Source organism: Dipteris shenzhenensis, chromosome 27, assembly GCF_047967505.1.
Source record: "Dipteris shenzhenensis isolate YYH24624 ecotype China chromosome 27, Dip_SZ_1.0, whole genome shotgun sequence".
NCBI lineage: Eukaryota > Viridiplantae > Streptophyta > Polypodiopsida > Gleicheniales > Dipteridaceae > Dipteris > Dipteris shenzhenensis.
The window spans coordinates 21,561,928-21,634,016 of NC_141622.1; the positions used below are offsets into that span (position 1 = coordinate 21,561,928).

At 41.3% G+C, this 72,089-nt stretch overlaps 1 protein-coding gene across 2 annotated transcripts; it reads right to left on the bottom strand.

Moving 5' to 3' along the window:
* Nucleotides 1-16,265: 16,265 nt before the first annotated feature.
* On the bottom strand, nucleotides 16,266-39,634 carry LOC147884032 (cytochrome c1-2, heme protein, mitochondrial-like). Of its 2 annotated transcripts, none has more exons than XM_087398473.1 (8): nucleotides 39,496-39,634; nucleotides 39,292-39,396; nucleotides 20,250-20,467; nucleotides 19,821-20,100; nucleotides 19,554-19,625; nucleotides 18,999-19,115; nucleotides 17,434-17,499; nucleotides 16,266-16,953 (listed from the first exon to the last, which is right to left on the bottom strand). In XM_087398473.1, exons 1-8 carry the CDS (start codon nucleotides 39,598-39,600, stop codon nucleotides 16,837-16,839), a joined length of 1,080 nt encoding a protein of 359 aa, XP_087254599.1. In that variant the 5' UTR covers nucleotides 39,601-39,634; the 3' UTR covers nucleotides 16,266-16,836. The 2 variants fall into 2 exon arrangements, with proteins under 2 accessions (XP_087254599.1, XP_087254598.1); XM_087398472.1 differs by having other exon boundaries at nucleotides 39,292-39,399; nucleotides 39,496-39,615.
* Nucleotides 39,635-72,089: the final 32,455 nt, after the last annotated feature.

Below are 72,089 nucleotides of genomic sequence, written 5' to 3' on the forward strand. Positions count from 1 at the left end.
ATTTGAAAATTCTATTATATTATTTATCCTCTTTTTCATATGTGAAACCAATTGCTTCTTGATATACTTCGTCTTTGCCATTGTCTCAGAATAAGAACTGACTACCTTTTCAATGCTCTATCTGAATTCTTGGCAACCTCTACTTTGTGATTCTAGTGTCCTATTCTTGGCCTTCTTTATCACTTTTTCATGACCAATTTAAATATCTCACTCAATCTTAAACAAGCCCTTCAAACATCTAAAAATTGAGACTGTCAAGAGAACTATATGTGGATCTTTGTATAATTTGACAAACTCATCCGTCCTTTTTCTTCATACTATAATTTTTCCAATGGATTGGGAAGCTCTGCATTTGTACATACCTCACCGATGAGTATCCACCTTTCAAAGATGTTTACACATGTTATCATGTGGGTGTCATGCATAATCATGGTATCTTTGTTTATTGTCCACCCTATAGTATCAGTAAAATCTTGCATGGAAAATCTACTGAACCAAACTAAATATCCTATCACATGGATCAAATATATGCATACTAAAAAAGCACAAAATTTTTGTGTATTAAAGCAAAGATGCACTTTCATTCCACTTCAAGGAATCTCTCCCCCTCCTCTTTGTGGATTTAGTCGGTAGTTAATTGCTCCCCATTGACCTCTAGCATATTGTAGTTGGTGCAAATGCCATGTACCAATCATACAAAGCAGATATAGAATGAATCCAAATTATGCCAAGCTGGTCAAAGAGGAGATTGACAAGTTATTAAAAGTTGGTTTCATATATCGCTTGACACATGTCACGTGGTTATCTCCTATTGTCAACTTATTAACATGTAAGAGGCATATGGTTTGGTCATTTTGTTGTTTCAAAGACTCCCTTAACTTTACTAGTTGCAAGTGCATGCCTTCTACAAATCATAATTGAGTGAGGAAGATAGGAGAACTAGAGATATTTTAGGGAAGTGCAATCATAAAATGGGTTTAGGATATCCCCCCCCTTACATGTAAAGAGGCATATTGCTTAGTCATTTTTCTACAAATCTCAAAGACTTCCTTGAATTTCTAATTGTGAGCACATGCCTTAGGACTTGGCATTGCATTAATTAAGTGCATTTTTCTACAAATCTTGCTTCAAAGACTCCCTTAACTTACTAATTACAAGTGCATGCCTTCTACAAATCATAATTTATTGACGAAAATAGGAGAACTAGAGAGATTTAAGGATTGTGCAATTATCAAATGGGTTTAGGTTGTCCACTCCTTAACATGTATGGGGCATATGGCTTAATCATTTTCCTACAACTCTTGCTTCAAAAAGACTTATTGAATTTGATAATTGCAAGAACATGACTTAGGACTTGGCATTGCATTAGTTAAGTCTACAAAATGTGAGAACAAGAGATTCTAATAGTGCACAATCATTGAATGGGTTTAGGATGTCCACTCCTTAATATGTAAGAGGCAATTAGCTTGGTCGTTTTCCTACAAATCTTGCTTCAAAGACTTCCTTAACTTTGCTTTAATTGCAAGTTTATGATTGAAGACTTGGCATTGCATTACTCCACAAGTTTACATTTTGCAAATTGTAATTGAGTATACAAAATGAGATTTAATTAGGAAAGGTTTTAGGGGAGTGGAATATCTAATGGTTTTGATTTTAATTGAGTATACAAAATGAGATTTAATTAGGGAAGATTTTAGGGGAGTGGAAATATATGATGGTTTAGGGTCTCTTTAAGATGTCCTCTCCTTATCCCCTAGCATGGAGCTAGCATGTAAGAGGCAGCTGGCTTTGTCATTGGCCCAACAACTCTTGCTTCAAAGACTCCCCTAGCTTTGCTAGTGATAATCTCATTGCAAAAGTGTGCTTTTGGACTTGAGCATTGCATTTCTTTGGCTTTGTTATTGGCCCAACAAGTCTCAAATATTCCCCTAACTTTGCTAGTGATAATCTCATTGCAAGTGTGTGCTCTAGGACTTGGGCATTGCATTACTCCAAGAGAACGCTTGGTTTTAGAAATCATAATTGACTGTGTAAAGCAGGATTGGATTAAGAAATATTTATGACTGTGGAATGGCCTAATGGATTTAGAAATTTCTCTCCTTATCCCCTCACATGTGAGGGGCTTGGTCGTTCACTCAACAAATCTTGCTTCAAGGCTCTAGCTTTGCTAATGATAATCTTATCTACCCCACTCTACTACAACACATTGTGACAAAGGGGATCACATTTAGTAGACCTTACTATCTCCTATAAATGATGGTCTCATTCTGCCCCATTTTACTACAGCACATTGTGACAAAGGGGAAGTAATTCAAAGCTTGCTTTCACATTTCAATGAGTCCCATTCTCCCTTATTCTACTATAACACATTGTATCAAAGGGAGTCAAACACACATGCTTCCAAATTTCAATGCATGAATACACAATTCATGCATGAAATGATTCCATTTGCAAACTTTAAAATGGAATGTCAACTTTTAATACTTAATATAATAATAATTATTTTAATGGTATTGGCTTGGTCGTTGACTCAAGAACTCTTACTTCAAGGCTCTAGCTTTGCTAATCATAATCTTATCCACCCCACTCTACTACAACACATTGTGACAAAAGGGGAGCACATTTAAAAGATTTTGCTATCTCCTATTAATGATGGTCTCATTCCACCCCATTTTACTACAACACATAATTGTGACAAAGGGGAAGCAATTCAAAGATTGCTTTCACATTTCAATGAGTCCCATTCTACCTTACTATACTATAACACATTGTGTCAAAGGGAGTCACACATGCTTTCAAATTTCAATGCATGAATACACAATTCATGCATGAAATGATTCCATTTGCAAACTTTAAAATGGAATGTCAACTTTTAATTCTTATGATAATAATTATTCTTTTAATGGTATTTTAAATAATTTGGTGGTGCAAGATTTTGTGGAAATAGAGCCCCAAAGATAGGGAGGGGAAGAAAGGGACTTCCAAAATCATAAATGTTTTATTGGCATTCCATGAAAGAAAGATGTGGACTTTTTATTAGGATTCCAAGAGGGAAATCCAACTTTGATACTTGGTGAGAATGGATGATCGCTTGATTCCAAATGTACAATCTAACTTGGTTGCATGAAAATGCAATGATATTCCATCAGTTTGAAGCTTCCTTTGCCATGTTAAAGTCCCATTATATAATAAAATTGTCAAAGTGAAAGGGCTAATTCTCCTAGCCTTGTTTTGTTGGGCCCAATTTTGCATCAACCATAACTATGGAATCCCATGGTTTGGTTATGGTGAGGTGGAAAACTCGAGGGCTTGATAGTGCTTACATTAATGAGGCGTAGAGGGATGAGGTCTAGAGTTAGGCTTAAGCCGTATGCTAACAAGGTACAAAGGGAAGCTATATAAAGCCTAGGGATTTAATGGAAGAGTCTTATAGAAGATCTCACACCAAAAAAGCAAGCCTAAGTGGCAAGCATTGGGCATGGGGAGGTTTCTATAGAGAGAGATCCATTCGAGAAGAAATTAGGTAGAGAGAACTCGAGGAGGTATTCACATACAATGCAGATGATAGCTCTTTGGCTCCACATACAATGCAAATGATAGCTCTCTTGGAGATGATGGCTAGGTGGTAATTTGTAGAGTAGCCGTCTTATTGTGTTTATGTAAAATTGGTATCAAGGCCTACATGATTATGACCCCACCATGTGTAGCCCAAGAACTCTTGCTCTATAGTCTTGATGAGCTGCTATCTAATCATTGAAAAACTTCACTTGTATTTCCATGCTTTGTACCTTTTGGCCATCGCCTTTCTTTTTAGCATTGTGTAATCGTGGGTTATAATGTTTCCTTGTTGTCTAAAACATTTTCTACATACTACCACTTTTATCTTGCAACCTATCTCTTTGCTTACAGTAGAAGCAACTTGTCTGTAGCCACTATTTACAACTCTAGATTTCTATCTATATGTGGTTATGTTTTTTCCACAGTGATTATGCACTGGGTAGTTTGTGCACAGCCACGATTTACATCTGTTGTTCATAATCTATACCTTATTTTAGCATTGCTCAGCCTTTGAATGGTCACTTGCATCAAATTGTGGCTGATTTCTTAATTGATCAGATTCTTAAGAAACCTTGTATGCTTTAAGAACAATCCACCTTTGCTAAAATCTTCATCATTCAACCGTGGGATAGTTGTAGACATCTTGTATTAAAAATCTACTAGAGCAATAGCCCAAAAAGAAACATACGACAAGAGCAGGGAATACCATGAGCAATGGGCTAGTGAACAAAACTAGGTTGACGAAATTGAGAACACAAAAGAAGATACTGGTAGAAGAAAAGAAAACAATTCAAAGGCTAATTTGTATCTTGGGTAAAAAGGCACAAGTTGTACCATTTTTGTCAATTTGGGGAGAGAGAGAGAGAGAGAGAGGGCCACATCAGACAAAAGTGAGACTTTGCAAAAGAAAGCCATTTCCCAGCCTCCTTTTTTACTCCCCTCTCTCTCTTTTGTACACAATCAAAACAAAAGGTCCATTTCATTCCTAATTCCTTACCTCCTATAAGCTTTCAATAAATAAATTTAGAGATCAAGAAGGGATTTGAAGAATGGGATTGAGGTATACAGATTTACTTCAAAGAATAGGATTGAGCTGTAAGCACATGTTCACATCTCAAAAGAAGAGTGAGTTGACTCCATGCCAAATTCCAATACCTTCAAGAAATACTAGGAAGTAGACATCGCATTATTCTCTCTCCGATAAAAGCTATTTTCTTTAAAAAAACCCATTTCATAATTATGAGTCTAGAGAGAGGCATAGTAATTATTGAGAGGGAGTTAAACTACGATGATTACAAAATTCCCTTCTCATAATCCAAATAGTTAGAAAACCGAATGATAAATATAAAAACTTGATTGTAGTCTATTAATGACTCACTAGAAAGTATAACCAAAGCCATTACTAGGTGACTCTATTCTCAAGCGATAGCTCCAATTATAAATACACCAATTTCTCCATGTTAACCTGAGGCATTTACCTCTCATCTTAGAGAAACCTAAAATATTTTAAAGGATTTAAAAGCCACCAATTTATAATGGGAAGAAAATAAATAAACAAGGATGCTATAAACATATTCTTGTAGAATGGGACTTGCATTGACTCAAGAATACTGCATCTTAAAAATCAAGTCGTGAAAGCTAGTCTTCCCCTTTGAAAGAAAGCACATACAGTTTTGGCATCTGATCCAGATTCAAAGTTGGATAACCAAGGTGGCCCAATTTCAATGGCAAAGGTTGCTAAGATAACAAGAGATAACAATGGAATTTTTATAACATTCATAGCTTATGGTATGAACCAAATCCGTTGAAAAATCTCCCAAAAAGATATATAATAAAACAACTCTATCAGGGTTGCTTGCAGAAGAAATGTGAATGGGTTCCAAACAAAGAGGGCCTAATATAGGTGGAAGCCAATACCGTTATTCATTGCTAGAAATTGAGGACTCAAGGATTTAAAAAGGAGCATGGCTATGATGTTGAAAAATATATCGCAATCCATGATCCATCCATATTAAATATCATTTGGCTAGATTTGATCCATCGAGTGCAAATGCAGTACAAAAATTTGATGATGTTGAATGAGATTCAGATGCATAAGATAGCATATTGTATATGCCTTGTTCCAAACAAATGGTGAATGTGTACACTACTTATAGGTTGAATTCAACAAGCACTTTCCATATGTTGTCATATTTTCACTATCATATCATATTGGGCCATATTTGTGTGGCAGTGACCCTTTTTTTTGCAAATTTATCCATCACGATGTAGTGAGTTGAGGTTAGCACTTGCAACTTTGGCAAATTATTAGGTTTATTAGGGCATATTTGTGTAGAAGTGACCAGTTTAGTGCTCCAAAAAACCCAATTTTGGAGTTCACAAGTTGATGTTGAGTGGAGGGGATATGTTCAAAAAAAAATTCCAAATGAAGAAAAAAAGTCCAAATTTTTTAAATAGTGTGTTAATAACTAGCAAGAGTGAGTGGGTGAAGCTTTACAACTTTTGGCTTTTTAACTTTTTATGATTTTTTTGGAGTTCCAGGATTATGTACTATTTTTGCAAGCTTTGTTAATGGGGTGAATGCTATGTTAACATAACATATCAAGTTGTGTTTGTTCACAAACATAGTCCCAAATTGGAATGTAAGAATGAGTCAGGATGCAATTTATTGGCAAGTTGGTTCAGCATACGCATAGCATTATCGATGGAACTCAAGGACAAAGTAGAAAGAATGATAAGAACTGAAAAGAAGTAAATGGAAATGATAGCTGAAACTCAAAAATGAACTACCAGATTTTGCAAAAGGAATACTATGCCCAATGTCCCCAAAGAGTCTACAACTAAATACCTAGATCAAGTGAGCAATAAACTTCTCATACAAACTACATTGGTATCCTTTATAATGGGGCACTCAGGCCTTTAAATCATTTTTCCCACCAATAGTCATCCAGGACATGGGATGCAGTTGGGCGTCAAATTGGAAAAGACATACAAAAATGTCTAAGACACAACTGCCCTTGGGTATAACTATCTCTAATTGCCTAAATAACTTGACAACGGAGTCATAAGGACCTTGTCAGAAGAGGCTTTGATCAGAGTCAAACGACTCCAGCTAGTGGTTCGAGTTTACTGCTATTACCAAGTTAGGTCGATGAAAGACATAGGGCCTGATGGGTAACACTTTAGCACACCCAAGGGAACAAATGACTCATTTGAGAACCTCCAAAGCCTAAGAGAAGTCAAAGTATAATAGAAAACAACTTAAAATAAATATGTACATATCTTAAGCATATTGCCTAGAAAAAGAACCCTAATTGACTCAAACGATGAATTAAAGAGTCATAAATGACTCAAACGATGCTGATCCTAAAAAAGACCTAGCACTGCAGGGTAGAAGCACCAAGTAGCCTTCCAAGGTGTATGGAGAATTCAGCCTGGTAGGCTCTTCCCTCTTCCACCTTTTGCTAAAGGCGTGCTATTAGACCCCCTATTGTGATAATTCAAACCTTAAATAGAGGAAGGAATCTGTAGAAAAGGGTAAGCACACTACTCTTAGATCAAGTCCTCAAGCCCCCATGTAGCCTATTAAGCTAGATTGTAACACAGGTAATATCCTAATGCTAGAGATGAGGTCAAAAAATTTCCCTGACTATGGCGATGCAGACCATCATCTATTGACCAATCCTACTTTGGATGCAGGTTGAATTGGGTCAAACATTGGAGGTTTCTCAATAATTCCCTCTAGCATCTATGAAAATCTTCATCCGCCCACAACTTTTTCCTCATCGTCATCTTGATTCCCCACAATAGCAAGCTGAGAAGCCAAAGGATTTACTGGTGGGGGCAAAGGCATAAATTGAGGTAGGGTAGTCACATTGTGAGTCATGGGTATAGACCAAATTGGATAGCTGGCGGTACCACCGAGGTTGGGGAATGTTGGCTTGCACAATCATTTTCACAAAGCATTAATTATAGAGGCAAGAATAATCTAGGATTTTTTGTTGAAATATCGCCTCGCACTGCATGTTAGTGACTTATTGATGAATTGTGAGCATGTTGTAGCTCATATGTGCCATCGCGGAGGTCTTTCACCTCAGAGTGTAGCTTCCCCTTGTCCTCGGTTAGCTGCATACACTTTTGCATGGTGGCAACGTTCCAATCTCAGTTATGGGCATCGAGGGTGGCTGCAAGTGTAATTGGGCTACTCTGGTCAAAGGTGGAGTGGTCGCAGCTTCTGTGGGAAGGGTAGAGACTCCTCCAAAATGGTGGTTGTGCCACCATGAGCATTGGACTTGCCCTTCACTGGGGTATTCTACTTCTTGAGGGTGGCTATCTCACCCCACAACTCTTCCTTGAAAGTGATTCCTTGACCCACTTCCACTCTTCCACCTCCTCTTTGTAGTGGAGGTTGGCCACCTTCATCTACCCATAGTCTAAATCATAGTTAGTCTATAGCACCCTCGTCTGCTCCTTGTAAACCTCTGATTTGAGGTGTTTTCCTATGGATCTTTGAGCTAAATTGGCCACAAAGGCCAAGGCCTGAAGTCAAGCCTCCTTTGCTAGGGGCTCCTTGCTAGATTGGCAAGGCACATTCAATGGGGCTATCTACTTGTCCGTCACGGTGGTATCCTTGCTCAAGGTAGTGTTGCATTTCATGGATGTGGAGCTGGTGCCTGGTGTGGGGATAGTTTGGGCAGCCAACATGGTAGATTAGCTACCTGCATTGATGCAAGTATGATCGTCTTGAGACAGAATGGTTGGTGTCTTGTAGTCGAGCACTAAGATGCACGACAACTAATGGATATGCCACTACATGCCTCTATCATCTCGTTGTTCATGGCATCGTCTAGTGGACCGAGTCCCCTTGTGTTCATGGGGATGGCCTTTTTGTATGAGATGGTGAGAGTGGCCTTCCTTTGCTCTGCATATGTGCCTCTAGTAGAGTGGCCTTCCTTTGGGAAACCACTTGGCAATGTTTCAGTATGTCCGAGAGCTCAAGAAATTCTGTGCCGGTAGTCTGCTAAGTTGCTTGGAGGGCGGCAAATTTTATTGTAGCTATAGGATGTGCTACTCCATCCCGGCCTATTTCTCAATGGAACATTGGGATGTCTCTTATAGTTTGTTGCATCTAGTGCCTTGTTGTCCTATTGCAGAACCTCCGCCTCATTCTACTGGAAGTAGTGTGCCAAATAATGGACACAGAATTACTCCACCTATAAGTATGACTAGGCTGACAATTGTGCTAGGAGGATCAGGGGTTTATTGTCAACCTATTGGCTGGGCACCATAGTGATGGTCAGCTTGGACTCCACCTTCGACTTGGAACATTGGTGCTTGGAGGGGGCAGACACTCTTGGGGACATTAGTGATTGGTGCTTCGTGTCCACGAGAGAGGATACGAGAGACCCTTCTTTGGATTTTGGGAGTAGAGGGCGAGGCACAAACTATACTAGCAAAAGGGGGACTAGGGGCAAGGTAATTGAGAGAGACTCCAATGGAGGAGAAACTCTTGGCAGCAGTTGTGTTCCTAGCAGGGCCATTAAGACTAGGGAGCTAGGAGGAGTGCCACAGCCCGGGGGTAGATGGTATTGAAGAGGCCAGGAACATTGGCCAGAGCCAATAGAGATACCACCGTGATGTTGGGAGCCAAGTCCATCGTGTATTTCATAATGTCAAGTGAGCAAGCAAGAGGGAAGCTCAAATCTAGACCTGGTGCATCATCTACAAGTAGGTGAGTGCTTTGACTCTTCTAATTTGGTGTCCTCCAAGCTTTCAATGTTCAGTTTTTTTGTTAGGCATTGTCTCTTTTTGAGCTTCTTGAAGCTTTGTGAGATTCGTCATCTAATAGGGTTGGAAGCCACCACACTATCGGTGGCCATTTGGCAGGGTCGCATGACAATAGAATGTATCAAGAGTTTGTGCATAGACACAATCACAAATCAAAAATGCAAGAATGAGTCAAGATGCAATGTAATAGTGAGTCGGGTCAGCATATAGATAGGACTGTCAACGTAACTCAAAGACAAAGCGAAAAGAATGAATGGAACTGAATAGAAGTAAACCAAAATCATAGCTAAAACTCAAAAATGAACTACTAGAGTTTGTGGAAGGAATACTACACCCAATGTCCCCATAGAGTCTGCAACTCAACACCCAAATCAAGTGAGCAAGAAACTTCTCATACAAATTAAACACATAACCTTTACAATGGGGCTTTAATCCTTTAAATATCTTTTCCTAACCAAGGTCATCCAAGACATGGGATGCCATTGGGCATTAAATTGGAAAAGAAAATAAAAAATGTTTGACCCATAGGCACCTCTAGGTGCAACTATCTCTAATTGCCTAAATGAGTCGACGGTGGGGTCATAATGACCCTGTCAGAAGAGGCTTCGACTCGAAGGCGAATGAATCCGGCTACTAGTTGGAGTTACCTATGTTACTAGGTCAGGCTGATCGAAAATGGGAGGGATAGATAAGTAACAAACTTAACACTTGTTTGGTGTCACTATTTACTATGACACATTAGCACTCAGTGTGTGTAGAGGTACTAGAGGATATTTCCAATCACCTCTCCCTTGTTAATTTTTGCTTTGATACCCTGGTAATCAATGTACACATAGGGCTAAAAGCATGTTAACATGCTATGCCTTTTGTGCTTATAAGCATAGGCAAGATAGCATGAATTGAAAGCGCGCACACTTTTAGAATGAACATGGTCATTTTTTATACATTTAATATAATAATATATTTTGAGATACGTAACAAATAATTGTATGGCATGGCTGCATGAACATGTAGTTAAGTTCAACATTAGTTGGAGGGCCACACATGTTATTACATGGTGAGGAGCATAGAGAGTAAAAGAGACATTGAACATAACATATAAGGAATGCACTAATGATGGATTGAAAGGGGAGTGCTTGGGGTCCTGGGATCCATAGCTCCATGAAGGGGAGGCATGGCCGGGGGAAGGGTTCCAATGGGGGGAAGCTTGTGCAGAGGAAAGCACCATGGCTAAGGAGGGAGATTACTCCTAAAGGGGAGACTACTCCCATTCCATAGGTTTTGAGGAGGTACAAAAGGAAAAGAAGAAAGCTTCATTCAAAGAAAGAGGCAGCTACTAGCTCAAAGGTGAAGGACGATACATTCGTAAAATAAGAAGAAAGGCCACATGCAAAATTGCACAGATCAAAGATCATCCATGTTAGGGTTATCTAACATGGGTTAGTTTTTTACTCTACCTCTTTCTCTGAGCTGATGTTACACTAATTGGTTTCATTCTTATCCTCTTTGTCTTGAGTTGTAAAGCTCTCTACTCAGAGGAGAGTGCTCGAGTCAATGTGTCCCTCTTGATACGTCTCATTGGATGCAGAGATCATGGAGACCACGAAGACCATGCCCCTCGCCACCACAAGGAGATTTGAGATGGGCTGAAGTAAAGATCCATCTGATGCCGTCCATCGAATCTCCCCCATGAGATGGAGTACAAGAATGAATGCTGCCTGAGAAGAAATCTTTCGAAGGCTCCTGTCCAGGCATCAATCCACGTACTATGAACTTGCAGAGCAAGGCCATACACAGCAAGTTTGCGTCAATAATATTGAGACCTTCTCCCATGGAGAGAATGAGGGTTTCCCACACCACTTTGGCTACAACATCTAAGGTGCCATCTCAACTGCTCCATAGGAAACGCCATCCTAAATGAAGTCAGTGTCTGTGGAGTGGCATCCAAAAAAACAGTTGTATCATCTGCCAACTCACTGTCTAAGAGCTCATCCTCTTGCCTCCAAGGAAGCCCCACATTCCTTAAAAAGGAGAAAATTATATTCTCAATTATATGGGCAAGCTTGCATATGTATTGTAAAGTAGTGCTTGATATCAATATCACAAATATTTTTTCTAATGAATAGATTAGATAGTCACAAAACACACACAAGCACAAGACACAGTCTCTCCCTATACTAGAAACTTCTAATTCAAAGGGCTTCTATTAAGCCTTTGATTTCTAAGACATTTTTTCAACCTTGAAATGACATCGCTAACTAGCAATAGTATTTTTTCTTCTAGTCTAATGACAAGGAAAACTTTGACTTTCTGATCATTTGTGCTTGTATCTTCTATTAATATGAATGCAAGCATGATTGGATCTTTTCTAGAGAGGATTTTCGCTATCCTCATCCTTTAAGATTCATCATACCATTTTTCAGGCTCAAGATATTACAAGCAGCTTTGCCACTACTCTACCCACACAATGCTCTTCATAGTTGTTGTCCTAGACTGCACTTCTAGCCTTTGTTGCGTTGGGTTAACACCAAGTCACTGCTTTAAGTGTCCTACCAACACGTTTTAGGAGTTTAAAATGCATTTCAGACTGGCTGAAACATTTCAGCCAGCCGGTAGAGAAGGGCCTTATGAGTGTTAGAACACTGTATTAGTAATTTTGGGAAAATCCAAAGTCACACTTTCTTCCAAATCTCAAAAATTACAGGCATTTTGTTTGATTTGGAAGGAAATCAAACTTAGGAAATCATATATTTTATGTTATATTTGAGTTTTAATTTGGCTAAATATTATATCATTCTATTGGAATATTGAGAAGGTTACATGTGAATTACCAATTTTATTGCAATTTTATGAATCCAATATAAATTTCATGCATTGTGAATTTTCTCAAGAAAAAGGTAATGTTAAGAAACACATTTGATATTCAATTAGAGTTAAATTTTAAATTGAATATGTAAAATTGAAATTATGCCAACAACATTACAATGGTGTAGCAGTTACATCTTAAAACTCGCGTTTGTGATCCACAATGGATGTCTAAGAGGGTTCAATCTCTTGGTACAACATTCCTCACCTTCTCCACTTTGAATGAATCTCCTGAAATTGTAAGTCTCTTTCAAGCCATAAGCCGTAGGCCATGGAGTATCAAGATCCATTATCTCTACCAACATGAATGTGTCATTTCTTTTAAACTTCTTGGAGAATGTACTAAACATTTGATCTACTTGATCATGAGTATGACCAACCAAGAGGAACCTTTGATCTTACCAACAACTCCCTTATCGATGAGCATACATATGTATGTGAGAAATATATGGTCTTTATATTCTCTTGTTATATTGTCAAGGTGGATATAAAGGTCTATTGGAAGTGGCCTTAGACTTGGATCATTGTGCAAGTTGGATAATTAAAAAATATCTTAGCTTTGAGCTTTTTGTGATACAAAAGACATCCCACAAGATGCATTTGCACAAATGTCTCTTCCTTCATATCTTTTGGAACTCTTATGAAGTGTGGCAAATAAAAAGTTGTTTATCTACACCTGATTATGCAAAAAACAAAAAAAAAGGCCCATATTTGGAAAGTTAAATATTATAAATTATTTTTAAAAATATATAATTTTTGGACTTGAAATTTTTGTTTATGCTAATTTGATTATCTTATTCTATAAAAAACAAAACACAAACTTCCTCATTGTTTACAATTCCCCAAAAGTGACGTCTATCTCCTCCCAATTCTGACATCCTCTAGATTCCACATTTGTAGACAGGATGGCAGGCAATCCCCAAAAGTGAGCCGTAAACAAAACACAAACCTCCTCATTGTTTACAATTCTCTAGAAGTGACATCTACCTCCTCCCAACTCTAGCATCCTCCAAATTCCACATTTGGAAACAGGATGGTAGAAGGGAGCCGTATCTTAAGATTCTTGTTTTTTTCTTCTCAATCTCATAAACAAGAACTAAACAGAATTTTTGATAGAAAAATTTTCACTTTTTTAAAAAATAACCAAACGCATCCTCTCTAATCAGAACATAGAGGTATAAAGATGCACACTAATTTGATCACGCGATCGGACTAGCATGCAGCCTCTGAGGGGGCTACACGCTAATATGAACCCGGGGATCAGATTAGCATGCATCTTCACACTAGTTCGATCTTGAGGATCTAAGTAGCATTAAGATGCATGCTAATCCGATCCCGAGATTGAATTTAGCATGAACTAGTGTGCATCCTTTGCTAATCCGATTTTCAGGATCGGATTAGCATGCACCCTCTATTAATCAGATCCTCAAGGTCAGATTAGCATGTTTTTTAATGGATTTTTTGCATTTGTTCCTTCAATTTTGTGATTTTTTAATGTGGAATATGTAACTTTTTCTTGCTTTTTGCATGTTTTTGCTTTCAAAAACATGTTTTATATGCATTATGAAAGTCCATTTTACATTGTTTAAATTATTTTGCTTAGCTTATCATTGGTTTCTAATCCAATTACCAAATGCTTTGTTTTCTTTTATGCATACAAATTAAATTTAAGGTCAAGCAACTTGTTCTAGAGGAAAGTGAGCCACTGTCTTCTCGAGAACAAACACCTCTAAAGTTTACCAATAAAAGCAGGTCTAAAGTCCCCTCTCCTCCTGCAAAATCACAGTTGCATGTCCAACAAGAAAAAGGGCAAGAAAGGGCACCAAAAACCAACCAATATTGGATGTTGTTGATATTGAAGTAGACATACTTGTTTATGATTTTCAACTTACAAATGATGAAAACCTATGAAAGAAGACAGTAGATATCTTCTTTGAGAAGGTTTCATTCTATGCGACACATTTTGCTAGATCTTCCTCTAGACTCACATGGTTGCAAATGGGAGAATTAGGACTTCATAGAGATAAAGAGAATATTCTTGTTGATAGTGTCGAGGAGGATGGATCATCCTTTTTTGAATCGTCATCGAATCATGACAATGACTTTCATGATGATGAAACAATAGGTGTTCATACAAAAGAGAATGCACGTGTAGAGTGAGAGAAAGCACATACACTTTTTGCTTATACTGAAAAATTGTGATCTCTTGGAATATCATTGTATCAAAATTTTGCCCAACTTTTCAATTCCTTTGATGAGTTAGCATACACGTAAGGGCTATGTATTGTGTTGTTTATAATTACAAAAATAAAATAAATAATATTGTTAAAAGAAGAATGATTCAAAAAAGAATAAAAATAAAATCAACTAAGCAATACGTTTAACAATATGCAATAAAATAATATTATTAATATTATTTTAGCAAAAAGAAAATTGTGTACCAAATCATAAAATAATTGTAAAAGTAATAAATGATTAAAGAATAAATACTCCTCTCACTAGAGTATGACTATTATAGAGTTATTTTCCCATGGTATAAGGTATAATACCCTTCCCATTTTATTAACAAGACCATCCTGGGGATAAGAAGTATCTTGGATCATTATGATTCTAAACATATTTTTACTCTTTCATAACAAGTTCACCATATTATTTCATGCTTGGTTCATTACAAGTCAATCTACTTATGTTATGCTTGGTTGGTTCACAAGTCAATTCACACTATGAATCTTCATCCACCCCTATTCAAAGAGATCTCTTTATTCCTCTAGGCATCACTTAAACCTAAGAATCCTCAAATTTTCAATTCATATTTATGTAATTCATGAGCATTGTAAAGTTATATGAGTGTAATGACTTCACATTGCCAAGTTTGTACAAAGGTAAATCTATGAAATTACTTTATCAAATATATATATCTTTGGAGTGTCATGATAATCATAATTGTTTGTACTAAATCCTGAACCTTAGACACCCTAGACTCGAAGCCTTGAAACTCTAAACACTAAATCCTAGAAATAATAAATTCTAAAAGCTGCATATCTTAAGTAATAAGCCCTAAAAGCCCTAAATCGTAAACCCTAATTACTTGCAATAGTCTTAATTTGAGCAAGGGATTGTATTACACCCAATCTTTTAAACAATAGTTGGGATGCAATACAACCTCTTGCTCGTTGATTTAAGCAAATTAGTGTCTCACTCCAAGTCATTGCTTGAGCAACAAGCTACATGCAACACAATGATAGAGACAAATTGTTACATGAGTAACAAGTTTATGCAATAAAACATGTTGCTGGAATCAACATTTTTAATTGATTTAAGCAACAAATTGCATCAACCCGTTGTGTGATATGCAAATTGTCTCTACGTTGAATTGCATGCAACCTATCACTTATGCAACTTCAAGTGAAACACAAATTGTTGCTTAAATCAAATCAATTTGAGCAAAAGATTGTGTTAAACCCATAGGTTGGTGAAACATCCAACTACTTGCTCAAACAATAGGTTTGGTACGACACAACTTTATCAATTTGATACAAAATATGTGAGTTTCTAGGGTTTATTCACTCAAAGAGGGTTCAAATGTGGTGTTACATGAGAGCAATGAAAGCAATGGCCTTAGGCATCCTTGGTCTTGATTCCACATGTGCCATTTACAATGTTGTGACGAGTTTGCACACTCGCTAAGGAGTGCCTCGCTAATATAGAAGCTCACTAAAATCAATCACACCAATTGGTGAACCTTTGTATTTTGAGGCATGCAATAAACCCAAAGAAAAAAAGGGTCACAAAGGAAGCAGATAGCCATAATCAAGCAAACGCAAACATGACAACTTCAAAACATGTAAACTTCTACCGTAGAAACACACATTGTGCCCCCTTCTACTTCCCCCGGTGAAAACAATGAGGTCGAGGTAATCCGAAACTGGCCTACTCCTAAGAATGTTCATGATGTCCGCTCTTTTCTCGGATTGGCAAACTTGAGACCACTTTATTTAATACATTGTTAGCCACTCCATATCACTTGCGACAACAAAACACTGGAGACACAGAAAGGACAAAAATACCAAGAATCTAAATATTCACTACCTTCCCCCCTTCAAAATGGCACTAAATTTTCTAAATGTTCGGTTGGCCATAATATAATATAATTTAGGGTGATGAGGACTGGCTAAACATGCAAAATCTTGCATAATTGAGATTAAACAGTTACCGCGTTTGATTTATTGTCAAAAATGCCCTTCTCTGAGTATGTAAACAAACAGTCTCTTACTGAGTAATCCAAAGAAAGCCTGCAAGAATGAAAATGCTTCTCCTTCACCCAAAAACAGGTGGCTTCGCTTGAACCTTGGCTCAACGTGAGACACATATATGGCTGGTTTATGAACTTATTGAGGCGGCTAAGCTGAACTCTATGCCATCATTAATAACATTGAAACATCCAAAAGTAATTCTCTGGCATGCACCTCGACATGCAAGAGCACTAGACCATCCTTGCTCCAAGTAAAATGACTCATAACAATTATTTCCCCCTGGATCTTTTTCAGTCCTATAAGCAGCCTGCATCACATATTCCATGCTCAAAAGGACAGCTGGACTTTGCAACTGTTGATAAAACGTGTTCCCTCAGTTTATGACATCCAACACGACCCTTCGTGACTTCACAGGTGCCCATTTGTACCGCTTGTAGTAACCTGCTTGGAGCAGAGCTAGAGAAAGGACCAACAAGACCTTGAAGCCCATCTGGATAGACAAGATACCAGAAACAGCAAAGAAAATATTAACACTTGCCCGAGCAACAACTATCAGTTGTCTTGCCTCCCAAAAATCAATGCATTATGAGACATCAAGCGCTCCCTTAAAAAGGCATTCAGTATTATATCCAAAGCTTTCCCCATTACATGTTTCCAGAACCAGTGATCAATTTGAGCACACTTTTTGGAAAGGAGATTTTCAATTTAGATCATACATAAAAGTATCACCCTTTTAGAGCTAAAAACAGAGACGAGTTTAGACCCTCTGAATCTGACCCCATTCAATTACTGGACAAATAATCAGTGAGTGTGAAACTTATATTAGAATCTCAATGACAATTCAATTTATTTATTTTTTACTAGCACCATGACATGGTGTTCATTGATGGGTGTGGAAAAAACAGTCATAAATACAGATAAAGGACTAATATAATATGAACTCAGGTGACAATCAAGATGAAGAGAATACCAGTTTGCGCTCTTCCATCTCAGGCTCCGCTGCCCATGAGAGAAAGGACACAACATCTTTGCCCATCTGCCAAAAGAGACAAGAGTACACATGTGAGCTAATTCTACTAGGAATAATTAATAAATCAGTTATTTGGACAAGACTATTAGCCCGCATAAGCTATAACAAGTACGTTATGTGTGCAAACCTAGTGAGGACATAGACAGGTCAGACACATTGGCAAGGAGCCCCTGCCGTAGGGATGGTCAACGAGATATTTATATCTCTAAATTTATGGAGGGTGCCAAAAAAACCAACAAGCACACACACACACACAGTCTGTTCGGTCTGAAAAAATTATGGCTGGATGGAATTTGAATTTGAAGCTTATTAAAGATCCGAAAAAGCCTCCAATCAATGACAAATACTATCAGCAACCCATCAACTCTCTTATACATCTAACTATCACAAGGCCGGATATTCGTTATGCGGTAAGTTCACTAGCACGTTTCATGGCAAATCCCACATCTCATGGCAAAGCTTAAACACATTGGAATGCAACCAAGAGTTTTGAGGTACATCAAAGGTACACGATAGTTTGGAATAGAACATAGACCTCTAAGTCGTCTAAGATTGCGAGGATAATGTGATAGTGGCCATGCAGGAGACTATGAGACTAGGAATCCACAAGGATATACATTTTTCCTTGGTTATGGTGATATATCATGGTTGCCAAACAAACAACCACCTGTCTTCAAATATAGAACACTCACAACGGGTGCATGTGAGGCTATATGGTTAGAAGACTATTGTCACAACCGAACTGCTTCACAAAGCTAACAACAATATACTGTGATAACCAATCAACGCAAGCAATAGCTAAAATCACCGTAAGACAAAGCACATCGATGTCAAGGAGCACTTCATCAGATAAAGAGTTTTACTTGGTGACATCACATTCCAACATTGTGATAACAGAGAGAATGTGTAGATATCTTCACCAACCCGCTTGGCAAAGAGCTTTTCAAGAAACACTGACAAGCTAGAGGTGTGATGGAATGTAATGTTCAAAGTTCTTCATTCCTGAGATCATCATCTTGAGTGAAAGTCTACTTTATTATGTTGATCTTGAGGGAAAGTCTTCAGGATTCACCTCAACATCATGTTGTTATTGTGCATAGCACTAAGACAACATAGTGCTAAAAAAGATGCTAGGATTTAAAAACCCTAAACCTAAAGCTTTTCAAACTGATATAGTGTACAGTTAGTCATTTGTGGTGTGCTCTCTAGCTGTGCCCTCTCTAATCATCTCCACTCTTCTTTCTCTCTCTTCACAATTGTTCATGCTCTATGGTTTATGCTAGATTTACACATGTCACCACATTGCCAAGTATCTTCGATATGTTAGACCTTCAGACAACATAGACATACATGCCTACAACTTGTGTTATGAATGAACTTTTGGATCTTTAATACAACTTGTTTGTCAATTTCTCTAAGAACTGCAGAGTAATACTAACAGTTCCTAGAGAAGTGCATTGCTCAGCAGAGACATAACAAGATAAAAAGCATGAGTGAGAAAATACCTGCGACTCGGTTGCAGGGATACCATCTTCATACTCAACAGCACCATCGATAAGCATCTTTGGCATTGCAATAGCTCCACCAGGAAAATAAGGATTGTAATGTAGTCCCTCCCTAACCTGCCAAAGCAAGCTTTCTTGAATTATTTGCATTACAATTTAGTGCCGTTTAGGTGCAACTAATTGTCTCTTGTTCTCACCAGCATTCAAGAACACCTTATTTATGAGGCCACCCATTCAATGATCTTCGTGACATGCCAATGTGTGTTTCTTCATTAAGACAAGAAGAATCTATTTTCATGCATTGGCAAACCACATAGATCATTGAATGTGTGACCTCATAAAGAAGGTATTCCTGGATGGTGGTTAAAACTAGAGTATTCTTGAATGCTGGTGAAAACAAGAAGGTATTCTTGAACGCTAGTGAAAACAAGAGACAGTCACTTGAACCTAAAAAAACACTAAATGTGCTAGGTCTAAAAGAGTGACACTTTGAGATAACTTTGGTTATGCTTTGACAATATTTTTCGACAGGAGAACCCCTCTAACAAAACATACCGAAACCCCTGCAGGCGGATCACGATATCCTGTGAGCAAAGAGAAAACATAATTCTGGCCATCATGACGCGCCTGCAGCACCAAAATACATAATCAGAACAAGAAAAATAATCAATATAATAAGCCTCAAGCAACTGTTGCTACAACAACTGAATTTGGTGAAATCAAATATAAGAAAATGGCATAAAGCTTCCAAGCAGGCAGAAAGTCACAAGTACTCCCAAATTACACTGAGAGTATTGGACTGCCTTGTAATTTAACCCCTACCTTGGTTATCAAACTCAAATCTGGGGGATAGGCTCCTCCATTTGCAAATCGGGCAGCTTGCTCATTTGGATAGGGATTGGGGAAATGATCACTAGGCTTGCCTGGCCTAGTGTACATCTCTCCTTCATCATTGGGACCATCCACTACTTCAGCCTCAGCCGCAATTGCCTTCACCTCATCTTCCGTATATGCAACACCAATCAGGTCGCGATACGCTACCAATGACATGCTATGACAAGCAGCACAGACCTGCTGATAAACTTGATGTCCTCGCCGGATTCTATTCTTCAACACACCAAACAAGAAATTAGAATTTTGAGAGTCTAAAAGTGGAACATGTGCACAAAGAATAAGAAATGGAATCACTCCCAGCAAAGCCTCAGCTATAACACAACACAAAATGCAGGACATGATAGCTTGAAGGCATACGATGCATGATCATAGGAGCTCAGGATGCCCGAATGAGGCCAGGGGTAACTTGGGGCTGGCAAGCCATGTTCAGCTTCATCCGCATAAGCTACACCAGCAAGCCCTAACAAACCAGTCACACCAGCTCCTAAGAGAGCCAGAGCTCTCAAAGACTTAGCTCTTGTGCTTTCTCCAGCATCCTCATGCCTATTGAGCATCAAAGCGGAAGTCACTGTAGTCTGCAAGATGGGACAACCCCAAAAAGAAGAAAAAGAATTTGTTATGTAGAAAACCACTTTACAGCTACAGTATGTAGTTACATTTACCAGAAAATAAACTGGACATCAAGAACGTAAGGATATCCTTTACATGCAGACACAATTTAAGCCTAACTTGCATACCTATGACAAATCTATTTCAGATCTAAAAGTGCTGTGGCCAGTAATGTTTATGGTCACGATTGATACTTGAAATTTTGTTTTAACAGAAATGAACACAATGACAAATTTAGTAAACATCCAAGCTGCAAATATGCATTCAACTCCTTGCTCAGATTGCATGCCACATAGATCAACCCACTTCCTATCCTGAAGTGACTACAACAAAGAACGTGCAAAGAACCCCAGCGCAGAAAACCTAGTTGTAGGCATTACATGAAAACTTTTACAGGTGAAAAAATTATCTATTACTGAAATAGAGTGGAAAGAGAGCTGAAAGTCTTTCACAAATAAGCCAGTAACAACAATTAGAATGCAACAGTTTGAACTAGATCATTCGGCTGTGATGCTTCAGAGTAGTTGATAAAAATATACAACTTCTTCCAAAATAAATTCTTATGTCCGAGGATGCTACCAAATCAGATGAACACCTCTTGCGCATTACAACTTACTAATAGCTATTGTGACTTTTCACATATGTAGGCTACAAGAGATCAATGGCTCATTGCCAGAAGATGGACATGGATGAAACATCCCTCTAAGAAATCCTAGATTTACTATATTTAGAAATGTGCTAAGGAACAGAAAGGGACTGAAATAGCAGAGAACAAGGAATAATTGTATTGCTTGAGTGCCTGTAGTGTATCTGTAGTGTATCATCCATACAATTGGGCCTCTCTTATATAGAGAGTGAAGAGTCACACATGAAAAGGTGTGTACTCCAAAGTGTATGTGCATGAAGAGATGTGTACCCCTTGTGAAGGGTGTGACCCTTGATGAGAGGGTACATTACTATAGGAGTGTCTCTTCAATAGAATGTCTCTTGTGAAGGGTTGTGCCTCATAGGAAGTGTCCCGTCGAAAGGGCATACCCTTCCACAAGCATCCATTCATCAAACCATCCATAAGTCTAGATATAGAGAAAGGAATACGTCACAGATCGTGACATCCCCTCCCACTCAAAATAAGACCCTGGTGGAGATAATGAACTGATGTAGAAAATATCACGGTAAATTCAGAAAATACTGCTGTAAAATGTCAGGGTACTGCTGTAAGTCTTCATCAGATTGCCAAGTAGCGTCGGAGTCGTCCAGATCTCGCCAAAGAACAAGGAATTCCGTGATAAGTCGAAGTCGAGTCTCTCGCTGTCGATGGTCCAAAATACGCTCAGGAATAAGGAGAACATAATCGTCTTCGATTTCTGGGACATAATCACCTGCAGGAGGAACTGCTTCATCGCCGTGAATGTACGTCTTTAGCCAAGAAATATGAAATGTCGAATGGATTTTACCCCATGATGGTGGTAATTCCACTTTGTAACTTAAAGGTGAATTTTTCTTGACGATCCGGAAAGGTCCATAGTATCTTGGTCGCAACTTACGAAACACAGACTTAACCGTCTTATAGCAATGTGGGGCTACAAATAATAGCACCATGTCACCAGTGTTAAATTCCACGTGACGTCGATGTTTGTTGGCACACCGTTGATACCGCTCTTGCGCTTTTCGCATATGATCCCTGACTTGGAGTAGAATGTCTTGCATTTCTTGAACCAGTTGATCGGCTAGGGCCACTCGATGTTGAAGTACAAAATTCGTTGGTACAATCGGAGTGTGTCCATAAGCTGCTTAGAATGGAGTCATGCTGATGGCACTATGGAAAGAGTTATTATAAGCAAACTCAAGGAGTGGTAGATACTCTTCCCAAGCTGCTAGGCGTGATTGAATATAATGTCGAAGCATTTCTTTCAGAACTTGGTTGACTCTTTCAGTCTGGCCATCTGATTCTGGGTGATAGGCTGAACTGAACAGTAGAGTTGTACCCAAAGATTCGAACAGTGAAATCCAAAAGTGACTGGTAAACTTAGGATCTCTGTCGGATATGATATTCTTGGGTAATCCATGGTGTCGAAAGATGTGTTGTATGAAGAGTTTCGCGATGTCCGGAGCCTGTGCATTGCATTTGCAAGCAACAAAGTGTGTCATTTTGGACAATCGATCAACAATTACCATAATCTGAGTGTTACCTCTGGAGGATCGTGGTAGTGTTGTAATGAAATCCATGGAAATACTTTCCCACCTTTCAGTTGGTACTGGAAGAGGCTGAAGAAGTCCTGCTGGAAGTCGTCGGCTTGCTTTCATTTGTTGACAAGATAAGCAAGATGTAACCATTTTGATGACGTCGCTTTTCATCTGAGGCCAGTAGTATGTTGCACTGAGTAACCTATAAGTCTTGTTGATAATTGGATGGGCAGCATAAGGAACTACATGATGCTCTTTTAACAAAAGACGTCGAACATCCTTGTCATGTGGTACACAGACGCGATCTTGATAATACAGAAGGTCGTCCGTATAAGAATAGGATGAGAAAATCTTCTATTCGGAAGTCGAAGGTTGATCTTTTGAAAGAACTTGTACTGCTGTGCCGAAGTCTTTATCATTGAAATACTTCCCTTTGAATGAATTCAGAACATCCACAGATAATGTAGAGATTACCATAGCTGATGCTAGAGTTAACCTGCTGAGAGCATCTGCAACTACATTGCGTACTCTTGTAATGTACTCAATGGTCATGTGAAAGTTGGCCAGAAACTCAACCCAGCGTGCTTGTCGAGCATTCATGACTGGCTGAGTAAAGATATACTTTAAAGAGTGATGGTCTGTCTTGACCACCGAGTCGGCTCCCATGAGATAATGTTTCCAAGAGCGATAAGCATGTACAACGGCAAGAAACTCCTTATCATAAACCGGATATCGCGTTTGGATATCGGAATGTTTATGGCTGTCAAAAGCAATAACTCTGTCTTCTTGCATCAAGACTGCTTCTGTAGTGATGTCGGAAGCGTCGGTCATGACCTCAAATGGAAGGTTTGGGTCAGCAATAGCCATAACTGGTGTGGTAGTGAGTGCTTGCTTGAGTTGTTAGAAACTATACTCTGTTTCGGAAAGCCATTGAAAAATTGCTGTGCTTTTCAATAATTCGGACATAGGAGCTGCGATTTCGGAAAACTTTAGGATCCACAGAAATGCCTTGAGCTGAAATAACATGTCCCAAATATTCGAGTTGGGTCGTGAAGAACTCACTCTTCTCAATGTTGATGTAGAGAGAATTTGCGCGGAGAACTTCAAAAACTTGGTGAAGATGTTGTTTGTGCTCATGTAGGGATCTACTGAAAACGAGGATGTCATCGAGGTAAACGATGACGAACTTATCGAGGAAAGGCTTGAAGATGTTGTTCATTAGTGTCATGAATGTGGCCGGGGCATTGTTTAACCCAAAAGGCATGACCAAACATTCATAGTGTCCATACTTTGTTCGAAAAGCTGTCTTGTACTCATCGCCTTCTCGTATGCGAATTTGATGATAACCTGAACGAAGATCAACCTTTGAGAATTGTGTTGCGTGTAGAAGTTGATCGAAGAGATCATCGATGCGAGGCAATGGATACTTGTTTTTTATAGTGAGCTTGTTGAGGGCTCGGTAGTCGATGCAGAGGCGCATTGACTTATTCTTTTTTTCCACGAGTAGTACAGGAGATCCGAAAGGACTACGACTGGGCCGAATGGACCTTTGTCGAGTAGTTCGGTGACCTGTCTTTGGATTTCTTCATTTTGAGTGTAAGAAACCCGATAAGGAGGTTTCGACGGTGGAGTACTGCCGAAAATAAGTTCGATTGGGTGATCCACTGGTCGTCGAGGTGGTAACTGCTTTGGCAATTCCTATGGAAAAATATCCAGGTAGGACTGCAAAAAAGGTTGGTTGAGGTATTCATGAGGATCCTTTGTTGGTGTCTCCTCTACTGCCGTAACCAACAGAAGTGAAGTGTTTACTTGACATTTACGAACCCACTTCTTTACTTGTAGGACAGAGGCAACTGGGGTTGAAGGAGAGTCCCTAGAACCAATTAGCTCAATAAGTTTTCCCTGGTGGACAAACTGGATAGTATGGCTGCCAAAACTGATTGATGGATCATAGTCGTAGAGCCACTGTTGTCCGAGTATGACATCGTACCGAGAAAGAGGCATGATGTCGAGATTCAACTTGTCCGTATAATGTTGGATGCGAAAAGACAAGTTTTTTATCCTAGTGTTGCACAAGAAGGTAGTTCCATTTCCGAGTTCAATCTGATAGTCCATGAGACTAGGACTGGTGGTCAACCTAAGTTTGTCGACCATAGAACTAGCTAGGAAGTTATGAGAGCAGCCGCTGTCGATGAGGATAGTGACCATTGTTCCACGAATCGATCCTTGAACACAAAGTACTTGAGTGGCCAGGGAAGGTTCGGGGTTGCTAGCAAGGCTCAGGTGGATGGTATTTGCCATTCGAACAGCTTTGCCTTTCTTGTCTTGTGCCGGGGTAGCATCTTCTATTTGGGAAGTGCTAGGTTCCATATTGAAATTTTGCTTTGGTCGCTTGGGATAATCGAACCATCTATGGTCGCCTATACAGATGGTACAAAGTCCTTTTGTGCTAGAGTTGTTCTTCTTGTCAGTGGCCGCACCTTTATGTTGGGGATGACGGTGATGACTTTGTGAAGAAGAAGAGGCACGATCCTTGGAGGAGTGCTTCTGTTGGAATCCAGCATATGATTTATGAGACTTGTGGGGATCTTGACACTGTCGCTGACCTTGATTACCCGAGTTTTTTCTAAACCTGGGGTTATCTTGAGGGCGAGCACCTTTGGCCATAGTAGAGTTCTGTGTTCTATTAGCACTCTGCGTCCCTTGGTTTTGGGACAGCCCAAGCACATGAAAAGACACGATTTTTATCATGTCCATTCACATCAACTCGTGATGTGTGGGAGATGGAGAGGCCATTGATGACTTTAGGCGAGGTTGGCGCTAAAAATTTTTACGCTCATTCTCTCCATCTCTTCCATGCACAATGTGCACAGATATCCTTCTAGCGGAAAGAGATGTATCATATAGGAGCTAGAAGGTGGGGGGCATTTCTTACAGTGGTATCAGAGCAAATTTCGCTCCTGCCTGTAGGAAATGCCCCCCACCTTCTAGCGCCTATCTGATACATCTCTTTCCGCTAGAAGGATATCCGTGCACATTGTGCATGCCAACCCTGCCTAAAGTCATCAATGGCCTCTCCATCTCCCACACATCACGAGTTGATGTGAAAGGACACGACAAAAATCGTGTCTTTTCATGTGCTTGCGATGTCTCAAAACCAAGGGACGCACCTTTTCCACCATTGGACACACCTTTTGATGAAGAGTTTTGACTCCTCACCCAAGGGACACAACCCATCGTGGAAAAAAAAACACCCCTCTTCATGTGGGAACACCCCTTTTAAAAACAAGGACACACCCCTTCATGAAAAGGTGCACCTATTCCAAGGGTCACACCCATTTGAATAGGCACACCTTTTGGAACCAAGCACCTTATAAAAAGGGGACCTAGAGGGGTTAAAAAGGAAAACCCAGCACCATACCTTAGGTCTAACCCTAGACTACCCAAGGGTTAAATAAACCCACCCTTTGATTTTTTGGGCAACCACCCACCATAGGCAGCCACAAACGAAAAACAAAAGGGACGCTTCATTTTCAACGCCCGTACAAATTTCGTCAAGGAGGCTTGCCTCCCTACGCAGCCCCTGCCCTCGCCGTTTTGCTGCCCTGCCCCCTCGCCATATGCAGCCCCTGCCCCTTGCCGGTTTGCTGCCCTGCCCTCGCCAGTTTTCGGCCCTGGTTCCCTGCCAGCCTGCAGCGCTAGATCAGCGCCAGTCCCTGCCATTGCTGCCGAAATCAGCCTTGGAAACCAGCAGCCTGGTTTCGCCGGCCTCTATCGTGATCCAGCCTACAACCTTGGAAGCCCTTTATCGCGATACAGCATTGGATACCAGCAGCCTGTTTCGCCATTGACAGCCTGCCCTCCCCCCCCTTTGTTTCGCCACCTTACCTACCAGATCAGCAGCGGTACAGCCCCTTTTTTAACGCGATTCAGACTGCCTGTTAAATGCGCCCTGTTCCTGCTTTCCAATCCGGACCAGCCAAGCCCAGATCTGCTCCTCGCCACCCACTGCAACATGGACCTCCGGACAGAAATCTGCAGGCCTTTTCTACGCAACAAATTGGCAGATTAAATCAATGCCAAGTGGATTCTTTCCATTCTACTTCTAAGGATTCTCTTGTCATTATCAAATTACAGCAAATGAAAGACGCTCCCTTAAAGCATGGAAACCCCTGGTAATTCACCCGGCATTTCAAGGACACCTCAGGCATCATCTACCACACAATATCGTGTTCAGATTGCACAACCAGCCCATTTCGGAGCTTTGGCATTGTGGGTCTTTTGTGTCACGTGCCCTCCTAGTGATTTGGACCACATCTTATACCTTCTGCGTGAGGCACCTCAGTTACATTACTTCCTTAGCACAATCCAGGTTGTGTTCCACAAGACACGAAGATACCCAGAACCCGATATTCCTCACGAGTTTGCTGTCCATCTTTGGAGAGAATTTTACCCCTTAGCTTTAGCATCTCCAAGGTACTCTCCACCTCCTTCAGCTCCCAGATATCCTCCTATATAGGTTGTACCTTCCCCAAGACAGTATTTACACTCTGAAGGCACTCCTCCTGGATATCCTCCACTTCCGACAGCAGCTCCTCATCCCTTCTCAGATCCGGACTCTGACACCTACTCCTGTACTCTCACGATCAGTAACACCCATTTCGGCATCACCAGTGTTACCTCAGACAGGACCTCCTTTACCAGATTTCCACGGCTAGTTCCATCCTGCTTCTCCTGCCTACCTTGACATTTTACAGCAGTATTTTCAGAATTTACCGTGATATTTTCTACATCAGTTCATTATCTCCACCAGGGTCTTATTTTGAGTGGGAGGGGATGTCACGATATATGACGTATTCCTTTCTCTATATCTAGACTTATGGATGGTTTGATGAATAGACACTTCTGGAAGGGTATACCCTTTCGACGGGACACTTCCTATGAGGCACAACCCTTCACAAGAGACATTCTATTGAAGAGACACTTCTATTGTAATGTACCCTCTCATCGAGGGTCACACCCTTCACAAGGGGTACACACCTCTTCATGCACATACAAGGCTAGACATAGCACTTAGTAAAGGGACCACATTGAAAGAGAAGTAAATCTTCATGGATGAAGACCTCACTAAAGTGCATCTGGAACATAAAAAGGAATGCAGCACATAATATAGCTGGAAAAAGACATAGCACTTAGTAAAGGGACCACATTGAAAGAGAAGTAAATCTTCATGGATGAAGACCTCACTAAAGTGCATCTGGAACATAAAAAGGAATGCAGCTTCAACCACTATAAGAAAGGGTGAGGCCCCTTCAATGCAAGAACGTCCAAGTGGCAGGACCCATGTTGTTACTTCACCTATCAAGACGGCCAACTTCCTTCTCTCCCGTTTGTATCCACTACGATAGGGATTACTGACCTCCACATAGAAAAAGCTTGGGCGGTAGAGGATGCATTAAAAAGATGAGCCTTAATCGTAATGTTCCACACACGCAAGGCTAGACATAGCACTTATTAAAGGGACCACATTGAAAGAGAAGTAAATCTTCATGGATGAAGACCTCACTAAAGTGCATCTGGAACATAAAAAGGAATGCAGCACATGATATAGCTGGAAAAAGAGGCATTGAGCTACAGCAGGGCTAACATGTGACTGAAACAGAAGCATGCAGTCTATAAGACCAGGAAGGCAACCCATGCAGTAAGGAACTATGACAAGCTATATATTATACACAAAGAAATTGAGGGCCATACGTCAGAGGATAGGGGCCCCTTATTCGCCCATCGAAATGCAAGAAGGAAAATGCCTTTGTGAAAGGCTTTAGAGGAGCTGCATGCCCTTCAGAAGTCAAGACGGGATAGCTATCACAGTAGTTAAGAAGGATGAAGGTGCAAACACGACACAGGACTTGTATATTGCAATATGCTACTTTCCCCTTGCTTAGTCAAAAAGTTTGTCATGGCTTCTCCTTACATATCTCTATTGCACCTTGCTGCGAACCATTCCCGCTGTCATTCTTAGTCATGGAATCTGTGCATGTCCCAGCTCACAATATATATATATATAGAGGACTTCAGAAGTGGGTCTGGAGGGCAAACAATCCAAGTCACTGCAGCAGCGAGATAGAGGCATCATCAGCTCCAACCCCACCTTATAAAACCCCAAGCCATGAGTATTGAAGGAAAAGCTCCCAATTTATGAGCAATCTGAATCAGAAGCCAATAAGTGACTCAGCTCATCTAGTTAGTAGTAATCTGAGTCACATGCACAGAAACAAGGGCTAGCTTGTCTGGCAGAACATGACCAGATAATGGACCCAGAGGACGCGGCGTGTCATACCCAGCCACATGTTCATCACTTGGTCCATCTGGAAGAGTAACAGAGTCCATTAATCTACCTCAGAAGCAGCCAAAATTCAAACCCTGAAATGGGTGGAGTGAGGTATCCATTGCCCCAGTCTTGCCACTTTTTCCAGCATGAGAGAGATCACTGCAACCTGAAAGGCGTATGGGTAATCCTTTGGAACTTCCATGTAGTTCTAGGGACCCATGCCCCAAACCTGAGGCAGCAGCTCCTAGCCTGGACAGGTTTGGGACCCACTCTCTGCAAACAAGCTGAAGAGGCTGCCAAGAAATGCCTCATGGTATTGCTATAAAAGTACAATGGAATATGTGAACAAAATAGAGAGCAGATCTGCAAACTGAGAAAAGCAAAGAAATGGAAATGTGCAGCAAATATAAGGGGAAAACTCTGCTGAATAGCTTTAAAAATCTCGACAGAAGTACAACTCCAGGGCAGAACTAAGCCACTAGAGGATGAAGTGGAATTGCACCTCACAACTCACAAGAGTAGGCAGGAAACTGCACCTACAACTCACCAAGGACTGGCTGGAGACTGCGCCAAACAACTGCCCAAAAATCCCAAAACAACTGTACAACCAGGCCCCAAAATGATCCTATTTATTAGGGGCAGGGGCCTGCTGGCCTGGCCAACTGACCAGACGAGATCTGGTCGGCTGACACAACCTGGTATGGTCATGTACCCGACCTGGTCAAGTTGGCTGACCCAACCCTGGTCAGAGTCCCAAACCAGCCCCAAACAGACCTCTCAAACCAGCCTCAAACTACACCCTAAATGTGGCCTCTAGTCCTGGCATTGTGACCTGGCTAAAACCCCATCTAACCTGCAGAAATACACTGAGAAAGGATACAAACACTACTACTCTCTCTGGGCGGGTGCACCCACATAGACACCCTCTCTCCCTAGCTGGCAGACGAGAGATCTCAAATGACTAACTCTAACACTCCCTCTCAGCTCCTAGATGTCGAATCAAACCTAGGGAGCTGGAAGGTTCACCGAGAAGCTGTTGAGGAGGGTTCCTTGTTTTCATTAGTGGCTTCCGAGACATCAACGCATTATTCACGTGTAGGGCTCCTCCTCTGGGGAATCTCGCTGCGATCTACGTTGTCCCTCCTCTGCGAGCCATTTGGGGGGGAAATCCATCACTCTAGAATCTCGAAGTGTCTCTATCAACCACTTGGGAACATGACAAGAACATGTCTCGCTGCGATCTACGTGGTCCTTCCTCTGTGAGCCGTTACTTTCTCTGGCTCAGGGACACGAACAATAGCTCGGTCCTCATAATCACTAGGCTCTCCAAGAACCTGTGGCTCCTCAACCGTGGAAACCGGAATCAGCTCCTCAAAGATGGCGTCCTTGCAGACCACAATCTCTCTCCTCACATGGTTATATAACCTGCAACCTGTTGATAGAGAGTTGTCTCAAACAATGACTAGCTTTTGGGATTTGGGGTCCATCTTCCCCCTTTGCTTCTTAGGACTATGAATATAGGCCATGCAGCCAAACATGCTGAGGTAAGACACATCTGGCTTCTTACCAAAGTATGCTTCAAAAGGGATTACCTCTAGGACAACAATAGCTAGAGAACGGTTAAGGATGTGGATTATTGTCGCCATTGCCTCTCCCCAAAGAGTACAGGGAAGGTCGCGATGCTCCAACATTGTCCTTGCCATCTCTACTACGGTCTTGTCCGTCCTTTCAAACACTCCATTCTTGAATGGAGTTCCTGTATTTCCAAGCTCCCTCCTGATGCCTTTTTCTGCACAAAATCGTTCAAAAGCATGAGCACAAAATTCACCTCCTTTGTCAGCCCGACAGCTTTCACGGGCAATCTGGATTTCTGCTCTAACATTCTCAGAACACCATTCTCAGAACCTTGAAAACATTAGATTCTTTTATGCCAGGGAATACACCCAAATAAATCTGCTAAAGTCATCAACGAGCAACATATAGTAGAGAGCTCCTCCTAGAGTCTCAATGGCTTCCTATGGTCTGGATCTACATAGGTCCACAGGGATCCACGCAAACCATCTCTAGAGGTTTTGAAGCCCGCGTGTCAACCAGCTTCGAAAAGGCCTACTTGTGCTGCTTCCCTCGAGTGCGGGAATAGCTTCCTTGCTTGCTGCCCACATCGGGCAACCCATCCACCATGTTGTCCCACTGCAGCACATCCACATTTAGGTGACAGCACCTAAATGCCATAAGTCACCCAAAGGGGTACCTGTAATGGAAGAGACAGTCGAGAACTTGTAGAGGCCATTAATCACCGTGCCATCCTATACGATCTGGAGATCGCTTTGTCTTGTATGGCCACAGAATCTTCCTCGAACTCCACATGTGTGCCAAGTTTACACACCTCGTGAATTGATAACAAATGAAATCCGAGCGATGTTACATACAATACCTGGGAAGAATGCCTCCCCCCGCTGCCATCAGGGATGTTCTCCAGCTTTTCTTCACCATAACTGGAATTTTGGAATTGTCATCGATGTCAACATGGCCTGACTTCCACCAAAGGTCTTAGAACTTCACATAGGATGGTGTCATGTGCCTAGAAGCACCACTATCAAGTATTCATTCTCATGTCTCACTAATCTTGAGAGCAGCCCCCTCTCCTCCTAAAGAAGATGGAGCATATGTATCCACAATGTCCAAATGAACAAACATTGGAGTAGTTGCAGCTGTTAGCTGAGGAACAGATACCCTTGCCTTAGACTACTTTGGGAGCACTTCCTTCAATAGTAACCCTTCTGTCCATAGTGGTTGCACGTGCATATTCCGCCTTCAAGGCCTCTCTGCATCACACTGATCCTCTAAAGGTGGGGATGAAGAAGACTTCCACTTACTTTTTCCTGTATTGGTCCACCCTTTATCTGCAGGGCAACCAAAGCCTCCACAATTGCGATTCTCGAGGGTTCTGGAAACGCTCCTCCCGATGAAGAACCATGGGCACAATCTCCTCCCATGTCAGAGTGTTCAGCCTCCCACTGGTGATGAGAAAGAAGTCAAATGTTGAATATTCCGATAATAGATGGGGCAACAGCGTGATGGCCACGTCCTCTCGAGAAATCTCCTTGCCTAATCTAGACTCTTAGCAAGATTCACTTCATCGGGGAGACCCAATTGTAGAGGGACACCCGATGCTCCCAAATCTCTTTTGCCATTGTTATGTGCTTGACATGGTTGATTACCTGAGTAGTACAATTTAGAAAATAAATGAGTGAACACGAACATTTACCACCATCCCATAAGTGGGCCAATGTCTCCCATCCCTTTAGCTCCACAATGTCAAGGTCCTCTGCATCCAAATTTGGCCACTCCACTCCAACCAATATTAAATCAGCCAAGTCATAAGACTTAGGACTGACTCCACCACAACTTTCCAAATTCTGTAGCTGTTGCCATCCAACTGCCTGTCAACAGACAAATGTGGGCAGAATCGGGATCTTTAACTAGCTTCTCAGCCATCTCCATCAGATACGCCATCTCAAGGGGGGGAAGATAGAGCTTGCTTTTGTGAAAGGGAGGGTGGGTGGGAACGAGAGAGATGCTGCTACAGTGTTGCCTCCTTCAACGGATCTTCAACTCCCTTGCTGTCCACACCTGAAACACACCACCTCAAAACACTCATCTTTTTCCCGTACTGTCCACGCCTTCAGAACACCATCGTCGAGGGTTCACCTTTTCCCATGCTCTCCACGCCTTCAGAAATCAGCAGCCACTTTGGCTGCCCCTCATGCTCTCCTCGATCAAACTTTTGAAACCAGCCTTCGGATAAACTAAAGGTGGTGAAAAAATATTAACCAGCAAGTACCATTATTTCAGCCAATTAGAAAATAATTTCAGTAACAGAAAGAGAACACAAAACCCACAACAAGGAGCTAGATTGCTCCTGCTCAGATACTAGACACCCGATTGGCCCCAAACCTTGGCGCCCCTTTCGGTATTTCTTTATTTCTTTATTCAGTAGGCAAAACTACAGCAAGGCTAAATGCCCTTGCACCTGTCCAAACACAACCCAACTGAACCTCAACACTGGCCGGCACAAGCAACTTGCTACTTAGCCAATTCCTGGCTCAAAAAGGCATCCAAATCTAGTGCATAATCCATGGCAACGGTTCCAAAAATCCCATCAACACCTACAAGGCAGAATCGCCCTCTTCCTGGCTGTCCAAGCATGAATCCCTCAGACACGAGGTTTGCACACAGCCCGGAGCTGTTACTAGCAGTCTGTCACAGCCACACAGCTCCCACAAGCTGTCACTAGTGCCAAACCTTTGCTGCCCTCCTGGGATGGAAATGCAGGAGTAAGCTGAAGACCTAGTCTGGTCAATTGGCCCGACCCTAGTCAAGCTCCCAAGCCAGCCCCAAATCAGCCTATAACTGACATCAAAACAGGCCTCAAACTGAGCTCTAGCTGTAGCGTGTAGCCCTCGCATTGCGCCATCGTTAAATCTCATCTAACCTATAGAAATACCGTGAGAAAGGACACAAACACTACTCTCTCTAGGTGGGCACGCCGACATAGAAGACCTCTCTCCCTAACTGCCAGGCAAGAGATGTCCAGCTATAATAATTGCTACATTACCCTCTAGACTTCATCTCAATCAAATAGCCCACCGCACGACACAATCAAATCCTTGTCAATAAAAGGACACTATTTAGGATATTGTAGCAAATATATGTCTAGATGAGTCCAGGAACATGCCCAAATTCATCCTCTAAAAGCACAACATAGTGCAGTTTCAATCTCATGATAATCACTCATAAGATTGAAAACCATAAACTCCATCACGCATAGCAGGGACTAGCTACTCTGATATCCCCATTCATTTCACCAGCACCCAATAGTGGGTGTAGAACATGGTATAAACATATGCTCTCCAACATACAAATCCACACACCCACACATACTTAAGCATCCATTTATACAAAGTCTTCGTATTGAGTTTCTGTCAGCACTCCGGCAGTGAAGGGCAGCCTCAGCCATGACGAAGGCTAGCACTAAAGGAAGCCTTTCCAAGTCTTCTACTTGATGATGGCACAATGTGTTGGAAGGAGGTAGTAATAAGGAATAGTATGTACTCCTATACCAAGGGTGGTTGGCCTCAATAAGCTCATTGCAGAATTTGATGTGTCCCCATGGCAAGATGCAACTCCTAGGGGGGTACCTACAAAGAATCTTAGGCATGGGTGTCCAATAGGTCTACACTCCCTTTGGCTAGCATTTTAGTATTAAGTGTTCACTTCATCGAGAGGGTGTGTCTAAATGGTGGCATACACGCGGGGTCATTATTTGGAGCTATAGGCTTGACAATAAATAATATCCCCATAATGTTATATCTAGGATAGCCCAAGAGATGCATAACCTAGATCACTTGATCATATGAGACCCCTTGCAACTATGTGTCAAGACAGGGAGGACTCCAATCCAAGAGGAAAGTCCCTATCTATTGAGGGCACTTTCTCTAACGCAGTCTAAAAGAGCACAACACTTGTTCAAGATCCCTCAAGAAAACTCTTATCAAATACTTTGTGCATAGCTCTTGGGCAACTTAGGGCCTTTTCACACCAAGTTTGCACTGAAACTAGACAATACTTTAAGCCACGTGGGGGGATTGAATACCCAAGAAGGCGAAAACGTACCAATTATGTTAGTTTGTGTTAGGTCACATCGAAATTGCATTTCATATATTGAGCTTCTTATACTATGTCACAAGAGGACAACACCATAGTTTCTTCTAAAATGCCCATGCTTACTTGCTTCATATATAATCCAAACCAACAAGGTTTGATTGTCTTGGTACAACTATACTTCACCATTGTCAATTCACATTCCATACCACAATAAAGAGAGCAAACCAATCAAGTTGACAACTCCAAGCCACATGGCACATATTTGATATCCACCTCCATCGACGAGGAGAGCTAGCACAATGAACCTAACCTTGAGCAACTTCCTTGGTAGGGTAGAGCAATGAGCAGTAGACCATTCAAGAGGCATCTCATACAACATCAATCAGTTGATTTGAGTCTCCATCTTTCACCCGCATTTTTGAACTTGATTTGAGATAACCTAGTACTTTCATATATATTCTCATCGTCAAAAAAACTCATTAACTATGTGTAATCTCTCGTGATGTGTGAGGTGATCAAGAGCATAAAACCATTCAATAGCGTCTTTCTTTGATACAACCCCATGAGTAACCTTAGCGCTTGGTCATAGCACTCAACGCCATCAAATGTGGAGGGCCTCATCTAGCCCAGTCCAATCACTAGCTTTCAACACCTTGTCAAATACCACGAGAGGATCATGACCTTCAGACTAGCTCACCCCAACAACACAACTTGTGAACCCAATGACAAATGGGTTAGATCAATTCCGAAAGACTCACGGGTGCAAGAATCTTTAGTACAAGGTACTATACATGGATTGCTCTAGCATGACATATCCCCTTGCTCTAAATCAATGTTCAGCCTTGCACTGGGCTGTGCCGATTTATTGAAGCTGAGACGTTAAAACATCCAACGAGGACATTCTCGCAACATCCTTTCTTTTAAGATGCATAAAGCTGTTGAAAAGTTCACCTCCCCATCTATAAGCCCCCATATGAGGAGGACATGGGAGAGGGAGACCTAGGGCATGTGCCCAAAGAAAAAGTGAGGGAATGAAACCGGCCTCTAATCACTCAGAGGACAGTGAAACTAACCTTTAATCACTTCAGCACTTATTTACAGCTCACAAAGCATATATCACAACCATTAACCATTGCATGATCACCAGTTGGCATTTACTCATTTGAGAACAAACAAAACCATTCAAAAAGGGATAGAGGCTAGAATGCCCCTGCTCAAAAAACATAGACTAGTGCACCCAATTGGCCCCAAACACCATGGCACTCCTTTCGGTATTTCTTTATATTTCACAGTGAAATGATTACAAGTTGCATCTGGAAGACCCAATTGGCCCCAAACACCATGGCACCCCTTTCGGTATTTCTTTATATTTCACAGTGAAATGATTACAAGTTGCATCTGGGAGACCTTCCCTGCAACTAAGCACGCAACCCCAATTCACTGAGCCTTCGCAAGGCTTTCAAGCATAGAACACCATCACATAAGTGCACTTAACCCATAGGCTCAATCCAAAGGCATTCTCTTTTCCGAGTGCAATTCCATTGGCTGTCCAAATACAATCACACTGCACCCCAGCTGCACTCTCTTTGAGTGGTTTTCAGATGGCATTCACAAAGCTTTTCAAAGCTCCAAAATAAAATCAGCAAAGTACCCAACCAAAGAATGACTCATGTAGCACTGCCTAAGTACCTGTGAACCAAGAAAGAGACGGCACACAAGGCCAACCAATAGCTTATGGCAAAAAGAAATTGCAACAGTAAAATCACAACTCACCAAGCCCTGAAAACTCGAACCAAGTCCTCAATCGCCAAGAGGACATAGTAGCCAATGCCCAATTGCATTCTCAACCATAGAGGAGTGCAAAGGCTTCATATGAAGAAAGAGCATTTGCAAGAGCCGACCAGCAAGAATTCCACTGAAAAATGTGAAAAGAAGCACTTCTGTCGCCAAAAAGTGGGAGTTCTTGGGCTCAAAAGAAGCATGCTTCAAAGAGAAATGCATTGAGAAGGTTTTGGAGAAGTTTCATCGCCGAAAAGTTCTCCAAAACTGAGAAAAACCAGTCAACCAACACGTGGGACCACTCAAAATTCAACAAAAAGCTGTAGCTTTGCAAAAGGAGAGGCTCAAGAGGCTGTAGAAGCAAAAAGGTCCAGAAAAAACCACTTTTACAAATTTGACTAGCAAAAGAAGTGCTCAACTCTGCCCGTTCTAAACGCACGGAGGGAAAAGCATATCACTGCGAAGGGGAGGCAGAGGGGAAGCCATCGAGGAATCCAAACGGGTGAGGAAATATGAAGCTGAAAGACGCTGAAAAACCAGTCCAAAATCTCAACAAAGGGAGAAGATGAGAGAGAAAACCACACATGTGAAGTTTAGAAGGCCCAGGAAGGTCCAGGAATGGCAAAGGAGCATGTAGAAGGCACTAGAGCCACCTGGAACTCTAGGGGGGGGCATTGAAGGTACATGGCCCTCTAGGGGGCCCATTAAAAATGCCACGTCATCATTTTCCAACAACCACTCTTTTAATTTCTTGGAATGCCTTTGGGCCTAGGATTAATTACGCTTACGTGCTAGGCACCATGCCGCGTTTAATTACACATTATTAAGCCCACGCTTGGACTTTTAAAACCAAAGTTGTCACAGTCTTGTAGTACATTAAAGTACTTAGAATTTCACACCCTCGTGACAGGGAGGGAGCTGCCACATGGGCAGCACCTCACAGGGAAAGGACAGCCAAAAGGGGCTGCCACATGGGCAGCACATGAGCTGCCATGTGGGCAGCACAACAGCATGGCAGAGGCGCTTCAAGGCCTATGTGTATGGGCTGGAACAGGCCCCTACCAGAGGCGCATAGGAGACGGGACAGAGGCTGCGTGTGGCGCAGCAAAGGCGCACACATGTGGGCAGGTGCCGGAAAGGGGTGCAGCAGAGGAGGGGCAGTCCAGCATGTCAGGTCAGCCACATGGAGGCCTTGTGGAGCAGCAAAGGAGGCTGCTATTAGGCAGGGACCTGCCTTTATATAGGGCTGGGCCCTTGCCTTGATTGGAGGGCCAAGGCCCTAGAAGAGGGAGCCTAAAGCCCCGGTTTGAGAGGCCTTATAGGGCTGGACCAGCCACAGACTGGTCGGCCAGTCTGGTGGGCCAGAATGGGCAGGCTGGTCGGTTTTCACCAGCCCCCTGGGGGCCTATAAAAGGAGGGCCTCCAGGCCCTCATCATTCATTCTCTGGAGCAGCAGATTTACAGCAGCAAGGGCTTCCTTGGGCGTCCCACGAGGTGAAGGAGACCTAAAGAGGGCTGCAGACTGAGCTAGTAAGTGCTGCCTACCTAGGCTGATCTACAGGCAGCAAGGTAAAGAGAACCATTCTGGACAGAAAGTCTACAGACGCTCAAGGTGGAGCATGCGGGCTCGAGTCTAGAGATAGCCGGCAGATAGGAGGAGTACCCTGTGGTAAGATCAGAGGACCACACCATTGGGACTCTGGATCTATCTCTTTTGTATTGTGTCCATAGCTTTGGACGAAAATATATTATTTTGGTCACACCACATTGTATGAGCTCCTGGGCAATTCTATCAGCCTTCCGCTGCTCTGTTGGTCGATTTCTTAACAAAAGCACCATGAGAAACTAAAAAGTTCAGATGGAGGCCCCTCTCCAAACAACAAAAGACAACTATTCCACAATGACCGATATTGTGACTAAGGATAAGCCACATGACCGGTCACAGACCAGAAAAGTGATATTTAACCAAGTTACAAGACTTGCCACCAATCAGAAGGAATTGAATCTGTAAGTCGGCCAGATTGGCAGCAAAAAAATTATTCCACCCTGTAACATTAAGCCGTTTGAAAAACGGCCCAACATCATAAGAACGTTTAATTGAAAGAAGTAGGGAACAGCCCTGCAACAGTGTGAGGAAGGGAAAGTTGTGTTGGCATTTCTGGACGCGTTCCTATGAAACGGGCCACAGAGGGTGCAATTACAAGGAAGGGTTGCCATGGCAGTTAATCGAGAGCTCGGAAAGTTCGTTTTTCCAAATCATGCGACCATAAGGGCGAGTGTCACAGCTTAGGATGGTGTAAAGGGCCTTTTTTTGTGTAAAGAGCATCTAGTATCTGGTAACTGAGTCTTAAAAACAGAAAAAGGAAATACAAAAATTTGTTGAGTTCCTACTTAAAATCGGTAAAAGCGAGCGACCATATTCTACCTATATGAAAATGTCGAGTCTCACATTCGAGTTAAATAAAATGTTCATTTTTACTTTTCATCTTTTCATAAAAATATGCACATTCCCATTCGTATGGAACGTAATTTTGGCAATACATACTAAATCGACAGACTAAGACCCGAATTCCGCTTTCTCATCGTTTGAAAACAGTTATTTTGACAGAATCACCAATGAGGCTAACCGATCACGCTTCATCCCCTTCCTGAAGAGAAATCCCTAACGTCTCTCGATCAGGAGGTCACAAAGGCGATCGGCGAGCGGGAGAGAGGAAGGAGAAGCGCAGAGAAGGCGGCGAGAAATGCAGAGGAGCAGCATGAGACGAGGACGAAATGCGTGACATAGGGAACGAGAACGAGATCCTTGAGAGATGGGAAATCAATCACCTGGAGGGAGGACGGTTTGGGGTGCAAGGGACGCAGCAAGCGAGACAAAGCCCGTCCCGTGAACGAGCCCGCCTCTCGGACGCCCATGGTAGGGAAGCGAAATGCCTGGTGCAGGGAAAACAAAGAAGGGAAGAAGGGCAACAGATTGAGCAGATCAGAAAAAAGTGAAGGGCGCAAAGAAAACGGGGCCCAAAAAGGGCTTACCTTGCAAAAAAGAAGAGGGTTGTGGACGATGTAGCACTCCCCAAAACCACTTGAAAATGCTATATTATTATGTTTATGCTTTGCTATCCTTTGCTCCCTCCACATCCTCTAAGCAACCCACCCTCCGAGCCCATCGTAGGAAATCAAAGAACACAAGGGCAACAGATTCAGCACATCATGAAAAATTAAAGGGAGCAAAAAGGGGGTGCAAAAGAGGTTACCCGCAAAAGGACAGGGTTGTAGACGATGTAGCACTCCCCAAAACCACTTGAAATGCTATACTATTTTATGCTATGCTAACGCCAATTTTGGTCTCTCTTGGAAGAGAAGGGCAAGAGATTGAGCAAATCAGGAATTGTAAAAAGGGGCAGGGGGGCACACGAACGGGGTTACCTGCAAAAAGGAGAGGGTTGTGGACGATGTAGCACTCTAGAAAACCACTTGATTTAGCCTCACAATGCTATGTTATGCTATGCTATCCTATGCTTCCTAAAATCGTCTATATTGAAATGCAACGTGCATTTCTCCCTTAAGGGCCTTTACACACTTAGTAGGTGCCTGCCATGATGAAGCATTTCAACCAATGACAATGAGTAAATGAAATGGCATCCCACCAGACTCTAATGCGTGGATCCTAATTGGTTGCCAAGTCAAGACTTTGGTCAAGCCCAAAGTCCGCCCATCCATGGGCAACCAACCTTGCCTGCCCATCGATGGGCACGCATTAAACCAGCAAAAGGAGTAAGGGGGCAAAGGGGTTACCTGTAAAAAGAAGAGGGTTGTGGGTGATGTAGCACTCTCCTAAACCACTTGATTTAGCCTTTCAACGCTATGTTATGCTAGCTACCCTATGCTTCCTAAACTCCTCTATGATGAGTAACCAACGTGCATTTTCCCATACATCAACACAAAACATTTTTTACAACAGAACAAAAAACTTGGGGTTTCAAATTTTTGTGAGAATTTGCAAATTTCTTAGCTAAAATATAAATAAACTGCCTATAATCTGGAGATCTGACAAACTTGAGAAAATCTTTTTTACATGTGAAAATGAAAATCATTGTATGTAGTTTGAAGTTTTTCTACAAACACAAACACACAAGTGATGGCTTCACCTAAAATCCTCTCTGTTGAAATGCAAGGTGAGGGTTGTGGGCAATGTTGCACTCTTCAAAACCAATTGATTTAGCATTACAATGCTATGTTATGTTATGTTTCTTAAAATCCTCTACATTGAACTGCTCCAGTAACCAACATGCATTTTCCCATAAGTTAGACACACAAGTGATGGCTTCACCCTCTACCTTGTAAAATGAATGGAAGGTCTAGGAAAGGTGTAGGGCGCCCCAGCCTACATGCCTTTGCATCTCTAACATCAAACATGGCAGCAGGATGAAAGACGTATTAAGATGAGCACACAAAGTGTGCTAGAAAAAGTTACTCCATGCATGGCCCCCCACTATACAGGGCTAAATTCCTCTATATTGAAATGCTATGTGGTGAACAACATGACACCATCATATTTCTTGAACACCATCATGGATACTATTTTGGTTTATTTGAAGTGCTTCCTTATCAAGACACTATGACTGACAACAAAAAAGGAAGGTTGTTCCAAGTGAAATGCCAATCAAGAAGGAGGCCATTACATAAAATTCCAAGCATTAAAAGTACAACATCTTAACATATATTCAAGACATCATCATGTTTTCAAAACACTATCTTATGGTCTTTATGAGCTCTTAACATAAATCATCAGGCATGTAGTGATACATAACATCGTCACTCACCTACATTGAGCGGGCCTGAAAGAAAGGCATACTCTCTAACCCACGTCTATGTATCAAGAAGAGCTCAAAAGTGGAACTCTATGAAAACAAAAAAAAGGACTTACAATTGCATTCCCTAATTAGAACCAAAATTAATATGCGCGCAAACTAGTAGACTCATAAGATCTATACGGGGTGTGGTATTATATGTTGTCTGGTCTCGATGGTGGCTCAAGTGTTGTGGGGAACTTGGAAGTGTGCCGATGGAGCCTCCTACTCCAAGCTACTCCTTGTGGGAGCTACGCAAGCATGAACGGTCCATAGGTGTCACTCAAATGGCTCCTAGAGTTGTTGCAAGAGTGCATCCACATGAAAAGGGGGAGAAGGGATGGAAGAAGGCAGAGGAAGAGAGAGAGGGGATGGGAAGCAAGAGACAAGAGAAGGGGAAGGGGGATGAGTGGCATTCACTAAAGGCAAGAAGCGTAAAGAACACAAGATACAACTCTTGGAAAAAGAGAGAGAGTCATTGCGAGATCTAGCAAAATCGGTGATGCAATTCCCAAAAATGTGTCATGCATATCCTCAAACGTCCTGATGTGATGGGCAAGGAGATTTTGGACTCGGAGGTACATGGGGATCATTTGTCGATATGAGGGGCCCTCGTCCAGATCAAAGACTAGCTCATTCCGTATATTTAGATGTCGCTCTTTGATTGTGGGAACGTGCGTAAGAATATCTTGGAGGAGTATAATTCATTGATGGAAAAAGTGTATGGAGGCTATGATAGCGGGATCCGACACTTTGGCATTTGTTTCGATGGAGTTTAGCATATGATATGTAAGGGCGTATGCGGTAGCCACCTTTAAAAAGTCAAAGCGATGAAAATTATAGAGAATATTTTGGTCGTTCTCTTGCATCTTTTGGAAGAGGCTCCATTTCCTTCTTCAGCATAGGGGCATATAGGTTGGATGTATGTGGTGGTCCCCTATTGACATTGCAATACATTTGCCAGTACTTTGGATGCTTCAAAAAGCGTATCCTCCAAGCTAGCTGAACCCCTGCAATGTCATTGATGGGCACAGCTTGTGATTGGGGTCCACATATCCATGTCCAGTCTCTTTATTATTGGCAGCCGACCACTATCTAAAAGTTTTTTCAATGAAGGTGGTCGAGGCCCGTACTTCCATTATATCTATAGTCTTTAGATCAAAACTATGTAGCTTGCCCTTCCAGAGGCTGTTATATCTTCAAAATGTCTGCATTTATGCAGCACACAGTACCACTTGGGATCTTTGATCAAAATTTCTTCAACCTAACCATCCCGTTCTATTGGAAATTGGTCCATTTTCATAGGAAGTGGATGTTGTGGAAGAGGCTCCACTGAGAACAAAGGCTAGCTGGAGGATATTTTGGATTTGCTCGAGAGTGAACTCAACAAGTTGATCAAAATTTTGTCTTACAGGGGTCTCCATCGACCCTAGGTGAGTGCTTATGGGTTGCAAGGTAGAAGGCTGTGTGGAGGTGGAAGACGTGGGTTATGTGGAGTGAGTGGGAAAATTAAGATAGATTTTTAGGGGAGAAGGAGGTGGACGATGGAGGGGTGTGGCAAGTGAGACGTGTCAGGATGTGCTATAGAGTTAAAAATGGTTATAGCTATATCAAACTCTTCCTTAGTTGTGTGGGGTATGCAACATGATCTCAAATTGGTTGAAGCCTTCATTGGGCATTAGTTGCATTGCCTCCAACACTTTATTATATAATATCAAGATACCCGAGGGGTGAGATTGAGTGACATTATTTTGTAGAAGATAATTTCTTGTTCTTTCAGCCACCTGAGGCCTTTGGCCATGGAGTGTGGGCTACAATCCCACGACAAGAGGTGGTGGGTCTAGTTAACCTAAGGATCTCTACATTAGCAGGAAAATTTGAGGACTCTTGGATACATTGACACCAACTCCTAAAATTGGATAATGAAGTTGTCAAATGTTGATATACTCGAGGAATTGTAGTCACCGCTGAAGAAGGCCAATGCCAAAATTGGGTGTGCGTGTTTAGAATGGCGGTGGAGAATGTCTAGGATATGACTAGGTAGAAGCGGGTTAGTAAGTTCTAAGTGATACTGGGTGGAGGCTATCTTTAAAATGTTAAAATGAAAGTGGAAGGTGTCTTCCACTATGCGGGGTCTATAATGGTTGACCTTTGTTGAAATTCAGTGCTGTAGTGTTGTTTGTGTATCCTCATGTGAATGATGTGATGTTGTTGTAGGCATGTATTTTGTATTTGTTACTACTCACCTCACCTCTCCAATTTAGTGCATGATTGCTAATTATTAAGCCATTTTATGTCACTACTTGACTTGTTATTTATCGAAACGTGCTTTGTCAAAAACATCATTTGTGTTTTGTTATATTTTATGATGTTTCAATTGGGGGAATAGATTTGGCCAAACATGTCATTTTCAAAGTCCTTTGTTAAGATTAATCTCCATATCGTTGCCATCTTTTCTTCCCACCACCAAGAATCCAACAGAATCCAAAGGGGACATGAAATTACTTGAGTGATTGTTGTCTCGAGTTGGGAAGATGGCAAGAACTAAGGCACACCATGATACTAACTGTAACTACAAAATGGGTTCTTTCCAAGAGTGATGCTTAGTATGAAGTACAAATTGATGTAATGGGGTGTACCAAGGGGTACAAGGGTTGTGTGTTGGTTAGTGTGACCAGGTTTGGTTGTAGAAGATTCTATTAGGTGTGATTGAGAGATTCATGGAGATGGTGGCATGATTATAGGATCTTGGTGGCTTCTACTATGACATCATCTATGATGTTCACTGGATGTATCTTGGTGCCTATATATTGGGCAATCTTCAGAGACTCGGCATTGGGCCGAGAAGGTAGTTCACCTACGGGTGGACATTGAGGGGGGGTGTCTTGAGGGGACATTATGGGAGACTCTTGAATAAACGATCTCCATTTGCTTCATTCCATTGTCTCCTTACTGTTGTTCCATCATAGTATGAGCGGAATGACTATGGAATGATGTCATTGTTAAATATGCTCAAAGCCCCACCCTCCTGGTAACCACCAGTGGTCCAAGGTGCTCAAGTTGTAAGGCCCCCATATGAGGAGAAGCCATGTGTGAGCCCGGGACACTGGATGGATCCTGACTTGCATGTCAGATGAGGTCTATCAATGAGACTGTTGATGGTAGAAAGGTGATTGTGTGAGATCCCCTTAAACATGTGTGCCTCAGGATCTGTGGAGCACTCTAAGGTGGATGGAACCTATGTGGAAACATGATGAAGAGAGTGCTCATGACATGTACCTCAAGTCAATTAGGTTCCAAGATAGATTAGCTTGGACTCATAAAGAGAATCTTGAGATAGTGCAAAGTGCTTGATTGATATTACTTCAAATGAACCTCCCTTTTATAGGTGAGGGTACTTACATCCATTTGCTTGCTCACATGTGGGATATCTCCTCCATGCCATGTGGCAGCTTACCCTTTGCTCATACCTTTGCTCTACAAGTGCTCATGGCACCATATCTCTCAACACCTCCCCTTGGTGCCATAATCCTTTGGCTACTGCAAGGTGGTCAGATGTGAGTTATAAATCCATCACCTCCCCTTAGTGCATGCATGCTACTTAAGGTGGTCAAGTGTGGCTTCTACATGTCAATACCTCCCCTGGGTGCTTTCATAGCTACTCTCAGGTGGTCAGGCTTGATTTACAAAACATAGGCAAGGTTGGCAAGGTTTTTACTTTTTCAATACATTCCATTGATGTCACCTTTTGGCTCATGGCTTGAATGGTGTAGCTACCTGCATGATGCTTTGTTCTTCCATGTGCCTTGATGCTTTATGTGTGGATGCCATGTTTCGGGCTATGGTCATCTCATGCACTTGTGCTTCTGGCATGCTTTTTGCATTCATGCGTTGCTTTTCCATTTGTTGCAAAGGTCTTACCAATTGATTTCTTTCAATATTGGCAGTGTCTAATGGCTAACAATGATTCTGACTTGATAGACGCGTAGAGCTTGAAAAGACGATCACTTTTCCTTTTTGGAGCCTGTCCAAATTCCTCCTGGATTGCAACTTATGCCTTATCGAAGTTTTCGTGAAGAAGAGGGGGCCTTCATGATGTGGCACATAGATTCACATGCTCAATTCCAAAATGTGCTTGGTAGGGGCTATGTGCTTAGGTGGCACTTAACTAATCTTACCCTTACCATGGTTATTGCTGGTGAGTTAACTTAACCATGGTTTCTTTTGGGTTGCTTGACCATTGACCAAGGTTGTGACCACAGATTTACCCCAAGGTCAACATTTGACCTAGGCTTACCTGCCACGTGTAGTAAGGTCTAGCCCTTGAGTGTGGCTAACCAAGCATGTACTAACCACAGTTGTGTTAGCCACGTGTCCTTATCTGCCACGTGGCGTTGTCTTCCTCAAAATTTGGTGATCCAGAATGAGATGGCGACGACGCGATTGCCATATTCTTCTGATAGAGCTCGCATCAAGCTCCAACTCCGGCTCATATTTCTATTGTCCTCGTACTAGGTACTCAACAGCTTCGTTCTACTGTCTGCAGTGGCTGCTCCATGCCCTGCTTCGTTGATGGCCATCGTGGGGCAGAGACAAGGTCGAGGCAGCCGGGATGACGAGTTGCTGGTCATGCGAGGAGCCTTCATTGATAGCGGTGGCCTGGCTGGTGGGCGCTTGGCTGTAGCTGTTCGTGCAGAGTCGGGCCTGCATGTGAGGCTTGGAGTTGCACAGTTTAGGAGCTGGCTGCGCTGTTGGACGGGGCTTGCAGTTGGACGTAGAGGCAGAGCTGTGGGAGCTGTTCGGGCTGAGCATCAGAGCTTGTGTGTGCAAGGCGATCGACTGCAAAGCGCTGCTCGTAGGAGATGACTTCTGTGTCGCGCAGTTTTGAAGAACATCATTGATGGAGGCAGCTACTTTGTTGGAGGCCAGGCTTGGTCGCCGTTTGTGTGTGGGCTAGCTTGTAGGAGATGTTGCTGTGGGCATCGATGGAGCCGGCCGTTGGACATCAAGCCTTGCAAGTTGGCTTGGGCGTTTGTCTGAGTGCTAGGTCGTGGCTTAGAGGGGCTGCCAACCGTTGGAGACTTGTTGGAGAGGCTTAGCTTAGATAGAGAAGCTCCCAAAGAACAAGATCTGAGACATCTCCCTCAGAATTGTGAAGGCTAATGCAGGAAATTGGACGCTGTCTCTTCCTATTTCTCAATGAATCTCTCTCTCTCTTATAGAATATTATGAAGGAATTGCTCTCTTTCAGAGTGGGGAGACGGAAATTTCATAAGAACTCTCCTTTACAAAAACATCAAGAAACCAAGAAGGAACTCTCCATCTAAAAACTAAAACTAACCTAGGAGAAAAACATGAGCTCCTAAGACATGCTTACAACTAATCTAGGAATGGGAGCAATCCTAGTGAACTACTATTGAGCTAAACTAGGAGAGCTAAACCTATGCTCTGATACCATGACAAAACATGTGTGCCTCAGGATCTGTGGAGCACTCTAAGGTGGATGGAACCTATGTGGAAACATGATGAAGAGAGTGCTCATGACATGTACCTCAAGTCAATTAGGTTCCAAGATAGATTAGCTTGGACTCATAAAGAGAATCTTGAGATAGTGCAAAGTGCTTGATTGATATTACTTCAAATGAACCTCCCTTTTATAGGTGAGGGTACTTACATCCATTTGCTTGCTCACATGTGGGATATCTCCTCCATGCCATGTGGCAGCTTACCCTTTGCTCATACCTTTGCTCTACAAGTGCTCATGGCACCATATCTCTCAACAGGGCCTGGGGGCCAGCTGGCCCCCAACTGGGCGGTCCCAAGGGGGCGAGAGCCCCTGAGGCGACGGTATAGGAAATATTCCCTGAATATTCCATGGACGACTAGTCGGTTCCACTGACTAGGTTGACTAGTCGACTCCACCGACTAGGTTGACTGGTCGCTTCCACCGACTATGTTGATCCGACTACCGCCCTCATAGCTATAAAGAGGCGACCTCCCTAGTCCATTGTATCAGATCAGATCAGATTAGATCTTCCAGCTAGTAGCTCTTCACCTAGTATTTGTCTAGATCACCATCTAAGCTCCACTGTGGGAGTGCACGGGTGGATGGAGCCATCATCTGTACTACATCAGTATTGAAGGAAAATTTTGTTCCTCTCCAGTTTGATGTGTACTCTCTATTCTTTGTTTAGTTTTTGTTCCACTACGCCGTGTAATTTAACAGTCATTGATTTACTCATTCATAATTTTGGATTGCACTCTACCTTCTAGATGTACTAGCAAGGGAGATATGAATGAATATTTGTGTAGAGAAAAATATTCTATTTAGATCCTCCTTAATACACAACACTCTAGTGATAAATTGAAGCATACATAGTAAAACAATTGCGGAATCCTATATTAAAGGGGAGATGATAACTCCATACATCTATAAATAGAGCATCACAAAAAAGTATTACATCCCATCAGAGGTCTTTCATAGGAACCCACATTTAAAAAGTACACAAAATTATCTTCTACATAGCTTGGCTAGCCATTTGATACCACCAAGCTTCAAACTCAAGGAATAATTCAACGGATTAAGAAGATACATTAAGTAAGATTCCATATTCTTGCTTACCATTAACCCACATGGACACTCAATGTGCTCATTATCACCTCTAATGAGCATACTTTTGCTGACACTAGCCCATTATCAATAGGATTTCTTCATAGGGCCACTCATCCCTACTCTTGGACTACATACCCACTTACTTAAGGTGTCCCCCTTAGCTATACTAGATTTGTGCAATGTGGACCAAGTCCCAATGTGAAGGGCTGATCTAGCTATTGCTAGTGCTTGTAGGTCAACTTTGGACATGGGTGGACTTGGGGTTGCAGAGTACCAAGATATTCTTTGAATTTGAAGCTTAGGGATCAAGATACTATGAGTGCAGTGTGGCTTTGTCATGCATCAGTGGGACCAAGTGCTTGAACTTGTGCATCTTGGCTTTTTGCTCTATTCCAATTTGAAGTCATCTAGCTCAAATTTCAAGGTGTTCCTTTTGGCTATTGGTGTCACACTTGGACTCATAGGGCTTTCTAGATAGTTGTATTGAGCTCAAATCGTCCACTTGTTCTGTGTTGGCTTCTCGTTTAGTACTTTTTGCTTCATCTATGAATTGCAAAAAGTGTTTTACATAGCGCTTATGCTCTTATGACTCGAATCAAACCACCAAATCTCTTCTTCATCAGTGCAAATGCTTTTTGAATTTTCTATATTTAAATATTGACAAATAAAAGCACTTGTGACTCAAATCGAACCACCAAATCTCTTCTTCATCAACGAAAATGCCTGTTGCGCTTATGCTCTTATGACTCGAATCAAACCACCAAATCTCTTCTTCATCAGTGCAAATGCTTTTTGAATTTTCTATATTTAAATATTGACAAATAAAAGCACTTGTGACTCAAATCGAACCACCAAATCTCTTCTTCATCAACGAAAATGCCTGTTTTTTCAAAAAAAAAAGAAAATGCTTTTTGAATTTTCTATATTTGAATATTGATGAATAAAAGCTGATATTGAACGTTATCATCTTGGGGTTGCCTTTGATTTCTCTCATTAGCAAAGTTGCTAGATTGTTTGTGATTTTGACGATGACATGTTATTTTTTATTTTTGTCCATAATGTACTATTTATTAGCAAATCCCTTTGTTTGTTCCTACATTTGGGTTCCCATTTACTTAGAATGCCATGATAATTGCAATTATTATAGTTCTTTTTAGAGTGCTAAATTGGTAGACTCCTCAATACCCCTTATTGAAAGGACCATGATGGGTATTGATATTACATCAGATCGTCCTGATCCTCGAGAGTGTTCGGTGTGTAAGCTTCTCTACCAAAGCTCGGCCAAAATCTCCATAGTGGAAAACCAGGTGCTTCTTCCCACGACTTGGTATATGGCCTCCTGCTGGTGCTTTCATAGGGGGTGCATTGGGTAGCTCCGACAGTTGGTTAGGAATTTCCTTTGGGTAGGATCGGAAGGCATGAGGAATACTAGAGCTAGGGTTGCTTGTTGGTAGACGATGATCATGCCGCAGGAACTGGGAGGCTTGGATATCATTGATTGGAGATGCAGAACAGAGCCCTCTTGGGCAAGTTGGTTGTGTGTGGCTCACCCCTGGCATAGAGCCTTGGAAGCTCCTCTTATAGTGAGGGTTTCTTAGGAACACCCCACGCACTTGATCCCTGGTAATTGTTGAGTTGTATGCTAGAGATGTAAACCAACAGTATGTGGATAGTTCCCATTGGCATTATATTTCCACCATTATTTCAAGTTATATCTCTTCCTCTTTGGAAACATCTGCCTCTAGTAGAGAAATCTTTCTCATGATTTGAATAGTGGGAATTTATTTGCATCTACTCTAGCATAAGAATGTTCAAACATGGTTTCAAATGTTGATGGAGAATCTCTAGTGATCATCATGGCTATCACAAAATGCCCATAATCCTTATGAAGACAATTCATACAATTTGAAATGGCCTTTCTTTCTTTGTTTCTCGGTCAATTAATGTCAATTGGTTCATAATATCTTTAAATTGGACAAGGTAATCAGGACCTATCTCAAAGCTAATAGCTTCTTTTCATTCTTGCGTTGGTTTTTAAGGATTAGGTTCTTGATATATTCTTTGCATTAAATTTGTTAGATATTATACATTCCTTTCATTCATTGCTTGGATCATGGTGTCATTGACATTGACATTGATTATATTAAGTACTAATTAATATCTTTCATCTCGATATGCTTGATTTTTATTGAGTTCTCTAACTTCATCCATTGCCAATGGTGTTGTTGTTGTTGACGAAGGGGCTCCAGGTCTTTTCTTTTATATGTTCCACAGTTTCTTTAATATGAAGATATTTACTAGCTTGAACTTCCAATTCCCATTTTGTTCATCCAATTTGTTGTTTTGTTTAAGAAAATGATGTGATTATGAGACTTTGTCATGTTTGAAATTTCAATGTAGAAATATTCACTTGAGGATTGTGGCTATCAAACTATAGCTTTTACTGTAACCTATGGAGACAAAACAAAACTTTACTTAATGCTAACCAAGATATTGCCAAACTAGTGAAAGATAGTATAGGACATGGTTTGAGAAATTATACTTCTATAGAATGTTCCAAAATTGATGTCGCAGTAATACACATGAAATGTCTATTGGAAGGTAAAAGAATGTGAGGATGAAATACCCAATTTGGAAGGCAACACAATAGAAATCTCTACACTTTCCAAACTTCAACAAACATAAGGCCCAAATGGAAGGCTTTGATACCATGTGAAAGTGAAGAGGTGAGAGTAGAGGAGTGGGGGAGAGAGTACATTGCACAAACCTACAATGTACAACTCCATTGAAGAATGAAAGGAAACAAAATTGGTGAGACACCTAATAAGAAGTCATGCAATAGCTACATAAGGAGCATCCCAAAAGATTTAATGTAAGCTATAAGATATTCATCTTAGAAATTGAAATAATAACTGAGGAGCCTAGTAACAAGTAGTAATGTAAGGAGCATCCCAAAAGAGTTCATGTAATTGTTAAGATATTGATCTTAGAAATTCAAAGAAGAACTGAGAATCTAAGCTACATTTGGAAGAGCAACACTTTCATAGCTAATTAGATTATCAACCTAAGTAGTAATTATTTGATGGTAGCAAAGTGGGACTGGGTAGTGAAACCTATGTTTTAGCAATATATGTACGTCAAAAGTCCCTCAACCCTTCAACAATCAATGTGCTCTTGCTCCAAATCTTTTCCAATTTTGGAGATCTATAGAAGTGGTGTTGTAAAGAGAGAAGTAGCTCAAAAGGGATTGGTGGGAAGATGAGCATAAGAATTACAACACCATAGCAACATAATTGAAGTCAATGCATCTTGAGAATAAATAAATATCGTCAACTAGTTTTTCCATTAAAGTAAATTAAGCATAATCATAATGAGAGAGAGAGAGAGAGAGAGAGATCATGTGCCCCTAAGAGTTTCTTCTCTCTTAGACTAATCCTTTGACTTGCATAGTCTCAAAGTAACTAGGAATATCATAAGTAACTTGCTTCTAGAAGTTCAATGACCCCTAGACTAATCCTTTGACTTCCATTGTCTTAAAGTGACTAGGGATATCATAATACATATGGATTATCCTATTCAAGAACGTTCACGTAGCTTCCAAAAGTTCAATGACCCTTCATTGATTTCAGGTTTCTCTAGCATCGCAAACACCAACATGACCAAGTCAAGTCTTATCCTCTTTTGGATATGGACTTATTCAACCTATCTTGCTTTGACACGTATACCATTGGTGGACTTTTATTGAAGGGATAATGTCCTCATTTATTAATAAACAGAATAGTTAGAGAGATTTGATTCACATAGCTTTAAGAATTCATGGCATTGCAAATTGAACATGACCAAGTCAAGCCTTATCATCTTTTGGATATGGACAGTTTACTAGATATCTTGTCCCACTTTGACAGGTATTGTTATGGATAAATTTGACCAAAGTAAAAGGCATAAATATGTCTATGTGCTTGTATGTGTGGCAATAGTATAATAAAATATGGTGTGCATAAGGCCCAGGGATGAGGTGGCAGGGTATGACCATGTGCCACCCTTCCATGTAAGAGGACCCATAAGGTGTGTTATACATAATCCATGGTAGTAATAATATAAAATGATAAGGTGGCATGGGTCCTCCATGCACCACCCCTCCACCTAGGTGGTCCCATGCCTGCATTAAGTGAGATATGGCCCAAGGACCATGGGAGAAGTAATATAAAATAGGTGGAGATGGATATTATATTCGATTATTTCCTCCATGTAGGTTAGGCCCATGTGGGGGGGGGGTGTAGAAAGTCCAAGAATGCAAGTTAAATAATGGGAAAGTAGGATGAGGTGGCAAGATTCCTTGTGCCAACCCTCCACTTGTCCTCCTAGATGTTTGAATGTATTATAAAATTGGGAAGAGACCAAGGGAGTATCTTAGACTTAGGATATGGGGGTTGATGTATGTGGAAAAATGAGGCAAAGGGTTGTCGCACACAATTGAGAGTGCGTAACTGCCTAGTCCACATGGGACACTCTTCCACACACACCATGCATGTGGGAGGATGCAATAATTAGGAGAGACACCCTCTCTTGGCTATAAAAGGAGGGGGCTATTCCTTGATGGAACACGCTCATTCTTGTAAAGCCACCTAGCTAGTACTTTGATTTCCCCCCCCCCATCTTTTCAATAAAGCATGACTCTCTTCCCTTGATGTCTCCATCTCTACATTCCACCTCCCATCATGTACATGCTCCTCTTCCCCCTCTTCCTTCCCCCTTGTGCCATAGTCCCCCTCTTCATTCCCACCCCTCTTAATCTTTTTCCCCACCTATGTTAACGCTTCTTCCCTCACGTTTCCTTTTCCTCCATGGCCCTCGAGTGTCACCATGCCTAGCATCTAGCCTCATGCATTGAATTCTTTTCTAGTTAATAGAATTGGTGTGGCTACTGGGATCGAAATCTCCATGGCTAGTGGTGTAAAATTTGTAACTCCTACGGCTGGGTGTAGTTCTGCAGCACCTTCCGTGTGTGGTTCTTTGCTTCTGCGCCTCCAATCTGCGTATCTTTGCTCGTAGTTCTCTGTCTCTATGGCTGCAGAACTTCTCAATTTTTGCACCTTTAGCCTGCGGTTCCTATGTAGTGCCATGCATCTTCTAGTCAACCGTGCCTACAAACCACTCATGTGCATCTGTAACACCTGCACGTCCCCTGGTTGCAGCTAGCACATCTGCGCATCACGGACAGATCACGAAGCGTGACTGTTTTCTGAGTTACTGCATCTTCTGGCGCATCTGCACATCATGGACAGATCGTGACTGTTTTCCTAGGTTCCTGCATCTTCTGGTGCACCTGCGCGTCGCAGATAGACTTTTCGGACTCCTGCAAAAGATCTCACACCCCTATCCTCTTCCTCTTCTCTTTCTCTTCTCCTCTCTTTTTATTAAGGAGTGGGAATTGAACCCAAGACCTCCCCATTCACAAAAGGAAGACTTACCAATGGGCCAGCAAATAGGAAGTGATGAAAGTGTAAAGATATTGCTTATATGGTGAAATCTCATGAACTGTAACTCTCTAACTGTAAGGAGTTTCCTCTTGTTGTAAAAAGCAAAAGTACTTCATTTCATGTGCTCTATTCATATCTGATACTAGATCGTAGATTCTGAACTTTTTCAAGTTCACTCCTTGGACACACGCCACACGAGGAGTGTGGATATTTATATCACTTCTCGATGAGTTCAAGGATTTGGTGCTTGGTCCTCCGCTCATTACGGCTACCAATTGGCGAGATCTCTTTCTTGATCTTCATGTCAATCTTCAACAACTTATTGTACAATGCATTGTTCAAGGAGATGACGGGTGGGATGATACTGATTGTGAAGAATTAGTGATACACTGGGAGGACTTTGATTTCAATTCTACTCATTGTGCGGTGATCGAGCTACTTGCTGCATTGGAGGTAATTAAAAGGGTGACATTTTTTGAAGGGTGGGATGCTCCCCAAGCTTGGGGGGAGATTTGGCGCATCTGCTTATTAATTCCTGTGGATAAGCTCATCTTGAATGATTTCTTCTCGATCTCATTACAAAGGTTTCTAGGCCTCGGCTATGGTTGGTAAAGTTTCAACCAAGGAATCCCTTTGTACCCAATCAACCTTTTGTGCCTCATTTTGAGCTTCAAGTTGTCATTCTTTTTGGTCTAAAGATAAACTATCAACAAAGGATTGCAAGTTTATTTGGTGCTAAACGTCTTGCTCAAGTATTGAATTCTCCCCACCCTCTCCTTCTACCTATCTTGGACTACCGAGAAACCTGGGATGTCCGGATTTTAGTCTTGGTGTGATGACATCTTGGCTCCTCCAATTTGACAGTGCATACAAACCTTCGACCAAGGCTGCTGGTGTCGGTGTGAAGCTCACTTTACCAGGGGGTGAGGTGTATTGTTATAGCAAGTCTGCACCAGCAAGTACTTGCAACCAACCTGAGTACTCGGCACTCATTTTTGGGCTACAAAAGGCGCAGGAACATCGCATTAAGCAACTTGAGGTTCAAGGAGATTCTCAACTCGTGTGTGAACAAGTTAGTGGAAGGTGGAAGGTGCGGAGCGAAGGCTTGGTTCCACGACATCAACAAGCATTGGAACTTTGCCAACAATTTGAAGAGGTAAAAATTCAGCATATCCCTCGAGCTCAAAATATAGTTGTTGATTTCTTGGCACGTGAATCTTGTACTTCAATCACACATGAAGCGAGTGGAAGCACCACCCCAACAAAGCCGCAAGCCATGAAGGAGGGTGATCATTTGTAAGGAATGCAAAGGTTGTGGTCATCATGAAACTAAGTGTTGGACATATTTGATACGAGTTTACTGACTTCGAAAGATCATTAGAAAGGTCCTCAAGGACATTGCTCAAAAGAAGGATGCCAGACCACACACCCCTTGAAGAAATAGCATGGCGATTACAAGAACTGGAAGAAGCTGAAGGTGATGTGCAAGCTCTCCAACTGTTGACATTTGTCATGGCATTCTTGCTTGCCTTGATGAACAACCTCATGCAGCACCGTGTCTCTAACCCTCGCTTGTAAAGATGGATGCGATATCATGAGGGTTGGTCCTTTTAAGATTGTTTATGAGCTATTCTATGTTGAAGATTCTTCTCGTGTAGTATTTCACAATACACCAGTCACAACCTACCCTGCCTATGTGTGCATTATGGATGTATCTTCACATGATTTTCAGTTCAAGCTACCTCTTTCCATTGTTTGCCAATAGATAAGCCTCATTTCGACTCTCTCTTTTCCATTTTTCAAGCATGGCTGACATTCCCATGTTCTGTGGATGGGTTGAAGAAAATCCAAATGAGTATCTTGTGGCCTTCAAGCGCTATTGTGTTTCTCTCAACTTTCTTACTGAAGATAGATGGCTATTGGTTCTTCCCACATTTCTAGAGGGTTTGGCTCAAGTGTGGTATGAGAAGCAGGCCGACGACGTTCGCCAAAGCTAGCCAAGGTTAACAGCAGTGATGATTGAGTCTTTCGGCAAAGAAGAGGAGCCAGAGAATGTGTACCTGTAGGTGGCAAACTCAAGGGCATACCCCTACCCCTCATCAGGGATGTATCCACCGCCTCCACCTCAAATGTATGGTCCTCCCTTAGATGCTTACCCTCAATAAGAAGTATATCCTTAACCTCCTGGAAGATTTCCCTAGCCTCGCCCATGAGCCCCCCTCCTTCCTACTCCCCCGGCCTCTCCTGCTAAAGAACCTGGAGTCAATGACCTAGCCAAGGCCCTGAATGATGATCTTCGGCTTGAGATGGTGGGCATTAGAAATCAAGCCAATAGCCCTCCAAGAGAACGTGCCAATGTTGTGTGCTATGAGTGCCACCAGAAGGGTCATTATTGCACAGAATGTCCCAATATTCCAAGGGTGAATCTTCTGAGTGAATTAGGCACCGAGGATTCTAACGTAGAGATCCTTGACCTCGAGAAAAGAAGTCATACCACCTCGGACCCCTCTCCAAACCGTGGACCAGGCCGCCCTAGGAAGAAGGTGTCCTTCTCAAAGCCCTCATATGCTGAGATGGCAGACCCACCAACAGAGAAGACTAAAAGATCTTGTAGGAGTAAGTGGTCGCCCTCGGATTTTCCCATTGGCTCAGGGCAAGAGGACTATTCGGTCGTTCAAGACCTTGCTTATCAGTCTTTGAGCATCACGCTTCCTCAACTAATAGCATTAAGCCCTAAGGTGAGACGTGAGCTGTAGTAAGGGCTCTCAACAAGGAGGAGTAAGAAAAAGGGAAAGGTACGAGAGGTCTCTTCTATCTCTGAAGAAATTGATCGGCACCCACATACAGTAGATATCATAGATAATTGCCGTGCCAAAAGTGTGTGTGTTGATGGGGGAGCTACATGTAATATCATGGTGCCCTGAATCATGAAGAAATTGAATTTGAAATGCACAAGGCATTCCTCCACTCGAATCAAGGTAGTAGATGGTCGATGACTCGCCACCCTGGGAGTCATTGACGATTTGCCCATCACTATCAATGGGTTGACCACCACCATCAATTTCTATGTAGTGGACATCGAAGATACATGTAGGAGTTACCCAGCCATACTCGGGAGACCATGGTTGAGAAAGAGTGATGCAATTAGCTATTGGAAGATAGGACACATGTCTTTTGGTACTTCTAAGGAGAAGATCCCGGTGCAACCAGGTGCCACGGAACCAGAAGAAGAAGAGGAGCAAGACAATGATACTCTCTCATCCTCGGTGTCTGAATCAATGGAAGAATCAGATGGGGGGGAGGAGTTCTCAGAGGAGGAAGTTTACATGATGGGGGTGTCTTCGACCCTGCCACCTGCAGAAAAGGTAACAGCTAGTCCTCAATAGCTTGAATCTATGCTTTGCCCTGACCTCACTCTGAGGGAGAAAGATGAGTTCCTAGAAATGTTCAAAGATTTCCCTGACCTCTTTGCAACTAGCTACCACCACCTTCGCCATGTGACTGCCATATAACACAAGATAGAGCTGAAGCCTGATGCTAAGCCTATGGCTCAGAAGTATCGGAGATTAGGGCCCCTACAGACCGATGCTTTGCACTCAGAGTTGCAGAAACTTATAGAAGTTGGGTTTATTGTTCCGGTTCACAATACTGAATGGGTTTCACCAGTGGTAGTCACCCCAAAGAAAAACAACAAGTGGTAGGTCTGCATCGACTATAAGAAACTCAATGCAGCCACCAAGAGGGACCATCATCCTCTTCCCTTTCAAGACCTCATTCTTGAGAAGGTAAGTGGTCATGAGATGTATACTTTCTGTGATGGTTACTCTGGGTTTTATTAAATCAGAATTGCTGAGGAGGATGTGCTTAAAACCACATTTGCCACACCTTGGGGGACATTTGCATTCAAAGTAATGCCATTTGGCCTCACCAATGCTTCTGCTACCTTTCAAAGATTTATGCAGATTGTGTTTGCTCCTTATTTGGGGGTTTTCTTGGAGGTTTTTTAGATGATTTTTGTATATTCTCGGCACGTAAGGAGCATGTTATGAAGGTTAGGTTGGCCTTCCAAAGGGTCAATGATGCGAATGGCAGCCTCAACCCTGATAAATGCACCATTGGAGCCACTCAAGGGAGGTTACTGGGAAATATTGTCTCATCTGAGGGTGTTAAGCCTGACCCTGAGAAGGTAGAAGCTATCCTCAAGCTCTCCCCGCCGACAACCAAACGCCAGGTATGCTCATTTGTCAATCTAGTAGGATACTATCACTGCTTCATTGATCAATATGCTGCTTTAACGCGACCCATGACTATGCTATTAAAAGATGGAGTTGATTTCCGTGGTAGTAATAATATAAAATGATAAGGTAGCATGGGTCCTCCATGCACCACCCCTCCACCTAGGCAGTCCCATGCCAGGCATTTAGTGAGATATGGCCCAAGGACCATGGGAGAAGTAATATAAAATAGGTGGAGATGGATATTATATTGGATTATTCCCTCCATGTAGGATAGGCCCATGTGGGGGGGGGGTGTAGAAAGTCCAAGAATGCAAGTTAAATAATGGGAAAGTAGGATGAGGTGGCAAGATTCCTTGTGCAAACCCTCCACTTGTCCTCCTAGATGTTTGAACGTATTATAAAATTGGGAAGAGACCAAGGGAGTATCTTAGACTTGGGATATGGGGGTTGATGTATGTGAAAAAATGAGGCAAAGGGTTGTCGCACACAATTGAGAGTGCGTAACTGCCTAGCCCACATGGGACACTCTTCCACACACACCATGCATGTGGGAGGATGCATTTATTGGGAGAGACCCCCTCTCTTGGCTATAAAAGGAGGGGCCTATTCCTTGATGGAACACACTCATTCTTGTAAAGCCACCTAGCTAGTACTTTGATTTCCTCCCCCATCTTTCCAATAAAGCATGACTCTCTTCCCTTGATGTCTCCATCTCTACATTCCACCTCCCATCATGTACATGCTCCTCTTCCCCCTCTTCCTTTCCCCTTGTGCCATAGTCCCCCTCTTCATTCCCACCCCTCTTAATCTTTTTCCCCACCTATGTTAATGCTTCTTCCCTCTCATTCCCTTTTCCTCCATGGCCCTCGAGCGTCGCCATGCCTAGCATCTAGCCTCATGCATTGCATTCTTTTCTAGTTAATATTATATCAATGGTGTGTCATTGATGGATTAACCTCCTCATTTATCAATCAAGAGAATATGAAAAGAGATTTCATCTTTCAAATACTTTGAGAGAAGGCTCAAAGAATTAACAAAAATTACTTGATGAAATAAAAGTCCTAGTTTTCCTTATTCTCTCCATTATTACCTTATTCTTTAGGCCATGCATGATGTTAAATAAGAATGCACAAAATGTCCACATCCAATAAAAAATATGTGTATAACCAATAAAACAAGCCTAACATTAGGGTAATCTAACATAAAAACCTAATCATGTGTATTGTTTTGGAAAGTAAACCAATGAAGTTGATTTTTGAAGTAGAATCCAACAAACCTAAGCACACAATAACAAGATATATGGAGGGGGAACATCTTTCCTCCTTCTCACTAAGACACCATAATCGTATCCTAAAAGACCATCTTTTCCCCATTCTTAACACTATTAGCTAAGCTTTGGACCATGTCCATTGCATCAATAATTTCAAAAGGCCATTAAGCATGCACATCATTTTGCATTCCAATTGTTTGGCTGGTACATTGATGAAGGTGCTTTTGGAGGCTACAATTTATTGGATGACCATTTTGACTTTGTACGTCCATTAGAGCTCTTGGGGCAATAAATTTATAAACACACGACATAGTAGGTTTGTTAATGAAAGGGTTGTTTTTAATTTGAGGGACTCACAACTAGGAGGGGGTTTTAAAAATAATATGGTATATACATGTATACAGATGACAAAGGGGTAAACAATTATGCAAAATAAATGGAAAATGTTAATATAAGGGTATTTTGAATGTGTGCTTGCTTCACATGTTATATGGTTTTCTATAGAAAGATTGCCCTAGGTTAGAGTTATGGATTAAAAGTCATGGAAATATATAAATAAAATAAAATAAAATTGAGTGGTAAGGGAAGGGTAACGTGCTAGGCTTATCACACATGGAAATGTTTTTTGAAGCTATGTGTCAACCATCTAAGGGCCCAATACCTTGACTTATGTTACCTTCCCCAAATGTTTTAGCTTTACCTAAGTTCCCCTTGCCATTTTCCTAGCCACACAAAAGAAATATAGGTTTTGTGCCCCATTTGGGATTTTCTCGCATAGAAAGCACCATCATTGATCCTCCAAAGTTGAATCTAGTAGACCTATACTAAAATGCAACAATCCTAGTTGGCATAAAAGAGGAGGTCATGGAGGAGCAGAACCTTTAATCATCATAGCCTTCAACACAATCACACATAGAGACCTTTCAAATGAAGAGGTAGTATCCTTCAACATAGTCACACATAAGAGCCTTTCAAAATAAGGAGAGGTAGCATACATATCAAACTAAGAAAGACCATGTAGGTGCTTTGTCTTGATGTTAGGCCATATGATAGAGACTTGGCATGCAACCCATACACAAAAGATAATGTGAAAGACGTAATTTGATACAATAACCCACTTCAAACAAATTTTAATGAGATGCTCAATCCATATTAATTTGACCTAAGTTAAGAAAAACAATTAGCCAATCATAGGGGTCACCAATCATACAATAACATACAAGAGCAACTTGATATAATAACCCACATCAACCACATTTTAATGAGATGCTCAATCTATATTAAAGTTGACCTAAATCAAGCTAGAAAACTAACCAATCATAGGGGTCATACAATTACATTTTCAATGGCTATCACAATGATAAGATCATTGCTTGTCTCTACAAATGCAACAAAGAAGACAAAACATGAAAACACATGGCATATTGAGGTAGTATTGTAAACTTTTCACCCTTGAGGCTTGTACACTTCTTGCCAATTTGCAATATCATTAGAAATACTAAGTGAACCCATTTCTAGAATAGAGAAACATATTTACTAATTTTTAAAGCCCATCTTCTTAACACCCCAATTGTAAAATCTAGCATATTTTGGCACCATGTAGTTTCATGGAATGAATTATGTACTTTTTAAACTCTATCTTCTTGACACCCTAGTTCTAAATTCTAGCATAATATTTAGACCCAAAATTCTTAACACCCAAATTCTAAAGTCTAGCTTGATTTCAACATGATGGAATGAATTAGGTAGTTTATGGTGCTCATGCAACTTTAACGACATGACAAATCATATGGAAAGCTTATGCATTCACAACCCTTAAGGGTGCATGATATTAACTAAATGTCTTAAAGGTCAACAACAGACAAATGTGTGTCAACAACATATACTAACAAAATGTCTTAGAGGTCAATAATAGACAAAAGTGTGTCTGGGTGAAGAAAAAATAGGAGCAAAGCTTGGAAATGCTACAATGCAGTTGGTTGCACCTCATGTAAGGGAGTGGTAGAACCCCAAAAAGGGGCTAACAATGGGGTTTAGAGATAGTCCACAAGAAGGGTAGAGCCTTCCTTGTAGTGGGAGAGGGCAAGGTTGTAGGAGAAACATACGTGGAAGAGATGTACAAGGTTGTGGTGCTTGATGTTGCACATGCATATGCATCAATATCGTAGGAACTAGGAAGTTGGGGTGTCTCAAATGAAGTTGAGATATCAAACCCTATCAAAGAACAAACTTGTTTTTGCACCTCTAGAGCTATTTAGAAGTAGGGCAATCTATTTTTAAACCCATTGATTTTTTAGACACAACAATTGTTTGGAGGGCTGGGCACACATTTTGAGGTGTTTTTAAGGACTATTTTGATGTGTTGAAGCTGTCCCATCACTCTTGGGAATGTTTTGGGGCTTTTGGAGATCTCTCCTTGCTATTTTGAATTGATCTCAATCAATATTGTGCAAGGAAAGCCCACATTTTGCACTTTTGGGTGCATTTTCACTCCACTTAGTTAGAAACTTGCTATTTTTTTGTAAAACGACAATAAAGATTAGCATTTTGGGAATCTTTTATTGTAGTGAGAAATTGTTCACTTTGTTGACCAACTCTTGGTGGTTCATTTTCTATATTTTCTATTTTTTGTCAGAAATCCCAAATTATTAATTAAACCATATAACCAAAAGCTTCTCCCATCCTTACTTCATCGTGCATTGGTTGGTTCCCATATGTGTTACTCCCTTGAAAGGAATAGGGATTTGCAATTGGCTATTAATTCAAAATAGAGAGCCTTTCAGTTCAGTTTATGCCTTGTTGAGACAAACATTGGCTAGCTTTTGAGGGAGAATTATGAGATTCTAGCACATATCTGAGCAGATTTTTTTGGAAGATTTGAGGTGCATCCTCAAGCCTCGTATAGGCTCTGGCAGTGATTTTTGTTGCTTGAGCAATGTGTTTCTAGCATGTGAACTTTGTTGAGATTTCTTTGTCTCTTTTTGTTTGCTCAAATAGCATAACAAAATTTGAATGATTTCTTTTCGTTGCTTTCCCAAAAGGATCGCTTGGATGGCACCAATTATCCTCTTTGAAGATTTTGATTTGAAATCTGTTGGTTGCCAAGGGCATCTAGGCTTATGTTACAAGTGATGAGGACCGTTGTGGTCCTATAGTGCTGGGTACTCCTCCACAACAAGGGGGTCGTGGTGGTGGTGCAGGACATGGGCAACAAGCTGTCCCAGTTGGGCAAGCACCTACTTGTATTACTCTCGAGCAAAGGAGGTGGGATACATGTAATGATCAAGCCTTGCCTTTGATTTCAATGAACATTAGAGGTTTTTTGTCCCTAATATTAGCTCCTACGTCGGATTGCTAAATATACATGGGATATTTTGGAAAATATGTATCAAGCTCGTAATGTAGTGAGAGTCTCATATTTGCAAAGAGAGCTTGATAGCATGCACATGGATGAGGGTGACTCTATGTAGGAACATGTCACCAAGATTCAAGATTTGTGAGAGCAACTTTTGAATATTAACGAGGTCATTCTAGGTCTACATCTTGTTACCATTACTTTGACCTCCTTGCTAGAGTCTTATCTTTCTTTTCATACATCTCTTAACCTTTTAATATGATGGAATTATAATCACCTCACTTTTTAAGAGTTGGTAGCACTCTTGCTGCAAGAGGAGTAGATGCAAAAGAATATGGATTCACATTGTTATAGTGTTGAGCATGCTTTTTCAGCAAAGGATAAGGGCAACTAAAAAGTTCACTAAACTCATGTCTTTAGAAGTGGGTTTGCACATGCACATGTAGGTGAGAAAGATAAAAAGGATGTCACAAAGCCTTTCAAGAAAGGCAAGAACTATTATTGCAAAAAACATGAACATCACAATGAATGCCACAACAAGCTTGCAAAAGAGAAGAAGGAACAATCTAGTATGACAGTTTTAGGTTCAGCTCTTAATGTACATTTTGATCAGACTTTTGCTCATTTTGTTGAGAATGAATGGGACTTCTTTACTTGCAACTATGATGTTTCTTGGGAGTCATGGATTTTCAGTGTGAATCAGATAGTTGAGACATGCTACTTTGATAGTGGTGCTTCCTAGCTTTGATAAGTTATCCACCAGTGCACTAGTTGGCAAGTCACATTCTTGTGCCAATGATTCTTCTTATCCAATTAAAAGGATTGGAGATATTTCACTCATACTCATAGATGGTTCATATCTTTGCATCCCAAGATGTTTTGCATGTACTTGGGATTAAGAAAATTTACTTTTTGTCTCTTCTTTTTCTCAAAGAGGTTACTAGGTCACCTTTAAGGATGACCGATGTATGGTTTCTGCACAAGAAGAGAGACTATACATTGTTTTCAAAGATATCACGGGTTATTTCAGCTTGATGCATATGAGAAAATATCATGTTCAACTTTTGTGGATTCTACCTCTACCTTGCAAGATATAGAGTTATGGCATGCCAGGTTTGGGCATGTAAATTATGCAAGCCTTATGTTATTGTAGAAGCTTAATATGGTTGATGCCTTGCCCCATTTGTAGACCGTTCAAAACAAAAATGTGAGGGATGTATTTTGGGTAATATGCATCATTTTTTAAAATGCATCTTTTTTCCTTTCCTAAGGATTATGCAATTTGGGATACGTGTAAATTATACTCATCCTACTGATGTTCACTTCTTCCATAGTTTGCAATGTGATCGAACACTCTACCACCTTGGTTGACCCCACTCAACTAGTTAGTCACTAGTGCTATATATCGTAACATGTAGTTGCATTGTTCACTAACTATGAGCTAGTTAGTGTGATAGGGTCACTAGTGACCCTAGTCAATATACTTACTTCACTTGCAGAAAATTTCATTGATTAGTGCACAAATTCACTAGTTAGCGCATAGGTAGCTAGTTACCTATGTTGTATTTAGTTAACCTGGGCCACTTGCTAGTCCCTAGAATCACTACTGGCAAAGCCACTAGTGAGTACATAGGATGCCACATGAACTGATCAATAAAAACTAATCAATAAAAAGGGACTTGTGTGACAATGAATCCACCCAAGTCACTAGTTATTGCTCAGGTTCACTACTTTATCCACAAAGCCAATAGTCACTACACATACCCACAAATTAGCACAGCATGTCCGAGTAGCATGACTAGTCTACTACGGGGTTATGGACATGCTCGGTCTTCATTATGCCTTAGCATTGCTTTTAGTTGTTAAACAATGTTTTCCATAGAATTCCATGCACATGTACTATACGTGGGCATGTGTCTTTATAAAAAAAAAACTAATTTAAAAAACTAACTTTAGAAAACCTTAATGTCTATACTCTCTCTATGTGTTTGCATCTATGTGTCAGTATTTAAATAATAATAAGAATTGAAATGGCCTTGGGAAAAACAATTTTTATGGGAGTGCATCCATCTCTCTCTCTCTCTCCTGCATCATATGTGTTTGTGAGCTATGCATGCCCACTTGCAAAAGTGTGTGTGCTCTAGGAGTTTGTCACAAATGCATCACTTTTCATCTCTTCTGGCATTGCCTATAATTGATGACATTTTGTTTCTACTACAATAGCATCTCCGAGCCACATTTCGTTCAGCTTGCTTTGGCAAGCTCTTCTGGCTATTTGGGATTTATTCGCAAAGACATGAATTTGAAATTTTCTTCACTTAGGTTAGATATTGGGGACTCTGGGCTCTATGGAAAGATAGAAATCATAGAGTCTTTGCAGATTCCACTTTCTCCAAGTTTCAATTTTTTTGGATGTCCCTTAGTCAATATTTCTATGATTACCTATGTGTTCATCAAATAGATTCCTCTGGCTAGTGGTCTTATATTCAAATCTTTTCATGTTTGTAATTACATGTTCCCTCTTTGGATACTTCTTGTCTGTAATATAAAAATGCATGGATTTCAATTTTAAAAAAGGTGTGAGAGCGAGAGAAAAACAAAATTGCACTATTTAAAAATGATATACATATGATATATCTATTTGTACATATATATGAGACATACATAAAAAGAAAGGACATCAAATAATTTGAATATTTAAAAATGACGTGTGTGTGTGTGTGTGTACTCTAAACCGTAGAAAAAGCATTGATCTGCAGCTCTATTGTTTTTCTTACATCCTCAAAATATCGAATAGTTTCGCAGCCAAGAATTACCCTATGGACAATGCCTTCAAAATTCTATTCAAAAATAGTATAATTGAAGCTGTTGCATAATCAAATTCAGCCCAAGCACTTTGAATGGCATCCGATAAACTTTTTCCATTCCTAGAGGCAAATACAAAGCTCCAATCAAATCCTAAAAGACTGACCTAGAGCAACAATCATATTCCTACCAGAGCTTGGACCTTGTAGATAATCCACAATATCCAAATGGTGACATATTTTGAAGTTTAAAATTTATTGGACATCAATGTCTTCTTTCAAGGTCCAAGGTTTGAGACAACATATTTTAACATCCTATGTTATATAGTAAATATGTGCATAGTAATCCTCTCAATCTCTCATCATGGTGTATTCATGTCCTCCTAAGGAAGATAATGCAAACTAGATAATGCATTGCTTTAACCAACCCAAGAAGTTCCCTCTTGTTAATCAAATCGAATAACCACTCTAGTATATAAGGTGTCTCCTTTAGATGTGGCCATAAAAAGTACTCTACAAAAGCTAGTGCCTATTTGGCTTGTTTGCTTCTGCCACTCTCCCCATCACTACTACACACGGATCCTATTGCGAAGTTTATGTACTGACGTTTAGCGCCCGCTTAGCGTTAATCGTCGGTATGAAAAGTGGGTTCTGTAAAGCGTCGCTATATAGCAACGCTTGCCAAAAGTCGCTATATAGCGACACTGATATACTATTTTATAGTGACGTTTTCCAGAGAGGTTTTTTTTTCTATATAGGCCTTAAAAGTTAGTTTTTTCCAATGACAAATTTTTTTAAATTTTCATACATGTTTGATCTCACAGAGAATAAAAAAATGAGAGCATGTACATCAAGCCTTTGAAGCTCATATATTCATGTCCAAGTTTGAGATGAGAAAAATCAATTAAAAGCATTTACATCAACTGTTTCATCTTGAGCCAAGTCTAAGGCACCAAACAAGTCTATCTCTAACTCTATACTGAGTTGATCTCCTATATCATCATCATACTCTAGCATCGTACGTTCACCTAAAAGTATTTGATCATCTTCTTCAATAAAGTGTGGTGATTCTTGATGATCGTTGTCTTCTTCCTCAATATCATGATCTCCATCTTCCTCCCGTGTGATGTCATTATGTGCATCTTCCTCTTGGCTCATATGGTGATCTACATCTTCTTCGCTAGATTCATCAATTGGATCTGGCATTGGTAGTGGCATCTCCATATCCACATCTCTATCTTCAAAAGTTTGCTTACTTTGTGGTGCAACTTGGATCATGTACCACCATCTTGGATCAGAACGATTCGCTAGATTCATCAATTGGATCTAGCATTGGTAGTGGCATCTCCATATCCACATCTCTATCTTCAAAAGTTTGCTTACTTCGTGGTGCAACTTCGCTAGATTCATCAATTGGGTCCGGCATTGGTAGTGGCATCTCCATATTCACATCTCTATCTTCAAAAGTTTGCTTACTTCATGGTGCAACTTGGATCACGTACCACCATCTTGGATTAAAACGATCCGGATGAAAAACCACCTATATTGAAGATGGGTGCCAAATGTCGTCAATTATATATATGAAATTATGCTCAAGTACATGTATCAATGGATCTTTAAAAACGAAAGCTTTGATTAATTAAATCATTAGTATGCACTTGCTCACAGTGCTCGGAAAGAATAAAAGTATCACTTTCATCGGTCCAATGTTTGGTGGGGTCTATTGCAAAGAAACCGCTACTATCTTTTCTCACTGTCGCATGGGGACCGTTGTAAATAGTTCTAAACCATTTTACATCAAGAATGAAAATACTAAATCATCTAAAATCAACTTCATAGATGTCGCATATGGTTCCACAATAATCCAACAGTGAGGAGAGAAGATTGGTATCCGAAGCACTTGCTCGGCTATCTTGTGTGAAGTTAGCCACGACTCCACAATCATACGTGACTCTCTTTGAATCGATGCGTTCCACGCAAAAATGTCGTCCATATGACCATAATGCACTGTACCTTTTGTACTGTAAAAGAGCATCATTAAAACAATGAAGATGCATCTATTTTATAGCGTAACAAATAATTACTTAATTACATCAAGAGGTAAGAAACTTAGATGCACCATACATCCAGATGATAACTCTCGCTCGTGCTCGTTTATTGTCTCTCCATCATGTTCGACTTTACGTAGAGCCAATTGTAGCCAATCAAGTGACATGTGAGTAGGGAGAAGAGCTAGATCCCGTGGATATGGTTGTGATCGCCTGTACATTACTCTGAATCTCGTCCTTGCATTTATTCTTTCTGCTTTGGCCACTTCATATCTCTCAATCCACTTCTGCATCTCAGGGCTATTGAGGATACAAAACTTATTGAATTTCTCCATTTGTTCTTCGCTCATCTTTCTTTAAATCCCTTTTTCTTGGGGAACCTCGCCAATGATGCGATCATCATCCTTGTTATGCCAAGCTTGCGGCATATCGGGATCCGTGGATGCAAGAAACTCTGTGATATATACTAATGACTCTTGCACAAGCCATCCCTCTGCCATGCTTGATTCTGGTCTTGATCTTTGTCTTACAAATCCCTTTAAAGTTTTCATAAACCACTCGAGAAAAAACATCCATCGACTATGAATGGTACCTGCTATCGCCACCTCATCAACTATGTGCACAAGCAAGTGGACTTGAGTTGTCATAATGCTCGAGGGAAAGTGCTTCTTAAGCAAGCATATGGCTTCGATGGATTCCACCCTAGCCTTCTCGATGCTCTATATGGAGATCTCTTTTTGAGATATCCACCTATTTCACATGTCCATGTAAGATATTTTCATAATCAGTCTACAGATTAATCAGCTTAAATTGAAGAAAATACATTCAATGCGATTTGATAGTAAGCATACCTCACAATACCATAGATCTTAAATATAGCATTTCTAACATCTTCTTGTAAGCACACGTTTATTGTAATTGGGAGGATGAACTATCAAAGTAACAATGAAGTCATGTCAACAATATAACATAATAATAATTACACTAACGCATCACGATTATCGATACACTAATTCTACTTAGAATACCTGTAAGACCTTGTGCCAATCATGGGACTTGAGCCCACTAAGCTTATTGTCCTTTGAAAATGCTCCTTTCAAGCAACGCATGTACCCTGTCGGTGTTTGCAAAGATGCAATGTTTGCCTTGACCGCTGCCTCCTCCCTCGTAGAGAGGATCCACGTTGCTTTTGGGAGGACAACTTTTCCCAAAGCATGCACTTGGGGCCACAAACGAGACATTCTATTCATAGCACGCAAGTCTTCTTGCACTCCTTTCGAGTCTTTGGAACCAACCAAGTGTGCCCAAATAGTAGCCCCCACATTCTTGAAGATATGCATGGGATCCAAGAGATGATTGATTTGTAACTGACCCCAATAAGGAAGCTCGTGAAAGATCGATAGCCTCTTCATACCAGGAGGAGGTTCCTGTCCATTCGCCCTCCAAGCTTGAATCCAGTCACTTGCCTTTAAATATGATGGTGGTGGATCAAGCTGACCTCCGCGTGCGAGATGGTCGAGCGGAAGGTATCGAGCATGACCTTCATAAACATTTTTTCTCATATGTTTGGAGTAGCGTGCAAGCGATTTCAGAGCCGGTCCACAAACAGGACAAGCATGGTACCCACTTGTAACAAGTCCTGCACATGTGCATGAATGTGTTAGTACAAGACATGCGTGCGAAAGAGATTCATAAAAGCATAATCCCTCATTGTACATGTAAAGACACAACCACGTACTTGCGCACTCTCCATATCCTGGGTAGTCATGCATGGTCCACATCAAGATACCCCTGACCAAAATATCATTGGTATGTCTAGGAGCTCTGGAAATATCAAAGACCTGCACTCCTCTCCATAATATTTGTAACTCTTCTATCAAAGGTGCCATGTACACGTCCATATTTTTTGCCTTGTACTTTCCTGGCACAAGTAGTGCAAGCATGAGGTGTCCCTTTTTTATTGTTAGCCATGGTGGGATATTATAATTCACCACGACTATGGGCCATGTCGACCAAGATGTCGAGCGTAATCCGAAAGGATTCACGCCGTCCATGGCTAGCCCAAGATGTAAGTTTGTGTGGCTCCCTTGCAAAGTCCGGCCACTGATTATCTATGTGCTTCCAAGCTGCACAATCTGCGGGAATCCTCAATGTGTCATCAGTGAACCGATGAGATGCATGCCATGTCATCAACTCCGTTATGGATTTGCATCGGAACATGTGTTGTATTCTTGCAATGATGGAAAAGTGTCTCAAGACCTTTATCGGTATCCGCTCACCCTACAAGTCATCTCTATATTGTTGCTCCCCACACTTTGGACAACTAGCCAAATCTCCATGCTCACGACAAAAGAGAATACAATCATTACGGCAAGCATGGATGGTATCATAATCCATACCCACCATTGTTAGCATCTTTTTCGCTTCATCTCTTGATGCGGGCATGGTATTTGGTGCAGGCAACATCTTCTGGAGAAACCTATGACAATTCAAAACATACATAGGCTTCAAACAATGATGATTCAGTATACACAATCCAAATGATGATTCTCAAAACAAACAATATCCAAATAATGAGTCAAATTAATGCAAGAGCTAACCTCATTAAGGCCGAGACACTTGTATCCGACCACCCATACTTTACTTGTAGATTCAAGATTGAGAGACAAGCACGTAGTTTAGACATCCTAGCACCCTCGTACAATTGTGTTGATTGCAACTCTCGCATTTTGACCTCAGACTCTGACATCACGTGTACATGGGATGTAGTGCCCCTAAAAATGGAATCCATCATGTCGACCATACCCTCGTCATCATCCGGGAGACTATAGTCTTGCTGAAAGTGAGAAGGTATATGCGTACCCTCGTCACCCTCCTCATCCTGTTTTAAGATTTCGTGTAAATATAAGATCTTGTATTTCCTGGTATACAATAAGACAGCGAACTTAAATAGCTTTGACTTATCGATGGTCCATCAACACATGCAACACCAACGGTGGGTACTGGTTCGGGCTCCTCTCCATACATTCGCAAGTGGCGCATGATAATATGACGTTGATGTCGTACTTCTCACTTGTAATGAGTGTAATGATAGTATAACCTCTCCGTAAGCCACTTCATGCTCCCGGGTGTTGGCACATCATCGGACGAGCTTCCACTCGTCCCTTCCATCTAGACTTATAAAATCACAACATAAGTTGCAAGAAGAGATATTAACAGTTATAAAATAGCACCTATAAGCTTCCCTTCATGCTACAACAAAAAGTGACTCAAAGCATCGCTATATAGCGATGTTTTCCTCTGTTGCGTCGCTATATAGCGATGGAAAAGCACCACTATATAGCGACATTGTGGGTTAAAACCCGAGACTCCCGTCATGCGGTGCTTTCTTTATCCCCTTCTCTAATCTCTCAAGTAAGCAAGGCAATCTCTCCTCCCACCTATTTTCGACGACCTCCCACCTATTTCTGACAACCTTCCACTCTATTCTCCACTCCTCACCCTTCTCCTAGCTCTTGTACTCCCTCTCTACCCTTTTCCCTCTTTGGTTTCTGGAAAGAAAGTTCTTCAAGAGGTGAGTTTGTTTCAACAATGTAGATTATTTGTTTGTTAGCTTTAGTTTTGTGAGTGCTTCTCCTTGTATTGCTAAACCTGTAAACTAGTTTCATGCTTGTTTTCAAAGGATTGAAACAAAGAATGAGATTTCAAGAAAGAAAGAAGACACTTCTTTTCTGTATTTCTCTTCCTTCTCTTTCTCCTTGTCTCCTCAATCTCCTCCTTTCCTTGTCTCCTCAATCTCCTCCTTTTCAAGAAGTTACTTTTGTAATCTCCTCCTTCCTCTAACATCTTATTTGAAAAATGGGTTGTTTCCTCTCTTTTGTAGGGCCAGTCCACAACACCGAGCGGGACGTACTATTTCAGGTAAGTGCTTCCTCTTTTTCCATTTATTATTTTTGTTATTTGCATTGGCCTGTAGCTAGCGCTTAAGGCCTGTAGCTAGCGCCTTAAGCGCTAGCTGCAGTGATGTGCGTAGGAACCCTCTCTTCCCCTCAATCTCTTTCCTTCTTCCCTCCTTCAATCTATTTCCTCCTCTTTTTCCCTCTTTCCTTTTCCTCTTCTTCTCTCTTTCTTTCCCTCTTTTTCCCTCTTTCCTTTCCCTCTTCTTCTCTCTTTCCCCCTTCTCTTAAGCATAAACATAAGCATGAGCATAAGAATGCTTATGCTTATGCATGAGCATAAGAGAAGTAGACATATGCTCATGCATAAGCATGAGCATATGTCTCTTTTTTCCTCTTTTCTCTTTCCCTCTTCTTCTCTCTTTCCTTTCCCTCTTTCCTTTCCCTCTTATTCTCTCTTTCCCCCTTCTCTTATGCTCATGCATAATCATAATGAGCTTATGCTTATGCTTATGCTTAAGCATAAGCATGAGCATAAGAAAAGGAGACATATGCTCATGCTTATGCTTATGCATGAGCATAAGAGAAGTAGACATATGCTCATGCATAAGGATGAGCATATGTCTCTTTTTTCGTCTTTTCTCTTTTCCTCTTCTTCTCTCTTTCCTTCCCCTCTTTCCTTTCCCTCTTATTCTCTCTTTCCCCCTTCTCTTATGCTTATGCTTAAGCATAACCATGAGCATAAGAAAAGGAGACATATGCTCATGCTTATGCTTATGCATGAGCATAAGAGAAGTAGACATATGCTCATGCATTCGCATGAGCATATGTTTCTTTTTTCCCCCTTCTCTTATTCTCTCTTTCCCCCTTCTCTCTTTCTCTCCCTCTTTCCTCTTTTCCAATCTCTCCTTCCTTTCCCTCTTCTTCTCTCTTTCTTTCCCTCTTTTTCCCTCTTTCCTTTCCCTCTTCTTCTCTCTTTCCCCCTTCTCTTATGCTCATGCATAAATATAAGCATGAGCATAAGAATGCTTATGCTTATGCATGAGCATAAGAGAAGGGGGAAAGAGAGAATA

Excerpts from the sequence above, each read along its gene's own strand:
- LOC147884032 (XM_087398472.1), bottom strand. The coding sequence starts at position 39,600 with ATGTGGAGGGAGCAAAGGATAGCAAAGCATAAACATAATAATATAGCA. Across the intron at positions 39,400-39,495 it reads ACCCTCTTCTTTTTTGCAAG|CAGGCATTTCGCTTCCCTAC; the intron begins GTAAGCCCTTTT and ends TTTTCCCTGCAC. Across the intron at positions 16,954-17,433 it reads AGATGGAAGAGCGCAAACTG|ATGGGCTTCAAGGTCTTGTT; the intron begins GTATTCTCTTCA and ends TTGTCTATCCAG.